Consider the following 68,452-nt stretch of genomic DNA (forward strand, 5'->3'; position numbering starts at 1 on the left):
CCTCTGCCCCTCTCCCTGCTTGCTAAATAAATAAGCAAATAAATAAATTTAAAAAAAAATGCACTTATCACAATGAGCACTGAATGATGTATAGAATGTTGAATCACTATATTGTACATCTGAAACTAATATAATGCTATGTGTTAACTATACTGGAATTAAAATTAAAAATAAAATACATGTAGGAGTGAAATGGATGAAAACTTATAGCACAAAGAATGGGAGGAGGAAATCTCAGAAGCTTCTTCCATAATTCATAAATTGGTATAATATTTTTGAAGGTAAACTACCATAACTTAAAGATGCAATTTGCAAGTCCTAAGGCAACTACTAAAAAGGAGAGATACAGCTAATAAACTGATAGTGAAAATGAAATGGAATACTAGAAATCCCAGTTTAAAAAAAAAAGATAAATCGAAAATTCTTTTTAAATCGTGTGCTCTATTTCTTTCTGTGATCACTAATTACTCTGCACACACACACAAAATCAGTGGGCACAGAAACCACAATCCATAAAAATCAGAAACAGAAATTAAGAATCCCTCGATAAGGTAAAGGAGGAGCAAGAGAGGTGAAGACCTGGAGTTTAGTTCTGGCCATAAACTAACTAGAAGATCGAAGATGGGTCCCTGGGCTTTCTCATTGTTAACTATTTTTGAAATCAAGCCTTCCAATGAGTCTGCGAAATGAGTGTGAATGGAAAAACATGATGCAACATACCCATATCTCAACATCTGAATGTGCTTCAGACAAGGTTCTACCTTCAGTCTTTAAGAAGAATGGCAGTGCCCACTAATTGCTTTTCAAGTGAGCAGAGCTTCCTGACACACTTCTGAAGGAAACTGCATTAACCAGAAACTTCACTACTACCCCCAAGCCCACTGATCTGAAGGAAAATACATGGCTCTACTTTACCATACAGTTGGAACCAGCATTACAACTTTTGGCATCTCTCCTTGATCAACAAAATTATCATCTAGTGCGCAGTAGGCCTCTTCACTGCATTTTGGTTTAAGTTAACCAAAGTCATTTTTTTAAATAGATAAATATCCTAATAACAGCTATCAATACCAAGTACTCAAGTCAGGTTTCTCAAGTATTCAAACACCACACAAACCAAGGTGTATTTCATGGTTACAAAGATCAAGACAGTAGCAACTCACCAATCAAACATAATTATAACTACTTTTGTAATAGCTGATTTTGATAGTGAAATTAAATGAAGTATAAACTCCAACTTACTATCGTCATTTTATTAGAGTAGAAAGTCACTCAATCCAACCTCTCGTGATTTTTAAATGATGTATGTGAGCTTAATAAACTAAAATTCACTGATATACATAAATAATGGTTAATGTTGTCCAGTGAAAACTAGTGGGGAAACTAAGGCTCAATATTAAAAAGTTTACCTTCTGTTTTTCAGAAATTTGGGAGAATATTGTGGGATGGCTAGATTAATATGCATAATCCCCATAAGGCCAATATCTGGTTTCTCTTCAAAGGAGGAAAAAGTGAATCAGGAAGGAAAAAAACCAGTTTTAACTCATATATTATCCAGGACTTGTAGCGCAATAATATAACCATTCCCAACTGGGATGATGAGTTGACATTTTTAAAGAAATGAAGCTGAGACACCTCTTGGTAAATGACACCTACCATGTACGAAGGTAAGGTTTTCAGTGTCCCCGGTTCAGGTCGGTGTGTAAAGGGGCCTTCGAGCACTCCTCGCTTCAGCATGTGCAGTAACAGTTTGGCGTACAGGTTCCGATTCTTCCTGCCCATCATTCCTGCACCTGTTCCTGAAGGCTCACACAGTTTTTTGATCCAAAGTGCACACCTCTGTCGTTCTAGAAATACATAACAACCACTAGAAACTTGATTTTTCAGAAAATAAAACAGTAAAGGCCTATAAAACATCTTTTTTGGTCTAGAGCAGGGGCGGCAAACATTATCTGCAAAATGCCAGGCAGTCATTTTAGGCTGTGCTGGCCAGCTGGTCCCTGACACGACTACTTGACTCTGCCACCATAACATGAAAGCAGCCCCATGCCACATGTAATCAAATGGGCAGCAGTATTTTCTAATAAAACTTTAGAGAAAAGACAGCAAGCTGGATTTGGCCCTGGGAGGCTATGGTTTGCCAACCCCTGAAAAGCTTAACTTTTTCAGTTAAATAGTGATCAGGCAAGAAAAATGCAAAGAAATATGTTCTCAAAAATAAAATCTCTGATCGTTATTGAATAATTTCTGAGATAAAATTATGCTGTAAAACATCTCTAAGATAATTTTAGCTAGGCTGAAAAATCTTTCTGTAATTCTAATTTTACAAACCAAAGGAGAGCTGAAATGCAATCTTACTTAAGCATTTTAAACTTACCCTAAAATTTGTTCTCAAATGTTTTATTTACTAAGCTGATAAATTTCAGATTTGTAGTTGATTAATTTAGGGTTTTCTTCTAACCTCTCTAAAAATAATTGAAGGCTATCAACATGTAAGTTAGCAAAATAATTATCCCTTTAAAAACTACTTTAAAAATACACATATAATCCACATATAATGACCCACTGACTACCTTATCTGACCACTACACAGAATTATTTTCCTGTCTCATGGAAACTATTTGGAGATTAATCTTTTATCAGTTTAACTCAATTTAAGGATTATACATCTAACATAAATCATAACTCTGCTTTAATCTCTTATTTCTAAAGGTCATATTCATTTACTGTTTTACCTACAAAAATCACTCAGGCCGGATTTACCACTTTGCTTATACCAGATTTATCACTTACAGGTATGAGGGCTAACCTTTAAAGAACTTTTGTATTTTTAGCTTTGAAAATTATATAATCACAAAGCAAACTTCATGAAATACTTGGTGTATTTGAGGGGGGGAGTGAAACTGATAAACTTAAGAAAACACTTTTTTCAAATTATGTATTTTCTATATGCCTTGTTGCAAATTGAAATCTATATAATAACCTAATGGCCAGAATTTAGTACGATTTAGTCCATGAAAAGAATTCTTTACTCTACTTAAAGTACTGGGGAAAGCCATTATTGTTAAGTAGCATTTAGCTATAAGAAGATATAAGTTATCATCATTATTCCAGGTCTTGATTGGGATGTGAGTTCTGGAACATTCATTATGAATTAATTAATTAATTAAAGGGCAGGATATACCAATACTGACAATGAGTCATGAACCAAAGATTACAATTAATCCAATCATATGACCTAACATCCATTTTTTTTAAGATTTTATTTATTTATTTGACAGATCACAAGTAGACAGAGAGGCAGGCAGAGAGAGAGAGGAGGAAGCAGGCTCCCTGCTCAGCAGAGAGCCCGATGTGGGGCTCCATCCCAGGACCCTGGGATCATGACCTGAGCCGAAGGCAGAGGCTTTAACCCACTGAGCCACCCAGGTGCCCCGACCTAACATCCATTTTTAAAAGAAAATGAAGGGGCGCCTGGGTGGCTCAGTGGGTTAAGCCCACTCAGTGGGTTAAGCAGGAAGAGCCTGCTTCCCCCTTCTCTCTCTCTGCCTGCCTCTCTGCCTACTTGTGATTTCTCTCTCTCTGTCAAATAAATAAATAAAATCTTTAAAAAAAAATTTAAAAAAAAATGAAATATGAGAGACTTTAATACAAATTTGTCCAAATCAGATCTAAGACAAAAAAAAGGTAGTAAATATCAGAAAAGAACACAGTACACAGTATAGATATCATGAAATAGAAAAGAATAGAAACAGAAATACAAAAGAATAGAATAGAAAAGACCAAAAAAAAGGTAGGAAATATCAGAAAAGAACACAGTATAGATATCATGAAATAGAAATACAATTAATCAAATAATATACAAACAATATAAATTATCATGACTGAGCCACAGAACATGAAATATGCATCTTAAAGACTAGCAGAGGGAGAAAGAAGAGGTTACAGTCTGATGAGGCAAAAGAGAGTAGAGAAAGAAGCTTAGAAAGAAGACCATGCCAAGAAAGGCCACAGCCCCAGAAGAGAAGGTGACCACAGAATGTATAACTCATACACTACACTCCCTTCTCCCAGTGCAGACCCCTGGAACAAATATCTAATATGAAGCTGCTTCCTCATTTTGAACATGGACTTGACTTACACACCTCAGGGAAACAGGGAACTTGGACAAAACATGGGTAAAAGCTAGAGTATCTTGGCACTATTCCCCACTAACAAATGCCATTAACCTTTACAGCCTACAATGGCTTAGAGAATCATCCTGGCCCCCCAAACTCTCTCCAATTGTTCTCTGATGCCTAAGTCATCTGAAAGTCTTTGACTTGATACAAAGACTCTCATCCCATTATTAAACAGGCCAGGAAGTACAGACAAGATAGTAACAAAAACTCATTCACAATTGATTTCATTCAGTCAACCAATAAGCATACAAGATCAATAGACTTTTTTTTTCTGCTTTGATAAATAAAACTGTCAGAGAACAGATGGATAGTAGTAGGCTCCTGAAAGAGGAAGCACTTCAGGGAGGAAAAAGATGCAGTTAGAAACAGCTGTAGCTAACGTTAGAGATCCACGGGCTTTAAGCTCATGATGTCTGAGAGTGATAGCACACTCTTTCCACAGTTTACAGATCTAGTTTACTAGATCTTCCCACAGCTTGCTAGGATATTATCACTAAATTTCTATATACCCTTGAATAGCTCAAAGCACACAATTCTACATCAGCTTACCACGAAACTGTGATTAAAGAAACTTAGCTTTTGGGGGCGCCTAGGTGGCTCAGTCGGTTGAGCACCCAGCTCTTGGTTTCAACTCAGACCGTGATCTCAGGATAGTGAGATCGAACTCCAGATTGGGCTCTGCGCTCGGCAAGGAGTCTGCTTCAGATTCTCTCTCTCCCTCTCCCCTTCCCCTTGCTCACATGCACACACACACTCTCTAATAAATAAATCTTTCACCAAAAACAAAGAAAGAAAAAAGAAATTAAGCATTCTCTTCATTGTGATAAGTCACTGGTTTGAAAAGATAATATAAAGAAAAATTAATCTTAAAATCTGGTTTGCAATCATAATCTTACCTGACCTATGGGGCAATTTTAGAACAAAGGGCTTCATATCTACCACAAAGTGATCAAATTCTGCATCCAGCTTCTCCCATTTTTCTTCTTCACTTCCAATTTCCATAATTCAGTCTAGAAAAGATTTAAAATTAAAATATTAAGATCTGTCTGCTGAGAACTACACAACTCTAATGAAATAGGAGATCAAGAAAAACTTATTAGTGTTAAATAGTGTTAAATATCCCCAAACTGACCTATAGATATGTTGCAGTCCTAATCAAAATTCCAGCAGTATTCTTTGTAAATGTGCACAAGCTGGTTCTAAAATTTATGTAAAAATGTAAAGGAACTAGAATATCAAAAACAATTCTGAAAAAAAAAAACACAGTTGGAGAACTCAATTATCTGATCTTAAGATGTGCTATCAAGCTAAGGAATCAAGACAACGTAGTACTGGTGAGAGCATAAGACACACAGGCTCACGGGGCCGACTAGAGTTCAGAAATTGACCAATACAAGTAAGGACAGCTAGTATTTGACAAAAGTGCAATTCTTGGAGAAATGACAGGTTTTATAACAGAGGTTTTATACACTATAACAATTGGACATCCATATACAAAGTAAATAAATAAATCTCGGCTTAGACCTTACACTGTGTACAAAAATTAAAAGAAATCAAAGACTTAAAGTGTAAAATGTAAAACTATAATACTCTTAGAAGAAAACATAGGAGAAAATCTTCATGACCTTGGATTAGACAAGAATATCTCAGATATGACAACCAAAAGCACTCCCCATAAAAGAAAAATTATCATATTGACCTTCACCAAAATAAAAAACTGCTCTGCAAAGTACTCCATTAAGGGATTGAAAAGGTAAGCCACAGACTGGGAGAAAATATTTGTAAATCATATATCTCATAAGGGATTTATATGAAAAACATACAAAGAACTCTCAAAACTCAATCATAAGGGAAAAAAAAACAACAAAAATAAGTAGGAAAAAAAAGAGTCCCTTTGCCAAAGAAAATGTGCAAATGACAACTAAACACATGAAAAGATGCTCCGTGTCATTAATCATTAGGGAAATGCAAATTAAAATCACAATGAGATCTCACTCTACCTATTAGGACAGCTAAAATAAAAAATACCAAACAAACGATACCAAATGCTGGTGAGAACACGGAACAAGAACTCTCACGAACTTATGGGAGGAATGCAAAACGGCACAGCCACACTGGAAAACAATTTAGCAGTTCCTTACACAGTCCAACACACCCTTACCATAGATGACCCAGAAATCCCACTCTTAGGTATTTACTCAAGTGAAACAACGTCTATAATCACACAAAAACCTGAATATAAGGCTTGTAGCAGCTTTGTTCTTGGGTCATCACCAAACACAGGAAACAATGCAAATGTCCCTCACCTGGGAAATAAACAAACTACGGTGTATCCGCACAACGAAGGGAGGGTTCAGCAACAGAAAGCTACAAACTACTAACATACAGGGCATGGATAACCCTCAAATGTATTATGCTGAGCGAAAGAAACCATCGTCAAAGGGCTACATACTCAAGCTATCCATTTGAATGACGTTCTAGAAAAGGCGAACAGTATGAGTATAGAGAACAGATCAGTGGTTCACAGGGGTTAGCAGTTGGGGGACAGTCTGAATACAAAGAAGTGGCACAAGGGAAGGAGCTGGGGTGTTGGAAATTGTTCTGTTTACTGTCTGCGCAGGAGGTTATAAGACCCTATTCTATGCATGTGTAGAAGTTCAGTGAACTATATACCAAAAAAGTAATTTTTAACTGTACATTCAAAATTTTTAATTCCCCTCGAAAAACCTTAACATTAGTCCTCGCATTTCTTCCAAATTAGCAAGAAAAACACTACCTATAAGAAGGTGAATCCCAAAAGTCAATAGGTTTTGATGAAATTCCTTAAGTTAGAAATATGCACACTTTCCTCAGCAAGACCGCGCTCCTGCGACGCCCTCCTTCAGTCCCTCACGAAGGGTCTGATGGAGAAAGATGGCGCTACCTGCAGTCAGACAGCTTCCCACCTTACCTGAGCCCTCACATGTCTTTCCCTATTTCCTCCTCCACAAAGCAGCTTAAAAGCTGCTCAAAGCCCCTCAAACAGCTCTTGTCTCCCCTCACTCTCAATTTTAAAAAAATCTTACCTCCTCCTTCATAGGAAAAATAATCAGGTGGTGACACCCCAAATCCTCTTCCCTCCACCTCTCAGCTTACCTCTAAGAGAACAGAATACCTCCTTACCTCCTTTGCTTCTGTATCTGAAGCATTAACTGTCGTCTCTAATGCCAGTATTTCCATCACTTATCAGTTACCTCCTCGTGGGTTCAAACTTTCCATCCCCATGGCCTCCATCCTCTCCACTGTTCCCATTCTCTAAACCCCCTCAAGCCAATATATCAACAAATACTCAGAAATGTCTCAAAACCTGCTAGTGTCTCACTTCTCACTGTCACGATCTCAGAGAAAGCCCTTCCCACCACTCCCTTGCCCTCCTCCAGCTGACCTCCCCACCGTCTGGTTTCCCTACTTCAGTCACTGGTACCAGAGTAAGTTCCCTAAGTGCAAAGCTAAGCATATCACTCTCTATTTAAGAATCTCTCTTGACCTACTGCATCAACATATACCTAAACCCAAAGCTAGGCCTACGAGTGCCTTTGCATTTGAGCCCACCTCTCACCTCTCTGCCTAATTCATCTACCCGCCAAGGGCCACATCCCTGCCAGTGACCTCTGCACCATTCTTGCAACACTCCAAGCCCTGACATGATTCCACATCCTCTTCACAGGGGGTTCCCTCTGCCAGCAGTCAGGAAAATGCAGCCCAAATGGTGGTTCGGAGAAAATTCTGCCCCGCTCGGCCCTGACTCCTGTGTTCCATTCTCCATGTGCACTACTCACATGTGTGGCGCGGCACTCACCGTGCCATTATTTTTCGTACACCTCTGTGCATTATTTACATGTCTTCCACCATCTGTGAGATGTTCCTGGAAGGCAGGGCCCATGACTCACACATCTTAGTAGGTACCTGGCACATTATGTGGCACCTTATTAGAAGCTCAAGAACTGACTGGTACATAAATGCTAACAAAACAGAATAATGTCCCACTTTAAAGTGAGACTAATAATTTTTTTAGAAGATTCTGTTCCAAGTACCAAATAGATCTTCTAGAATAGAAATAGTACATGGCCTTAATTCTATTTACCATAACTGGTCATCCTACCTTGTGCATCACAGTAGAAGAAACATATTTTCAAATGTAAGACTTGGTTAAGTCAAATTTTATTTAAATGCATGTTCTCATTGGTTCATTGGCTTGGGGGTGTTTGGTTGGTCATCTGGCATTCCTACACTAACTAACTGTCTTCCTATATAATTACACCTGTTAAGGTACTTGGTAGCAGAGGGCTATGTTACTACTACAGGATATTAGATCATAAAACTAAAAAGTAACTATTAAAATGGATGAAAACACAAATAGAAACTCCCAAACTCACAATTTTAAGCACCACTCTAGCCTAGGAGTACTCCCAGACTGAAACAGTGCAGCCTGCCCACGTGCTCAAACATTTGCCCGAGAACATCCATAGATAAAGCTAAAACAAAAAGATTTCTAATAATTACTAATTCACAATAAATCCTTTGACACACACAGGAGATGTTAGTATTTAATATTAGGGAAAACTAAAACTCAACAGCTGAAAGACTTCCTCGAAGTCATGAAATTAAGCACAAAGCTCAGATTAAAATTCTGAAATCCCTAGCTCTCAGATCCATTATACCTGACCTCTTGGGCATTTACATAAACATCAGCAACATCTCCAACTAATAAAGACATATTTTGTAAAGCAGAAAGGCAATCACTATAATGACACAATAGTGGAGTACACTTTTTTTAAAAAACTCAATCAAGGGTCAATGTGATACTGGGGAAAAAGCTAAAAATCTGCATCTCCTTATCCCTTATTTATTTGCCAACAAAATTAAGAAATGCAAAAAGGAAAAAATTAAGTTATCATTTCAAACCTTCAAGGAATTCTTGCTACCCAAATTACATCTTGTAAACAAACTATTATCTACTTAGTTCCAGCTAGGCAAAAAGCTTTATCACTACTTAAAACTGTATTTCAGTATGTCTCATGTGCCTACCAATCACATAAATTACTTTAAAAGCAAAAAAAGAACTCAGATGGGTCACTCTTGCTTATGGTTATAATCTATATTTGACCACGTCTTTTATTTAACTCACTGGCATTGACTTTTTTTAAACCTATTTATATGTGGACACCTATTAAATGGGCTAAGACCTTCTCAAGGTGCTTAGCCTCCACAGGCATCAGCAAAGCAGATGCAAGCCACCAATATTAAAAGACCTTGGGAGAAAAGCAGCCACGCTGCCAAAGAATACACCTCCCGTATATCGTGCCCTCGGCCAAACACAATAAACAAACTCCTGGAAGTTGCAAAAATCAGTTTTGCTCAAACATATTTTAAATGCATGGTGAGTCATTCCAGAAAACTTGAGATACATCCCTCGGTAAATCAGAAGTTTCACAGGTGCACGTGATGCTTGGACAGAGCACCGACTGGGACTTCCCTGACGGTGCCAGGAGCATACTGTGCGCTTTACAAACGTTTCCCAGTCATCGCCCTGGGAGACCGGCACTCTTTCATGGCCATTTCCCAAGGGAGGAAGTCGAGGCTCAGCGGCGTGAAGTAACTGCCCTAGATCAGTCCCACGGAAAGTGGCAGCTGGGCCTGGACACTGTGTGCCCGCCGTCGTGCGCGCCAGACTGCAGCCTGTCCACTACGCAGAGGCCCCTGTCATTCCGTTCGCCTTCTGTACCTTATTTTTACTCATCTTTGAATATAAAGGACAAATGCTAAAACAGCCACACAAGGATCAGAACAAAAGCTGTTCGTCTGCACCCGTGCTGTTCTCCCGAACCCCGGACCTCGAGGACACTCGGTGTCCCCCGCACGCACGCCGCACGCACGCACGCCAGCACCGCGCTGGGCCAGGCCATTCCGAGGGCTCGGGCGTCGGGACTGTCGCCCACACGGGAGCCAACACACTGGTCCGGCCCTAACTCCGGGGTCGCCCATCCTGTCCTGGGAAGAACTTCCCGTGTCTGAGCGGCCAGCGGGCGCGGGGCGGGGGGCTGCGAGCCCGCGAGGCCGCGGCCGCTCCCCTGCCCTGTGCAGGACACAGATTTCTCCTCCCCAGCACCAACCTTGCGGTCCGACCTCGGGACCGCGTCCTGCGGACCAGCTCCATCCATCTAGCAAACTTTACCCAGAACTTTCCGGGAATGGGTTTCACCCCCAAGTGGAATCGCAGCAGTCCGCGCCCAGACGCCCCACCCCCACCCTCAATGCCTCCCTCACCCTCACCCTCACCCCCCAGCCGGGCGCGCGCCCCACAGGCCTTGCGAACGGGCCCGGGGCCTGCAGGGCAACGCCCCTCCCCGAACGGGCCCGCACGGGAGGGGCGGCCGCCCTCCCGAGCAAAATTCCACTCGAGAACCCGGGTGTAGGGGCGGGACGGGGAAATTCGGGAAGTCGAGAACCTGGCGCCCCTACATGCAAGCTTTCCGGTCGGCCGCGCCGCCGCCGCCACCTCCGCCACAGAAAAAAACGGTTTCAAATCCTTGCGGGCCGTCGCGGTCGCCGCCGCCCTAGCAGCCCAGGGGCGGGGACTTCCGCGCCCTCATTCCCCGCCCCCTTCCCACCCCGCTGCTCGCGACCTGCGCGCGGCGCCGTTGCCATGGCGACGCTCCCGGCAATTCGGAGGCGGGACTTCCGTACTCGTTCCTCCAGATCCCGGTGAGCGCGCCGCGCTGTTGCCTTGGCGACGTTCCCGGGTGTCGCGCAGCCTCCAGGCTGGCTGAGCAGCCTGATGGTACGTAGGCGGAGGTTCCCAGGGTAACACGATCGCTGTTGGCACACTGCTCCCCTGGGTCATCCAGCGAGGAGAGTCTCTTGTGAACATTTTAGGTGTTGTAGAGAAGAAGGAGGTAAAGGGTAAAGAGAAATAGAATAGCTGGAGGGGTGTTCACAGAAGGGTGTGCCCATGTGGACAGACGTCATTGAGTCTACAGAAGTGAGAATATACTGCCTGGTATCTCAGAAGTGGTAACCAGAGGTGAATGAGGTCGGATTAAAGGGGGAAAGTGAGCATTGGCTTGTTTTTTTGTTTTTTGGTTTGGTTTTTTTTTTTGTTTGTTTTTTGCATTCAGAACTCTCAGAGGTCTAAAGAAACTGGACCCCAAATTCTGAGGATGCTGAAATAAAATAAAGGGTTTTGTGTTTACCAGTTCTGTGTAGAATAGCAAGATCAAGTGGAAAAATGTAATTTGTTTTACTCCCAGGAAGTCTCAAGCACCTCAACAGCAGTCTCCATGTCTGCGTTGCTATGTTGTGATATTTTTTGGTCTTCTATTACATTTCTGGAAGAGCTCTGAAGTATATTTATCCAAATACCAGGCAGAAACAAAATTTAAATTGTAAAAACACTCACTTAAGTGAAATTCAGTTTACCACTGTTTCTCATCTAATTTCACAACAGGATTTCTTCTGCAGTATCCGCGATACACTCAGTGTGATGCCAAATCTAACATAAGCACAGCTTGAAGGAACTTTTCAGTTTTTCCATAAAGAAAATAGAAGATTCATTCATTTGTAACTCATTACTTTCAAGCTTCCAGAGGGAAGTCGTATTCTCTCCAAGGTGCTTTTTCAAACTCATCCTACCAGAAATGAGCACCAACAGTTCTTCATTGTTTCCATGACAAATTATGAAGGCTAAAGGAAGGATACTGAAATGCTTTAGAAATTAGTTTTCCAAAGCATATTTCCAAAGCAGGTTTATAGCTAAAGAATGATCAGTCATCCAGATCATTTGCACTGAGATTCAGGGATGCAAAACCCATGCAAGCAATTAATTGCAGGAATTTGACCACTCAGTGAAGTTCGAAATATATAACCACATTGAAGAGAGAACGTGAAATGAATTTTTGACAATTGATGTCTAAATGAAATGAGCAAAAAAAAAAAAAAAAAAAAAGGGAAGGTGAAAAAAGAAATCAAGGGTAAAAATAAAGTCAAGTTCATCTGAGTGGAAATAATTGCAGAGAAAAATATGATTGAAAGTAAAAAGTAATTACTTAAAAAAATTAAGAAAGTAGACTTCTTAAGTATTTTCCCTAAATGAGTGAAAGAAGATAAGAAGATAAGAAAATCTCCCTTTCCATTTTTAAGAACTATGAGACTGCCAATTTTTTCATTTAAAAAGTATGTTGGGGGTGCCTGGGTGGCTCAGTGGGTTAAAGCCTCTGCCTTCAGCTCGGGTCGCGATCCCAGGGTCCTGGGATTGAGCCCCGCATCGGGCTCTCTGCTCCGCAGGGAGCCTGCTTCTTCCTCTCTCTCTGCCTACTTGTGATCTCTGTCTGTCAAATAAATAAAATCTTTTTTAAAAAAGTATATTGACCCTTGAACAACATGGGTTGGAACTGCCTGGGTCCACTTATACACCAATTTTTTCCCATAAATAACAATAGTATAGTCCTGTAAATGTTTTTTCTCTTCCTTATGATTTTCTTTTTTTTTTTTTATTTTTTTATGTGACAGAGAGAGAGACCACAAGTAGGCAGAGAGGTAGGCAGAGAGAGAGGGGAAAGCAGGCTCCCGGCTGAGCAGAGAGCCGGATGTGGGGCTCCATCCCAGGACCCTGAGATCATGACCTGAGCCGAAGGCAGTGGCTTAACCCACTGAGCCACCCAGGCGCCCCTGACTTTCTTATCTCTACCTTACTTTATTGTGAGGATACAGTAAATGATACATGTAACACACAAAATATGTATTAATCAATTATTCGTGTTACCAGTAAGACTTCTGGTCAACAATTGACTATTAGTAGTTAAGTTTTGGGAGATTCAAAAATTATACATGGATTTTCAACATGGATAATCCCCATGTTGTTCAAGTGTCAACTGTACATACATATATATTTATGCAGACAAAAATATTGTTATGATATGCATGGAGGTTATTAGTGTCATTTATGTTATAAATATGAAGCTGGGATACCAGTTTGAGACTAAGCTGCGTTTATCTTGGGATTTAAACCTATATACATCTTATTGAGCGGTCTGGTGGAAAATGTAAAGAATCTCCTTACATGAGAATCAAGGAACTGCTAGGAAGTAACTCATCCTAAGAGATGGTGAGCAGGTCTGGTTCCATGACGATACAAACATTGAAGGGAAAGGCTATTCTCCATAAAGCACAGTGCTGGCCTTGGAATGGCTTCCAGTTCTCCTCCTCTTGTTGTAACAGAGTAATTCCTAATCTTTAGAGGTAAGGAACATCCTTCGAAAATCTTAAAAATGTATAACCTTCCTCCTGTCCTCCTTCACCATCAAATGCCCCCATGCCCCACAATATGGATACAAATCAAAGGGTTTCCAGAATTTCTGAAGCCCATCCATAGAGCCTAGGTTAAGAACTCCTGGGTGTGGATTGATTACCCATTTAACCATTGAGAACAGAAGCCATAACCGGCATTTGTGAATGTAATTTCTGAAGGTAGCACACTCAGCACAGACAACATTGCCCCTAGTGTGGGCGCCAGCAACCTCAAGGCAGCATCAGTAAAAATTAGCAGCAGGAACACCTTCATCAAGCATCAGAGACAAGAAGTGAGAATAACAGCATCCTCACAACTACAGGCACTTAGAGAAAAATAAATGATGCAAGCCTATGATAGTTTAGTAACATACACAGCATGCATGAGACCCACCCTAGAGACCTTCATTCATATTTGGGAAGACATGGCTGGAATCAGAGTCCACTCAGGGACCTCAAGGGTAAAGTCAGATAAATACTCTTTTGTGACTGCTGCAGTATAGCCCCAAGCTTATGTGGCCTAAAAAATACAGCTTCACATAAACCTTTTATGGCCAAACACCTAGGGCAACCAACTAATAGGACTTCTGTGTCTGGTTTTCTTATAATGCATGATAATTCTTCAGCTGAAAATATATTTATTGAATGCTACTAGGTGTCATTGAACATCTAGTATGTATCTACAGGGAATATTTCCTCTACCAGGAATGTTCTAACACCTTGCTCTTCACCTCAGCTTAAATGTCACTTACTCAGGCCTTCATTGATTCTTAATGCACCCATTATTCTCTTTCAAAGCCCCTGTTCCTTCTCTCCATTGCATTTATCAAAATTTGTAATCAATTATTCACTAAACTAGCAATCTTTTTCAAATGTTTATAGGATCCACAAGGAGAGGAACCATATATGCTGTGTTTATCATTGGAGACCCAGCACCTTGCAGAATACCTGCCACTTACAGACAATCTGTAAATGTTTATCAGTCAAAGAATGAAGGCAGACGGGTCTTTTGTGCCTTTCTCCACACCTGTGGTGGAACATGGCCACTCTTAACTTCCTAGTTTCCGAAGCTTTCATTCACGAGGCCCGGAAGACTAACTGTTCTGAATCCAAACTTCTTTCTGGGAGAGTGCACTTGATTGGTCTAACTTGAATCAAGTGAGAACACTTAATCAGATCAGGTGTGGTCAGGAAATGGGGCATCCCGCTGTATTAACATGACTTTTTAGTAGCTCACTTTTGTGCTGAAGGACAGGGATCAGGATTCCTTTCTCAGAGAAGGGGACTTCACAAATGGTTCCAGCTTCAACAAAGCTTCAGGAGTTGTGAAAACAAAGATGAGTTTCCACCCTCCAAAAGTTTAATGTAGAGTAGGAGGTAATAAGACAAACACCAAATAACCATATTTGGAATCAGATTACATCACCTGACTTGAAAGGTATATAAAAAGTATGTTATGGGAATAGAGGGGAGATAAAGCAAACACTATATAGTAAGTATAAGGTCAGGATAAGAAAATATATACCCATCCTTGTTTTAGCTCCAGCATTAGAAACCGGATTGAAATTGAAACATTATTCCCATTGAAAATATTGTTTCAAAAAATACCTATTATTTTCTATCAGCTACAAGTGACTTAAATGAAAGAAGTTTGTTTCAAAAACAAGTAATATTTAACCTCAATTTTTAAAAAACCAAGGGTAACACAGTCGATAATACAGTATGAACATGATAGTAAAAACATGACCATAAGGGGTGCCTGGGTGGCTCAATGGGTTAAAGCCTCTGCCTCCGGCTCAGGTCATGATCCCAGGACCCTGGGATCTAGCCCCGCATCTGGCTCTCTGCTCAGCGGGGAGCCTGCTTCCTCCACTCTCTCTCTCTCTGCCTATTTGTGATCTCTGTCTGTCAAATAAAATCCTTAAAAAAAAAAATTACCATAAAATATAAATTGTTTTTCTTCCCTGTGTGGGAAGTTTATTATGCTATACTTCTCACATTGAAAGCTGTTTCTTTCAAAATATAAACTTAAAATTGAGAGATTAGTCTAGATAATACTGAACCATGTGAATTCAATTATCCCCTACATAAGACATGGGGAAAGGTGACCTTTTGCTAATTAGAAAGATAATAATTACTCATACGTAGTTTGAACTAGACCTGAATTTTGTTGTATTAAATCTGATGAACTCTGTATTTTAAACTCCTGCTCTATAATATTATACTAACTATAGCACAGACCTGGAAGATACCTCCGTTTTGTTTAAGCCACTGTCATTTTAATTTCCTGTTTTATAAAGTCAAATGTAAACCTGATTATAGTAACTTACATCTCTTAAATTTAAGTTATATGCATATAAAACTTACATATTTCCTAAAGGCATTCTTGTGATACCTTAATTGCCTTAAAGAGTCATACCAAAATTAGAAGTCTGTACTAATAAATACTTAAAAGTGAGTTACAAAATATGATGATTCCATTTTACACACCTGCCAGACACACAAAGAAAGGAAAACATGTAAGAATACAAATCAAATGTGGCCAGTGATTCGCTAGGTGAAGCAATTAAACATATTTTAAGTTCTGTTTTACTTTCTAAATAGTCTCAAATCTCTCCAAAAATAGCACTATTTGGAAAAATGGACTCAGACACAAAATTTTGAAATTTACTCTATTTTTTTCCTCTAAAATTTTTTTGAGTCAAAGCTTCAAGAACTTCAATGTGAATTTGTCCACTAATTTGATGGACTGTGAATAATAAACATATAAAAGAGAAAGTACAATACCTAAGAACAAATGTTAGTGACTTTGGATCACTTCAGTGGACTATCAGGCAGTTATTCCCACTTACTAGCAAAAAATAATAGGAGCGCCTGGGTGGCTCAGTTAAGCATCTGCCTTTGGCTCAGGTCAGGATCCCAGGGTCCTGGGATTGAGTCCTGCATCTGGCTCATTGCTCAGCCGGGAGACTGCTTCTCCTTCTGCCTCTGCCTCTCCCCCTGCTCATACTCTCTCTCTCTCTGTCTCTCAAATAAATAAATAAAATCTTTAAAAAATGATAATAATAAATCAAAAGTTACCCGTAAAGGGAAATGAAATGTTTTTTCCTAGATGGAGACTTTTGCATTGTTTTTTAAATCAGATTATAAAATTTTAGTGCTATTATAGGGAAATTGGAAGACACTGAAAGGTTTCAAGAAGAAAATAAAAATTATGTGTAATTCTACCATGAAAGAATAACCACTATTAATAATTGCATATATTTCCTCAAATTGTATGTGTGTGTGTGTGCGTGCGTGTATAATTCTTCTACTGTCTACTTATTGCTCCATCATTTGGATCCAACAAAATTTGCTTAATTTTTCTTCCATGATTAGACATGTAAGTTATTAGCAATTTTTTACTCTTATAAATAATGTTACAATAAATATCTTTAAATATATGCACCTTGGTTGAAGTTTCAGTTATCTCCATAAAAGATATTCCAATGAGCATAAAAAATTAAGGCTTTTGATCAGTACTGTCAAATTTCTTTGTAGGAGTGTTTTTGCAAATTTGCAGTCCCACCCAATGGTCCCTGAGAAGGATATAGTTTTTTTTTTTCTTTTTATTCATTTGCAAAGGACCCCTTTAGCCCTTTGTCCATTTTTCTGGAATTTGACATGAGGTCCGTAACTTCCATATTTTGATTTATTGTTTCAAAACCAATAATGCCTCTGCACACGGTACTTAGCATGGGCTGATAATCTAACTACTCAAGTTTCAGTTGATTCACCATTTTGCATTATCAAGATACTCTGTATCATTAGAGTGAAATAAATGAATGAATCTCAGCTATCTAAATGGAAAGCAATTTACAAATACCAAGAATGATTACTATTATGTAAACACATTAGAGGTAGATATCACAATAATCCTACAGCCAGCAAATTCCTTAAACTGGATAGGAAATGATTCAGAACTTCCTATTTTCAGGTCATAAAATAGAAGTCGTAGGACAAAAAATAGATGCAGTGTAAAGAGAGCAGGAACAGAATTGTGAGGCATTATTTTCTTTTCTTCACTACTAAGAAAAAAAGAAGAAAAAGAGTTACCACCTTTATCACAGTGATGCTGCATTCCATCCTTACGCCGGAAGTAAGCTGCACCTGGCATTCTATCCCTGTCCCTGCGCCTTGCTCTATCCTGCCCTCTTGGACGAGCCATAAGGAAGCTATCAACAGAGAGACACCGGCTCCTCTCCCCTTCGGAAATACACATATGCCCCAGCCAGCGTGCTTACACGCTGGCAACCACCTGCCAGGAAATCTCTCCACGAATGTTTCAGCACTCCTCCCGAGGCTGTGACATTCTAACTTTAGATTGCCATCATTTTGACAAACTACCAGGAAAATTCATCGCTAAATTAGCAGCGTGAGAGTGGTAGAAAAGACATAGTTCTGAAGTTTGGGTAACTGTCACTAGCTTTGTGACTCTGATAAAACTAAGTGACATAACCTCCCCGAGCTTGAGTTTCTTTACCTTCCCTATGGTATAACTGGAAAAATAAAAATAACAAAGGTGAGGTACACAGAAAGTTGCCTGATGCTTGACACTAGGAGACTTGGTTATCTTCTCATTCATTGCCAACTGTTTTCGCAAACACTTTTAAAAGTAAGAGATGCCACTAGGAGGCAGCATTTGCCCACAAAGAACTATTTCTCTCACACACCCACACATTTGTGTACAAGCATACATTGCATAGTCACACACACACACACACACACACACGTTCATGTCGACCCATATGTTGCACACTCACACACACACTTGCACACATCCCAGGTGATTTTCTTTTTCTGTTTCTTGTATCTTTTCCATCTTTCACTTAGGGATTAAGGTGGGGAATGATCCTCAGAGTACATGAGAAATTTCACTGATGAATATTTGTTATTGAGTTTGGGGCCTCAGAAATGAGACCCTATATATTAAAAGACTGGTCAATGCCTTAGAAATGAGAGAAGTCGTTTTTGATACTCTAAACCCCTGACAAATACATAGGACAGTGTGAGAGAAAAGCTAAAACATGGACACCTTTGCATGGAGAAACCTAACCAGCCATCATCCAAGAGAAGAAAGCTGGGCATTAGGAGGCACAGTTGGAGACCTCCTAGTCTTGAAAGAAGTCCTCCTTGGTCATATGTAGCTTATAGTGTTGGTTGGGTCTGCTGTTGCTAGTTAATTTGTATCACATAACACGGGAAGATGAATTCAGTGATGCTAAAATATAGGATGATAACCGACTCCTTAACCTTAGTTTCACTCTTTCTCCATCTGACCCTGTGGGAGGAGGAGGGAGGTCCTTCCTATTCTGTCAGCTGGCAAGGGAGATCACTGCACACCTACTAGGGAGAGGATAGCTGAATTTTAATGCTGGGTGACCTGATGACCTAAGCTTTTAAGAAGAAAAACATTTGGGAAAGAGAATCTACCTATGTAGCTAAATGGACCACATAATCATGAAATGGAGGGCTGAAATGGGCAGTTTCTACTGACTGGGTCCTCTAATCCAAATTGCCAAAGTAGCAGATTTTTCTTTCTATAAAAATATCATTAAATTAGAAGACTCGGACTATGGCTTAAGCTTTAAAGTCTACTCTGATTAATTTTTCAGGGACCCAAGCCTATCCAGCAGCCTGAAATGCCTTCCAGTGTTTGGGGGGGGCGTGCAAAATGCAAAATGCCATCCTCTACAAACCTACCATGTTCTAGGAGCTTCTTTGTAAAGCAGGTTAAGGGGATAGGAGGTAGAGACATACTGTAGGTTGAATATAGGAGATCTGGGCTCAGGAAACTTTGGTGGTATGAACACCTGATCTTACCAAACAATAGACATGAAGGTACAGTTATCAAGAGAATGTGGTATTGGCAAAATAATAGACAAATAGATCAATGGAACAGAACAGGGAGCCCAGAAATAGACCAAGGTAAACTTGGGGTGATATGTCAGTGTAGGTTTCACTTTGGCTAAAAATGTACCGCTTCAGTAAGTGATGCTGATAACAGCTAGGCTCTGCGTGTGTGAGGACGGGCGGTGTATGCGAAACCTCTGTACTTTCCTCTGTTTTGTTGTAAACCTACAACTACTTTAAAGAAATAATAAAGCATTAAAAAATAAATGGTATAACCATTTTAAATATACGATATATGTTCTTGCTCTGTTTTCTTTGTTGCATGTGGGTTTTTTTTTTCTTTTTATGTTGTTTATGTCCTTTCAACATCAAGATGTTCCAAATCTTTCTTGAAAGGAGGCGTGGTAGGACGTGCACGGTGTGAAAATATTGAAAACCGTTTACACCAGTTGATAGATAGCTGTTGCCTCAATTCTCTGAGTACCAACCACAAGGCCAACAGCTCTTCCCGTAAGACCTTGTGCTGTGCTTTCACCGGTCTAACTGCAGGGCAACACCTCATACATCGGGAGGCTTTCAGCCTCAACACCCCACCCCAGCCCCCAGTCCAAGACAGCCATCCATTCTGATTGGTCCATATCCTACTGGTTACACCCTTGAGATGGGTCATGGTAATACGTAAGTAAATAATCCCTCATTGGGTATGTTCATTCATTGGGTATAAGCTGGACTATAGAACTTCAAAAATTCTGGATTATGTCTCAGTTGATCCAAGTAGGTAATGGCCTCGTGAAAGAACAGGAAAGCTTAATTGTGAATCTTTATTAAGAGGCCCTCAGAGATAGAGCAAAAGGCCTTGGAGCTCAGGTCGGCATTAGAAAGTCCCCAATAACCACTCACCAAATACCCAAGAAAATCACTGACATTCACGGCTCCATAGTCCCGTTCAAGTGAGCTGAGGGACAGTGAGCAATTTATAATTTTTTCCTATGTATTTTTTAAATTTTGAAATAATAAAATTAATCAGGAAAACATTGGTAACAAAAAGGAGGATAATAGAAAAACATGCTCTCTCCTTTTCTGGAGCAAACCTTGCAATCATGTCTGGAGCAGGAGGACATGCTCTAAAATTTTTACTGCTGTCTTTTCATTCTTAGTCCTGTTGCATGGGATGAGGGGGGAGGATCTCTTTTATTTTTTTATTTTTTATTTTAAGGATTTTATTTATTTATTTATTTATTTATTTATTTATTTTCAGAGAGAGAGAGATTGGGAGGAGGGGAGGAACAGAGGAAGAGAGAGAAAGAGACTTGTGCCGAGTGTGGAGCAGGTCTCTATCTCACGACCCCTGAGATCATGACCTGAGCCAAAATGAAGAGTCAGACACTCAACGGAATGAGCCACTCAGGTGCCCTGGGAGGTCCATTTAAAAAATAGTACGTAAGAAGTTAAAGGAAATAGTGGGTGTAAAGCTTTGTGCTAAGAGAGGAAGTCCAGAGCAGAAGGCTATTTTGCTCAGCAAAATCCCCAAATAGGGCTCTTTGGTTTACAAAGAGGAGACATCAAATGGTCTCAAACCCAAACCCAAAGACCCGGAGAGGGAGAGACCATACAGAAAGGAAGGATTGAGGAAGAAAAAGTAAAACTTTTTTAAGTTTAAGTAATGGGAATGTGGAGCTTTTGAATGACCACCTTGGTGATGGGGGGAAGCAAAGGAGGAGCAGAGAAATATCTTGGAAGAGAGATCTGGCCCCCACCCGTAGCAAGCACGTCAAACCCTAATGAAAAAGCATCAGTGAGGGAATTTTGAGGAGACAGATTTCAAGAGTAGTCACAGGTCCTATTTGTAGAGCTGGCAAAGAGAAACACCTTTTTCTAGTACTTTTATAAAAATGAGGAATATAAAAAAAATAAGAAATAATTAAAAATTAAAACAAAATAAAAACAAAAAGAGGGGGGAAAAAGACGGGGCAGTAGCTGGAAAAAGATGTCAGACAATAGGAAGGGTTTTTGTAAAGGGTAATATTACCGTATATTTCTACACTGATAGAAATGGTCCAATAGGAAGAAAAAAAATAAAAATGGAAGATCACTTGTGGCAGGAGCAAAATCCTTAAGTGGGAGAGAGAAGATGGGATCTGGTGCATATGGATTGCCCCTAGATGGGAACTGAGTTTATCCACTGCAACAAGACAGAAGGCAGAGAATCTGGTACAGGTACTAGTAAGTTGACAGATTTGGTCATGGGAAGATTTTTTATTTTATTTATTTTTTAAAAATTTTGTTTAGAGACAGCATGCACCAGTGAGTGTTGGGGGGAGCAGAAGGAGAGGGAGAGAGAGACTCTCCAGCATACTCCCTGCTGGGGCTCCATTTCCCCAACCATGAGATTACATAACCTGTGCCTAAATTAAGAGTTGCTTAACCCACTGAGCCAACCAGGCACCCCATGGAAAGGTCTTTTAAAGGGTCTTTTCTATTTTCTTGGTGCAAGAAGAGGAAGATTATCAGATGAGGGTGAGGGGAGAGAAGGTGGCTTGAGGAGGGTTGTGAAGAGAAGTAGCCACCTTGGAAAGGAGGGAAGTGCACAAATTAGAGAAATACAGTAAGACTGCCAGGCAGAGCTGAGGGCTTGTGTGATGGTTCTCGGGACCATTCTATGAAAAATACTGCAGTTGGTTAAGGTGAAATTATTTGAGTAGAACCAGGGAGACCAAACTAGGTTACCTGGGTAATTATGTACCCTTTCCGTTCCACATCATGAAATGGTCAAGTTCCAAGTGTCTGGGTTTCTTAACCAGCTAACATAACTAAAAGGAAGCTACCACGCTGCAGTGAGAAATGGAATAAATTCAGTTACTTTATTTTTCCACTTTTGTCATGTTCCTTGGACAAACACTGATTCAAGTGCGCCATTTAACTTTGAATCTGAAAACCAGTTTAGCATGGTTTCACATCTGATGCATCGGTTTTCCAGAAAGCCAGAGAGCTGTGTTCTGTTCGGAAAGAGAAAGAGAAAGATTCTAAGAGAAATGATCATTTCTTAAATTTGCTAAGTGCCTAAGCCAAATCAAATAGAATTTACCAACAGGTGGGAAAATTTAATTATATGAATAAAACCATTGACTGTGAGGTTTCAGTGATAGGAGAAAACATCAGGGAAATGATAAGACACTCATTTCCAAGAGAGAAAATAAAAGGTTCTGTCTAATTCTGACAGTCAAGATTAAAAGAAAAAAAAAAAAGAAAGAAAGAAACCAACTGTATCAGCCTTTCATTTATTCTCGATGCACTAACAGCGCCGTATCTGTCTGAAGACTGTAAGGAGCAATGGCCGGAAGAAATACATCAACAAAACTCAGCTTGGTTTTTTAAAATTATCCTCTTCTAATATGTTGCGTACTGATTTGAATGAGGCTACAGGTCCTCTGTCAATTTCAGTATTTAATATCTGCCCGGGGGTCTGCTATATTTGAAACAATAACAATTTATCCAGTGCATTTCTAACCATTAGTGATTATAATAACTATCATTGTTTGAGCCCTTCCTCTGTGGCATGGATCATATTTCTGGTAAACAAACCTATGAAGTAGGTGTGATTCTCATTCCCTTTTCTGTCTCTAGCTGGTCATTTCTCAAACCCCTCATCTTCTCTAACCTGCCTGCCCAGTATACGGCTGTCAGCGTTCTTGGAACTTTTTTTTTTTTTAAGATTTTATTTATTTATTTGTCAGAGAGAGAGAGCACAAGCAGTGGGAGCAGCAGGCAGAGGGAGAGGTATTCTCCCCGCTGAGCAGGGAGCCTGATGTGGGGCTGGATCCCAGGACCCTGGAATAATGATCTGAACCAAAGGCAGAAACTAAGCCACCCAGGCATCCCTCTTGGATCCCATTCTAAACTAAGAGGCAATAGTACCTTCAGCCTCTGGTTCATTCTTCCTTCATAGTACAAAGCTATTTAAGCCCTAAACCTGAAAATTTAAAAATTTGGCAGTTCTAAATGCTGATCATTGTATACTTCTTGATCTCACACAAACATAACCTCCTCCTCCTTAAAGTATTTTGCCCTAATGAATACTTTGCCCTAATGAAGATTTTTCAAAGTCCAGGAATTGCTGAAGAAAGAGGAAAAAATGTTAGAAGATCTATAAACTAATCACCATTACCATGAGCTACTCTGTAATTAGGGTGAGTTCTCTGTAATTTGGGACTGAGGGGTAGTAAATATTATTTTTTTTAAATCCCCAACTTTTTTTTAAAATTTATTTATTTGACAGACAGAGATCACAAGTAGGCAGAGAGGCAGACAGAGGGGGGAAGCAGGCTCTCTGCTGAGCAGAGAGCCCGATGCGAGGCTCGATCCCAGGATCCTGGGATCATGACCTGAGCCAAAGGCAGAGGTTTTAACCCACTGAGTCACCCAGGCGCCCCAAGTAAATATTATTATTATTCAATATTCCATGCAATATTATTTTTGAGCTTAATCTAGAATTATGCAAGATGGCATAATTCATCTCAATATTCACTGAATAAAACTGCAACCCTGAGATTTAAGGAAAAGAATTGGAAAGGAAAATGTTAATGCAAGTGGAGAAAATGAATCAGTTTATTGCTTCATCTCACTGTTTTCTCCTGCTCCCCTGCTCTTTTTAAAAATCTGGTGGCCAGGGGCAACTATGTAGCTCAGTCAGTGAAGCGTCTGCTTTCAGCTCAGGTTATGATTCCTGGGTCCTGGGATAGAGTTCCTCCTCTAGCTCCCTGCTCAGTGGGGAGCCTGCTTCCCCCTCTCTCTCTGCCTGCCTTTCCGCCTACTTGCGATCTCTCTCTCTCTCTCTGTAAAATAAATAAATAAAATATTTTTTTAAAAAAAGGAAAGAAAATCCAGAGGCCAAACTCACATGGCTTCTTGTAATCATTATGTAATTAAAGTACTTCCTATGGTGAGAGGCAAGTGGGAATCCCAGCTAAAATTACTAGGGTCGGACTCACCCTTGAAGCACTTGGGGATTTCAATGGTGCCATCGATGCACTGAGCATCCTCTGTATAGCTACATTTCTTTTCCTTATTCTTGCAGAAGAATGAAACTTTTTCACCGTGCGGCATTCCATTCTTGAATTTGTCTTGAAGCTTTACTTTCTGTCCTTGGTACAGCACTGTCGCTTTTTTAACAGATAATTTACAAGAAGCTGAAAGACACAATATTCATGGTCAAGACTTGGGAGTTCAGTGAGTCTTCCTTAAGGACAATGTAGCATTTGAATCAGTAGATGAGTATGCTTGAAACACATTGCTCAAGACAGGAAGATTCCAAGAATGTTCATAGTGAGTAACGTCAGTGTCATGGCCAATAGAAGTTCTTTATCCATGGAACCATTAATCATGGCTTCCAAGACACCCTTTTCTCCCCCTAGAGTACCCACATAATAAGGTCAGAGCAGAAGCGTCAGATTTTAGGCTTCCGAGAAAAAAAACTTCTACGAGATACTGCCATTTTATATTAACCTCCACTGCCCCACTGAAATCTCATTTATTGAGCTAATGTAGCCATCCCACAGCTACTGTGAGAGTTGGCTAATGATAGTTCACAAATGCTCCTTTCTCTGAAAAGTTGCCCTCAGCCATAAGGGAGCCACCTCTTCCAGGAGCAAATCAGCCTCCACACCAGGGTCAGGGAAGAGAGCAGCCCATAGCCAATGACGGACCAGTAAGGGGATACAAAAAGCAGGTCCCCATGCCTTTTGGTGGGATCAACTGGGGTAGAATTCATGGTCCAGAGCTCCCAAGGGGATGAAATTAAAACTAGACTCTATTTGAGACCACCTGTTTGTTCAAAATTTAGTCCCAGGATCATCAGCAGCTGTATCGCTGGGAACTTGAGCAAATTCTCAGGTCCTATCCCAGATCTACTGAATCAAAAACTCTGGGTTTAAATAAGCCCTCCAGGTGATTCTGGGACACAGTGAAGTTTGAGAACCAGTGCCCTACTCGAGCCTACCTGCCTCACTTTCTCCTGAAAGAAAATCACCCGTACTTGAATCCCTGTTTCAGGCTCTGTTTCTAGGGGACCCCAACCTAGGACACTAATAATGCATCATTTTGCCTGCTGTGCCTAGTTTCCTTTTCTGCTTAGACTGCCCAGCCCTGTAACAACCAGCGCAGAAATACAGTGCTAGGTAACTGTTCTCTGCATAAGCATGACCCTGGATCAAGGATAGACACCTAACTCAAAAGGAACCAGTGTTTCCAGGAAAAGATGCCAGTTAGTGTTGAGCCCTTTGCTTGAGAGGTCCTGGTGCAGAGTCAAGCCAGGTTTGAGGAGAGTGAGCAGGGAAACATGAAGATGAGAGAGAACATGAGGTCACTGAGATATGGAAAGAGTAGCAATAGGGCCTGGCTTCAGTTCAAATCCTCAAGAGGACCAGTTGCATTTCATGTCTTCGTCGTTCGTCATCAATGTCCATATGATCACCTGTTGCCTTTTTATGATAAACCCCTATTTCCTTGAACTAGCTTGAATGTGTGGTTGGTTTTTTGCAGCAACAAGAAGAGTCTAGTCTAGGACAAAGCAGAAAAAGATGCTTGCAGGGAAACGAGCATAGGAAACCCACACCATTTTCCACCATATCATCAATGCTTACAAAGGATCTGTGTATCTCCTACAGTTTCATCTCAAACACACTTGCTAAGCATGAAACTCCCCAAGGCACATGTGGGTCCTAAAGTCTTTCACATACAAATAACTGTGAAGCAAGTCTGAGCAACAAGCAGAAAATGATTGGAACAAGAAAACGGCAAGTAAAAATAATCCACTGGGTAAGTTCGGGGACGTACCGCACCCCTATTTCATACCTTTACAACTTGGTTGTGCAGACCAGTTTCCAAATTTGTTACATTCTACTTCTTCTGGGCCATCCAAGACGTATGTATCATGGCAACCGTATGTGGCTTTATCCTTGTAATAAAGTGATTGTTTTGCAGGATAGTTCACAAACCCATTGTCTGGTCTTGATGGGAATGGGCATTTTACTTCTAAAAAGTATATTCAGTAAGACATATTAGTGTATATGTAGTGCTCTTCCACAGTTACAAAATATTTACATTCCAATCTCCATTACCCCATTGAGTCACTGGGTGTTCCTGTAACTGGAATTCAATTTCTAGGGACCTAGGTGCTTAATCCTGTCCCCCTTTTCTTAAGCCCACAGGACCCTAGATATTATAAAGGACAAAACAATACTTTGAAAGTAAATCAATGAGTTACCAAGTGCTTTGGGCTCTCATACAATAGCAAGGTGTTATTTATTCCAAATTTCATCTGCATGCAGTCTAAAATGGTGGGTTTTAAAAAAGAAAAAATGATTCTGCCTCTTTTAATCAACAAACCATGAAATTAGAACACAAAGCCTCCCTCCACGCACACTAGCTCACCATTATTGGATTTTAGATGGTAAATCTAATTCTTTTTTTTTAAAAAGATTTTATTTATTTATTTGACAGAGAGATCATCAGTAGGCAGAGAGGCAGGCAGAGAGAGAGAGAGAGAGAGGGAAGCAGGCTCCCTGCTGAGCAGAAAGCCCAATGCAGGGCTCAATCCCAGGTCCCTGAGATCATGACCTGAACCGAAGGCAGAGGCTTAACCCACTGAGCCACCCAGGCGCCCCTAGATGTTAAATATAATTCTTATGAATGTCTTTAGTCTATACGAGAAGCCAGAATGAAATATGAAGGAGAAACATGATGTTTTCCTGGCACCTGAATCTATGAGTCTATAATAATATTTTAAAAATAGTCCATGGAAGAAAAGTAAAGCATTTTTCTATAGAAGAATGCAAACTAATAAATATAGGAGAAAAGATAGAAAGTCACCAGTTTGCAACCACCAGTGTTGTAATTGACTAAGTCGGGCATCATCAGAGGATGCCAAAATGTCAGCGAGAGGGTAGATATTCACACAGTCTCAAAGTATCACCCACCATTTGCTTCCTTTAGGAAAGGAAAAGGAAAAGATGCCTTTACCAAGAGATCTGACACAACCTACCTGACCGAGGGATGAAATAAACCAATACCAGTGATTCCTCTTGATGTGATGGAATGAATTCTTCATGAAATTATTTAGCTTGAATCTAATCACAAGTAAATCATCACCTAGATTCAGAGTATGGAACATTCTACAAGACAGCTAGCCTGTATTCTTAAAAACGTCAAGGAGGGGCACCTGAGTGGTTCAGTCAGTTAAGCAGCATCTGACTCTTTTTTTTTTTTTTTGTAAGATTTTATTTATTTATGTGACAGGGAGAGAAAGAGAGCACAAGCAGGGGAAGCAGCAGGTAGAGGGAGAAGCAGGCTCCCTACTGAGTAAGGAACCCGATGTGGGGCTCGACCCCAAGACCCTGGGATCATGACCTGAGCCAAAGATAGATGCTTAACTGACTGAGCCACCCAGGCACCCAGGCATCCCTAAGCATCTGACTCTTGATTTTGGCTCAGGTCGTGATCTCATGGTTGAGAGATTGAGCCCCAGGTCCGGTTCCACGCTGGACATGGAGTCTGCTTGGCATTCTCTTTCTCCTTCTCCCTCTGCCCCCTACCCCCGGCAAATGCTCCCTCTCTCTCCATAAAAATAAAATATAAATAAATAAAAATAAAAATGTCAAGTAAAGACTACTAAAAAGACGGGATCATTCTTTTAAAAAAAAAAAGATGTATTTATTTATTTGAGAGAGAGACAGAGACAGAGAGAATGAGCATGAGTAGGGGGAAGGGGAGGGGCAGTGGGAGATGGAGAGGGAGAAGCAGACTCCCAGCTGAGCAGGGAGCCCAACACAGGGCTCAATTCCAGGACCCTGAGATCATGACCCAAGCAGAAGGAAGATGCTTCACCGACTAAGCCACCTAGCTGTCCCACAGGGGATCATTCTATAACCAAAGGAGACTAAGGAGACTTGACAGCTAAACCAAATGTGTAATTCTTGATGAGATCCCGTGTAAAACAAAACATATGTCTAAGAACAACTTGGGGTCAACTGGGGGGAAATTTCCACATGAAATAAATGTTGTTAATTGTTTATATTATTATAATAGTTTAAATCATTATTGTTAATAATTCAAAACACATTAAATGTCTTGCCTACAAGAACAATGTTCTTGTTCTTAGAACATTCCTGCTGAAGTATTTGTGGGTAAGTGTCATGATGCGTACAACTTATTTTCAGATAGTACAGGAAGAAAAAGCATCTGTCTATGGAAAAAGAGGGAGAGAGACAAAAAAAGTCATAACATGTTGATTTTGATACATGTAGGTGAAAGGTTGGGGGGGCAAAAAAAGAACCTACTGCTTAGGACTTGAGAGAATTAAATGAGATGAGATGACACATATACAGCAGGAGACCAGTACCTGACCCAGAGTTTGAATCCCACAGAAGGAGCTAGGTATTATTGCTAGTAGTTTCCTCTTCTAAAAAGCATTTATGCTTTGAATCATTCAGAAGAAATCAGCAATATCTACTAGAGGAGAAAGTAGCAGTCCTTAGTATAACTCCTTGTGTGCATGATAAAGTCTATAATTTGTCTACTTGTTTTGCAGTTGACAAATTCAAAGATAACAGTGATCAAATTAAAAGAGGAAGGGGGCACCTGGGTGGCTCAGTTGGTCAAGCATCCCACTCTTGATTTCAGCTTAAGTCATGATCTCAGGGTCATGGGATTGAGCCTCATGTCAGGCTTTGTGCTGGGCATGGAGCCTGCTTAAGATTCTCTCCCTCCCCACCCTATGAGCACATGCATTCTCTCTCTCTCTCTCTCTCTCTCTCTCTGTCAAAAATAAAAATAAGTAGAAGAGGAAGAATTTTCATAATTTTTAAATCAAATGTTTTTTTTTAAGATTTTATTTATTTATAAGACAGAAAGAGGTCACAAGTAGGCAGAGAGTCAGGCAGAGAGAGTGGAGGAAGCAGGCTCCCTGCCAAGCAGAGAGCCCGATGAGGGACTCGATCCCAGGACCCTGGGATCACGACCTGAGCTGAAGGCAGAGGCTTAACCCACTGAGCCACCCAGGCACCCCTAAATCAAATGTTCTTGTGATTCTTAAATTTAGGTGGACTATAAAAGCTTGGGACAATCCAACTACAGCCCAGTTTTTCACCATCATCTCCTAGAACTCCCCAATTTAATCCTGCCTTCTCCCCACCAATCTCACTACCATATTTGACTGTCCATGCATACACCCTGTTCTCTCACGGCTCCCTGACTTCCCATGACTTCCCCTCATTCTCCACTTCTTGTCTTCTGGGAAGCCCTCCCAGGCAGTTCCAAACAGTTCATGGCATTATGTAGAATTCTCCTGACGTCAGAAGCCAGGCGTCCTTCATCTGGTATTCCCAACACCCAGTACACTGCCCAGAACATGGTAGATGCCAATAAACATGAATTGAACAAGGCCATTGGAAACACTCGATGAGAGTGGAATTTTCCATTCCCAAAAATGGGATTCTACACTATCATAATAGTTTTGTCTTGTCCTTGTACCTACCTCTGCATTCTGGTAATGCAGTCCAATTTCCATGTGCTGTGCAGGTAACTGTATCATTTCCAAACATGGCATAGTGTGGCAAACATTCGAAGACAGCTTTTGTTCCATAGAGGGAGTGGTTTTTAGTCAATGACTTAAAATCACTAAGGGTTGCGAACTTAGGAATGGATGGAGGAGGGCAGGTTACAGCTGGAAAAAGAAAGAACAATCACTTTTATGAAATAGTTGAGTCTTTTAAATCTACTCTTTCCAGAAAAGAAAACAAAAACAAACAAACAAAGATTAACTTGAGAAAATGCAAAGTGGGATCAAACACCAGGGTAAAAACAAACACTTACAAAAGTCATGGAAGAACATATGACCTGAAAAATCAGATGACCGAACCAGTGAAAAGACTGAAAAATGAAGTAAGTCTAAGTCTTGTCCCCACGAATTTGCTTCTTACAATGACATAGTGCATAGGTCTCCATAAGGCTTTGATCCAAATGCTAGATGTTTCTGGAAGTCAGAGTTAGTAGAGGACGGAGGACCATCCTGTAATGAATGCTCATGAGAGCGCTTGGTACAACGTCCTCAGTGACGTCTTCATTCCACTGCTGTCTTACATGGGTTTGTTCCCACTGAACATCTCCTGCTTCTACACTCTGAATGCTTGGAGCTTGCACAAGTAGCTTTACGTGGAGATGTGGTCGGGGTTGTCATCTGACCTAACTAATACGAGGTTTCAATAAATCCAGGGAGAGTTATACTAACGTAAAGGAAGATAGTGCAGAGCAGAATGTGATTTAATCTGAATTATTTAAATCCTTGCTACTCCAAGGGGGAAGCCTGCTATTAATGCAGCAGCTCAGACACCATCCAGACTTGTGGATCAGAATCTGCCTCTTAACGAGATGCCTGGATGATTCACATGTCCGTTAAAGTACAAGGAGCGTTGGTTTAGATTAGACGGAAGCTAAAGCAGATTTTCTGTTTGTAACCAAGAAGCAAAAGTGACTTTACATAGTTGATGTAAACCTGCTTCCAAGGGAAACTAGTGGTGATTTTTACTGCTGAGTAAAGAACTCTAATTTAGCCTTAAAAACCTTTTGTTTGGGTAGTTCAACTTTTCTCAAACGATCATTGATTTGAAATTGCTTGACTTTTTCACTGGCTCTTGTTAGGACAGATCTCACTGAAATGTTGGGGAACCATAACCATGATTGTGACGTGTGGGACTCCTGGTCAAAGATTGGACTCCTGTGACTCACAATCAGAACACCCTTGCCTCCATCAGCAATGTCCAGAGCCACCCCTGACTGCGTGGCTGAGGGTCCCGGAATAAACTAGAGGTGTGTTTTGAAGCAAACCCACTCCACTCCTATGAGGCGAGGCCCTTTGATGGAGTCTAAGGTCACTGTGAAGGTTACTTTCCTATGTTCCTCATCACTAAACACACTCGCCGAAGGGCAGACCAAAGTCTCCTTCAGCCATACAGCCTCAGTGCTGAGAACAGGACATGACACACATTAGGTCCCCAATACCCATTTATGAGATACATAAATGGGTGAATGTATAAATGAATGAATGAGGTTTCAGAGTGGCAGGAAGATTGTTTCCAGTTCTTCTAGTCAAATGATGGCCATCCCAGGCTGACCAATATCACATGTAGCCAAGCCCCTGCCAAAAAGTGTGAGAATGAGGGAAAGAATAAGCCCAAATATCACTGTTTTCACCAGGTGGAGGATACAAATGTGATCAGAGTCGAATGCTTCCCTTCTGTCCTTCCAAAAGTGTTGTTGCATCCTCCAAGGTAAGATGATATCGGGAGGAATACTCTCCGTAAGGATGAGTAACCATCCCAAGGAGTGAGGACTGAGGGGTTTCCAGGCCAGGGAATGTACAGTGTTGAGACCAGCAAAGTCCCAGGCAAAACAACTAATCTCTCTCCCCAGAACTGGGGACCCACAGACTCACGAGTACAGACAGGAAGGTCAACATTCCATTTTCCTTCCTCGGTGCATTGAGCAGAACTACTTCCATTCAGATAAAACCTGCAAAAGGACAATATGACCCATCAAGCAGTAAAATCACTCATCAAAGTCATCTCAAATGTCCTCGTCACTGAGCATCACCTCAGAGTCATGCTACTGACTTTTCCCCTATTTTGTAAGGCTGCTTTCTTGAGGAGCTCAGGACTCTTAAGGCTCATCAAATCTCCCAGGCCAGGGCTGCAGGGGACTCACGGAAGAATGAGAAATTTCCACAGCTGGAGGCATAGAAGCCAAACCCCCAGATCCCTCTTTTCCAATCAGCAGACCAAAAATAACTGCTTCATATGCAGAGCGAAGAAGCATCTCTTCTTCAGGGTCACAAAACTGAATCAAGCTGAGTCATGGCTACTCTTCATTTCCTAAAACTATTCACTCTACTGAGATAAATGGGTAGAAACAATGCGTCTATTTCCATCAAAAATGTAACATTGTCTCCTCCAACCAATTGCTTCAAGGTCCTTTTTCATCAGACCCACAAGTTAATTGGTATTTTGGATGAAAAGAGTTCATTTCTCTTTCACACATAGTATTTCTTCATTTCCAATCCCAAATAAGAATCCTCAGTAAAATTTTGCCCTAAGGTACAGCCAGCTGACCTATACCGACAATGTCACTGGTGGTGACTTTGCTCATAAGGTAGCTGAGCTATGTGACCGACCGGACGTGCTTTCTTGCTGGGGATGCTGATCAACGGAACTACCTTCTAGATCAACACACTCCCTATTTCACCAGAGAATACCCTCCTGGAGATTCCCAGGTCAGTCAATCAAATTAGGTTCATATCTAAAGCCCAAGTCCAATTCCTAAAGTATTTTAACCTTCATGCCAAGTCCCAGAGATGATAAAGAATTACCATCCAGTTTTAAGGGTTCCAATGCACCTCCTCAGTTAAGTAACTAACCAGAGGGGAAGTTGGATACAAGTAGCAACTTCATGTGTCACTCTAGCTGTTAAAGTCTCCACCTCTCCCCGATCCCAATGCTACTGTGGTACAGATTAAAAGCAGGACTACAAATGATCTGTATTCAGCCACTCCAGCCTGAAGGCCAAAAATAAAATATGTCTTGATATTTAATGTAAGGGCACAGAGACGTTCTGCCTGTTAGCTAGAAGTCCTTACCCGGGATTACAAGCAAAACTGATCGTGTTGGGATATTCAAAAGTTGTGTAACGTACAGCTCCATTTTCTAAGATTCCAGCAAAAGGACATATTCTGGCTGTAATTTAAAGATAGAGAGGTAAATTTCAATTTATAGAGTTTTTTATTAGAGTAAAAAACATGTAAACTCGGGCGCCTGGGTGGCTCAGTGGGTTAAAGCCTCTGCCTTCGGTGCAGGTCGTGATCCCAGGGTCCTGGGATTGAGCCCTGCATTGGGCTGTCTGCTTAGCAGGGAATCTGCTTCCCTTCCTCTCTCTCTGCCTGCCTCTCTGCCTACTTGTGATCTCTGTCTGTCAAATAAATATAGATAGATAGATAGATAGATAGATAGATAAACTCATTTCTGTTCTTTGATCCAATAACTCTACTGTTAACTATTCTAAGAAAACAACTCAAAACTAGTCAAATTATATATGCACAAAGAGGCTCATTGCACTGTCTAATAACAAAAATCAGACAGGCTAAATGTTTACTAACAGGTGGTTGTCTTGATTAATTATGGTAAATCAACAGTTGAACTCTTAGGCAGCCAACAAAACATGAATTATGAAGACTATGGACACACTGTCAATATTTATGCCGATGAATATAGAAAAATATAAAATGATACCTACTTTCTGCAATGATGCAAAAATACACACATGGAAAGTAACTTGAAAAAATGAAATTGTTAGTATGCCAGTTATTTTAAAGAAAACTTTTCCCTCATGATATTATAGCTGTTTTTCATGAAAAATTGTGTTTAGTCCTTTTTTGAATCAAAAAGCAGACCAAAATCACTTGTATGAAATATATGAGTTTCACAAAGGTCACGTTCCTATGACCAAAACAACCGGAGCTCAGAGAGACCCATAAAGTGATTTTTACTCTTTAACTTCTACATAAAATGTCCAGAAATTCTTTCGGGCTAACTGCTCCATATTTGACTGTAAAAAGTAATGCTGGTATGATAGCACAGAACCATGTACTGAGGAATAAAGAAAAGCAACCATCTACCATAAGGAGAGAGCAATAAATTTATATTTAAGTTTTTATATTATACTTATATATAATATTATAACTTATTATAAATTATGATTATATAATCATATATAATTCATATTATTATATTTATTATAAATTATTATAATATGATAATTCCATTAAAGTTGCTTTCGTTTTGAGGCCAGGTCCAAATATATGATGATTCCTTGTGTTTTACTTTTTCAAAAGTCTCTTTGGCATCTGTTTAAATTTCAGAATAGCTGTACATCTTTTTTTCACCTTTGCAGTCTCTCTCTCTTTTATTGTAGCAGGTCTCTTTTTTACATCTCTTCTAGTTCTGGGCTATGCTCACCTCCTCCTCTCTAAATAGCACCTATTACCTCTACTGTCCCCTCCCATGAACACCACCCTGGTCCTCTTGTTTCTTCACAGCCTTCCACTCTGTGGCTCGCCTGGCCCTCTGTGCCCCCAGCATGACAAAGGGGGTTATCCGCCAAGTGTCCTGAATCCCAATGAGGGGACAGCATGTGAGAGAAGGCACTGACTTACGGGTACACCTCAGGGTGTTGACGGGCCAAAGTCCTGTGAGAGGGCAGATGAACCGCCTTATCCCACCGTGGGATATATAGCCCGGACGGCAGGTGTACACAATCTGCTCCCCTGGGTCATAGGTTCTTTTTAATGGAGTAACGGTGGCAAATGGTAGCTCATCTGGTTTGGGACAGGCTGAAATAGAGCACGAAGTGGTTAGTCAAGAAATCTACATTTTTCTAAAATAAGACAAAATCAGAGAGGAAGACAAATCATGAGAGACTGTTAACTGTAGGAAATAATTGAGGGTTGCTGGAAGGGAAGTGGTTGGGGGATGAGGTAACCGGTTGATGGGTATTAAGGAAGCAGTTGATGGAATGAGCACTGGGTGTGACATGCAACTGATGAATCACCAAACTCTACCTCTGAACCTAAGAATACACTATATGTTAATTGATCTTAAACAAAATTTTAAAAAGAAATCTATATTTTCATTTTTAACCTCGGCTAGCACAAAAATGAAAAAACTAATGCTACCAATAGTAACTATGCCAAATTCTGTACCAAATATTTCACGTATGCAAGATCTCATCTAATCTCCTCAACTTTGAAGGGTACTATAGGTGTCCCCCTTTTATAGGTCGATACATCGAGGCTTCATCTGGCTGAATATCTTAGGGAGGAGCTTTAACTGTGGCAATAGTGAAGAATCAGTATCAATCCAGACTCCCCAACATCCGCACTAGAAAGAATTTTAGTCATCATTACTGATCCCTGTCATATACTAAGGGCTTGGAGGTATTAATTATATTTGCAAAAGCAAAGAGTACTTACTCCGTCCTGCAGTAGCAACATGGCAGAGAAAACTTGAGAACAAGAAGAGCCCCAGAGAAATCATTGTGGATGACTCACACAGGCGCTACCAAAATGGTTTCCTCTGCTAAAAAGAGGGATGCAAATATAGAAGTGTTTAAACATTAACCTTTCCTCCTGTGTTCTTTTACCTCTGTAAATAGAAGGTAAAATATCACAATTTGAAAGGAACTCTGAGACCTACATTTTTTAATCATTTACTTTCACTTCTGTGGGTCTGTTGTGAAATCCTTGGCAAATGGTTTCCATCTTCATAACATTTATTTTAATGGCACAACATGGTCCATTATCACCTTGAATGGAATTCTGCTGATTCCCAGATTGTCAGGGCTCTACTCCAGACCTCTCATCCTCCATCCTTAGTTTTGTGTACGTAGTGGGTGGAACATCAGAAGCCTGAAGCACCTGCTTCCCCCACACTCTTGATGTAGAAATTTTAGACCATCTCTGGCTTTCAGTCTCCACATCTCTAAAATGATATTCGTTTCCAGATGTATGATTCCGAAGAACATCCACAAGGAGGCATCTAAAACTACAATGCCTAAAAACCTGAGTTCATCATCTTCCCTCAGAAAAACGATGATTTCTTCCAGATTTCTGTTTTACTGGCAATTAGTAACAGATCATTCTGGCACCTCCAGGTGCAACCTCAAAGCTATCCTCAAATCCTCGGTCTTCTCATGCCAAGTCAACACGAAGTCCTTCTCGTCCCTCTTAATACTTCTTAGATCTGTCTAGGCAGATTTCTAGATCTGTTTTAGGGACTGGAAAGTTGACATGAAGTTACAAGCTGGGACTCTGAGAAGAACAGAAGTTGAGTAGGAGGCGACAATGGCCAATGATGATGACGTTGCTTGGAGGGTTCAGAGAGGACCAGCCATGACTCCCTAGTCCTCTCATGCATCCTCCATGCTCAGATTGAATCTACAAGTGGACAATGGCCAGAAAATATATGAAGATAGAACTCTGACCCCTAGTTTTTGTAGCAACCAATCCAGCAAGCCAAATCCCAACCTCCGTAGCAATCAACCCAACTTAGGACAAACTAGAAAAAGCCAAATACGTTCTTCAATTAATCACATAGGATGCCCAGCTTCTAGTTAGTCCACCTCCATTACCCCTATCATACCAACAATCTTCCATCGGGACATACTTGAATTTGCCCTTTGTGTCCACAAGCAAGTTTGACCACTCCTCTGACTTTGAGTCTCTGCCAAACGCAAATAACAATGGCTGACTCCCTTGTTATGGCAAGCTCTGAGTCAGTTGCCTTTGCTGGTTCTCATTTGGATGGCCTTTGAGGTCTAAAGTTGCTTGACACACATTAGTTTAAGAAGTATTCTTGTCAGGCAGTGATTCTTGAACTTTGCTTCTGATGAACATTGTGTTCTGTGACAAGAAGAAAAGTATACTCCCACTAATAGAAAATATCGTGGCCCTTCCCCCTCTGTGATTAAATCAAAGTCTTTACACACACACACACACACTCACTCACTCACTCACCCTTCCCCTTCTAAGGCTTTTCTAGATCATTCACAGGCTCTGTTTTATTGTGGAGAATTCCCTCAATGTGTGGAGAAGAGAGAAACTAAAGAAGATAAGGCCGAGTTGTTCTACATAATAAAGATCTGAGGTAGATGGGAGAAAGAGAGAAACCAAACAGGCTGGGCATCAGGAAAATATATTTGAGAAGTGTGAAACTAAGAAGAGACATTTTTGGCAACAGATGTAAATGGAGTGATAGCCATTGAGAGGAGCAGTGACAGAAGAGGGGTTTTAACAGTATTTGCTAATGGATGTGCACCCTTACCTGAGAGGCCTTTCTGGAGAGGCAGGAACATTCTATACTTTACATGTTTGTTACTAGGGTACTTGCAATGATCAAAACTCATTTAAGGAAAACAAATGAACAAAGAAATAAATAAAAAGCAGAAACAGACCCGTAAATAACAGAGAACAAACTAATGGTTTGTTAGTTAGTTAGAGGGGAGGAGGGGAGGAGGAGGAGGAATGGGGAAGATGGGTGAAGGGGAGTGGGAGGTACAGTCTTCTAGTCACCGAATGAGTAAGTCATGGAGAGGAAAGGCACAGCATAGGGAATAAAGTCAATGGACCTGTAATAGCGTTGTATGGTGTCAGAGGGTGGCCACACCTGTGAGTACAGCATCATGGATAGACTTGTCAAGTCACCTGTACACCTGAAATTACACCTGTCAAGTCACCTGTACACCCGAAATTAGTGTAACATTGTGTGTCTGCTATACTTCAATTTTAAAAAGAATAATTTATTAAATATTAAAAATTATCCAAGTAAACATTTAAAATCTGTGTATCTTATTATATGCTAATTATACCTCAAATTAAAAACAACGTACTCCTTTCTTTTTGCCTCTCTTCCTCCCTCCCTCCCTCCATTCCTTTGTCCTTCCTTCCTAATTCTGTCCAAAAGTCATGGGGCAGACCCAGTGGGGCAGTCATATTGACCCTTGTGATGATGACAACCCAGCGTTGTCACAGGATTGGCTACAAAAAAGGATTGAGCAAACAAGCAAATATATTAGGGATAATGAGAGTCGGGATTTTTACTGGTGAGGAGAAGGAGCAAAAGGGGAAGAAGGAAAGTTCTAATAAACCCTGTAGTGTTGGATTGGAAGGAGCAGTATTGGTACAAATTTTGCATATACCTAGACAGACACAGAAATTATAGATACAAAGTTGTGTACATGTGTGTATGTATGTATGTCTGGACATACATATTACTCCTAGCTCTCTCCACCAAGATGGTCTGGGAATGACAATATACTCAGTAGCAATAAGCACACCTCGTGCCCAGATCTTGGTTTCTAAAACAACTATCCATGGAAAGGCACCAAGGTGTCTTAAAAAATTGGTTGATTCTAGGAGTGGAAACTATAAGACAATTCTGGAACATCATGTTGTGAAGAGTAGTGCAGAAAATGCTCAGAGAATGATAGGGACATGTTAGAAGGACCCAGAAGGCATTTGAAGAGATGAGACCATTTGAGTGTTAAATTAAGTAATGATATAATAAGTTACAACCCACTGACTAAAATGGAAATCAATGAGTCCATGTTGACTGATAGCAATAAACATATTAACAAGTATATGGGAAGATCAGAAAGTTCTTCCTTGTGGTAGAATGTCAATTAATTAATATAATAAGAGTACTGGAATTGGAAAATTGCAGTTTGGAAATCATCAGAGAAATATTTAATTCTGGCAAGAACTATCAATGGATGTTAAAACGAGGAGGTCTTAGTGGGATTAGAGATGAGACACTCATATTGCCTTAAAAATGTCTCCACTTAAAAACGTGTTTATTACAAAGAGAGAGAAAAAAGGAATTTATAGTTGAGAAACTTGGCAGACACCATCGGAATCAAATTATCAAAGTTCTCCCACCATTAATGGGACAAATTGACATAGCGTGCCCCGTAAATAAGATGCGATGGGAAGGACACAGCATCTCTTCTGCATTACTCCTGCCCTAAACATAAAGACCTGGGTTGTGTCTTGAGAAAATATGGCACATACTCAAGTTCAAGGATGATATGCAAAATGACCAACTTGTAAAGTTCAAAATGGCAAAGGCCATGAAAGGCAAAGAAAGACTGGGGGAACCTAGGGAGAATGGTCAAGTGCATGTCCCATGCCATTGCTGAGACACCCTGAGGGGATTTTGGTGAAGGTTGAATGGAGTCTCTGGGTAAAGAGTATATGGAGGTTTTTGTTCTATTCTTGGAAATTTCCTGTGTATTTGAAATGTGAAATTGCTTAAAAATATAACAACAATGAAAAGGAATATGTTCCTTTCTTGTGGTTTCCTTGAGAGTGGTCTTCATAAGATATTGTTCTTTTTTTTAAGATTTGAGAGAGAGAGAGAGAGGAGCATATGCAGAGCAGGGAGCCTGACGTGGGGCTCGATCCCAGAACCCCGGGATCATGACCTGCACCGAAGGCAGATGCTGAACTGACTGAGCCACCCAGGCGCCCAATAAAATATTGTTCTTAAGCCAAACCTTAACTTTTTTGGCATCACCCCATAAAAATCAGTGTAATGGACAGAATTTTTTCAACTTTAATTTCATATATGTGTGTATGTGCATGTGTATAAAGCAAAAGAGCTTTAAGTAGTTATATATATTATGTATACACATTAATTTTGAGCCATTGACATCCCGCTCCTATTTGTCGCCTACTAAGCTATAGAAAATAGTGCCAAAAATACAGTAACAAGCCAATGAGGAAACAACGAAATCAAACTTAGTCTGACAGCTTTTGAGAAGAGTCACATGTGTTTATGGTTTCGGTAGGGGGAGGGGGAGTTCTTTATTGCCCCTTTTTTTTGTTGGTAAAATTTTTCCTTGTTCGTATAATTAAATACAAAGATAATGGATGGTATTTTGCACAATTAATAAATTATGATTATTATTAGTCCTGACTGTACTGCACTTGAACATGTCTGAGAATTACGAGATGTTCTCAGAACTCTTCCAAAAACACACATGGGTCTGATGAAAGCCTTCACGATGAGCCTTAAGATGAGATGTAATCATTCACCCTGCATTGGTGAGTCATTTCTCTGTGTAACTTCAGCACCACGTGGTTGGCCCGGAGTCCGATCTATCTTCTCCCTATAGTTCAACTCACACTAACAACCTTATGATAATAACCGAGAAGCTGGCTGATCATCAAGGTTACATGGCACTTTGAAGACACATTTAAACTTACCATTGAAGTTTAATTTGGCAGAGCAAAGGGAGAAACCATTAAGAAAAAAAAAACCCTAGGAATTTTGGCAAAGCAAGTGGTTGTTTGTATTGTTGGGGTTTATACTCACCACTAAAGATTAACCAACCCTTGGATTCAATGTTGGACTTGGTATATTGCTTTGTTAACCATGGATGGAAACACACAGACACACAGACACTTGGGCTGAAGAGTACATGAAAACATTTGTTTTACAAGAAACATAGGACTTTGTACTTGAAACTCTTAAATACCTTACATATCCTTCCCTACTCTCCTTTGTAAATTGAACTATAGAGACCTAGACTCAGAGTCCAAGGTTCTGTATTCCTAACATCACATTGCATCACATGTTCAAAACTTATTTACTTTACAAGCAGAGACTTTGACCATAACATTAAACATTTAGCAATAGTTTAGATTAAAAAAAAAAAAACTTTTCAATATTGTCTCTTTCTGGGATGGAATTCTAGCCAACATCCACCAACAAGGTCCCGGTGGAAAGATCCAAGTGCCTTTGCTCCTATGATAGCAGAATATGTCAGGAACTACGCCCGTATTTGCTGAGAGGACAAAGGACCATTGTCACAGGCTTAATGGGCATGATTATATGCATCTAGAAATACACACACGGTCAGCCGAAGTCAGCACTGAAACACCTTTGTGTGAATTTTGAGATTCCCTACATGTAAATAGCATTTCCCTTGAAAAAACTAATGTCTTTTATATATTACAATTTCAGTCTTCACCTAGAGCTATTATTCTTAAACTTGACGGCACATTATAATCTCCCAGACTGTTTAAAAAAAAAAAGAGTAAGGGACACCCGGGTGGCTCAGTCAGTTAAGTGTCTGCCTTCAGTTCAGGTCATGATCCCAGGGTCCTGGGATCGAGTCCCTCATTGGGCTCCCTGCTCTGCGGAGAGCCTTCTTCTCCCTCTGCCTGCTGCTCCCCCCCCCCAACAAATAAACAAATTTTAAAAAATCTTTTAAAAAATTAAATTAAATTTTTAAAAATTGAATAGAATTTCTGAGGGGGTAGTAGAGGTCTAGGCATTGATTAATTTTTTTTAAGTGCTGAGATAATTATGATTGCGTGAGGGTTAAGACACTCTGATTCATCATGTTAATATTTACCTAAGTTCAACCCATGGGATTCCTCCACATACATACTCTCTCTTGCCAAAGTGGCGCTACTCTCCATACTTTCTGTATGTATTATGTGACTCCTTGAGCTCTTGTGAATTACCTCTGGGTTCCATGAATTCATTCATTTTTTTAAAAAAAAGATTTATTTATTTTAGACAAAAAGGGAGAGAGCACAAGCAGGAGGGGCAGGGAGAGGGAGAGAGAAAATCTCAAGCAGACTCTGCACTGAGTGCAGAGCCTGATGCAGGGCTCGATCGCTCAACCCTGAGATCACAACCTGAGCTGAAACCAAGAATCAGATGCTTCACCAAATGCACCACCCAGGCACCCCAAATTCATTCAGTATCTTACAAACATTTACTAAGCCTTACTAAGCTGTGCTTTGTAGCTGATACTGGAATTTCAGAAAAATACATAAGATTTGATTATTGCCTATAAGGCATTCACAGTTGACAAGGATTGAAATACAGTGTTTTAAATAAAATAATAGAATAAAGTCAAAGAGGGGCGCCTGGGTGGCTCAGTGGGTTAAAGCCTCTGTCTTTGGCTCAGGTCATGATCCCAGAGTCCTGGGATGGAGCCCCGCATCAGGCTCTCTGCTCAGCGGGAAGCCTGCTTCCTCCTCTCTCTCTTTCTGCCTGCCTCTCTGCCTACTTGTGATCTCTGTCTGTCAAATAAATATATAAATCTTAAAAAAAAAAAAAAAAGAAGAAGAAAGTCAAAGATACTTATTCTCCTTAAAAGCGACTGCAGAAACATCACAGAGGGTGCTTCATCTGGATTATGTTTGACAGAACTTTAGTGGTTCAGAGGGGATGAGGGGGCGTAGGAATGGCAAGGCCAAGATCAGACAGTCCAAGGAGCTGTGCAAGCAAAGCTGTATTTCCAAGAGCTGCAAAAGGTTGAATGTGGCCGGAGCAGAATGCTTTAGGTATGGAATAGTGGGAGACGAGTCTGGAGGGAGGGTAAGATCTAGCCTCTTATATTCCGTGATTAGGAGTTTGAAGGTAGTGAAAGGGAGGACCGAGGGAATAAAGGACTTTATTCCCAAAGAATGGACTCCTAGCAGAGGGCTGAGGACAGCAGTCAGAACTGGAGGGAATTTCTCTGGGCAGAGTCACTAACCCAGATGTTCCAGTTTTAAACTGGATTTGGAGAATTGTCCCCAGATGTAACTGTGGTATAGAGTCTATGGAGGGGAATATGAGCCAAATAGAGAAACGGAGTGCAGTGTGTGGTTCTTTGGAGGCTGACTCCATAGGGGAAGGATGTCATGGCCACCACAATGGAGGGAAGGCAGTGTCCCAGCAAAAACAGCCTTTAATCACAGTACGTTGAGTTTGAGTCCTGACTCTGTGTCGTATTAGCTGTGGCATCCTCAGCAAGCGATACTCTATTGTCAAGATTTCATCTCTAAAATGGGCATGAAAAGAAAACCTACGGCAAATGCTGATTAAATTGGGATGCATGCAGAGTGCTTTCAATGTGCCTGGTTTATACCGAGTGCTTGAGAAAATTTTGTTCTCCTTAACAATCTTCTTATCATTAATATCAGTGACTCAGGTGTCTTATACCCAAGACCTGGAAATCCCCACGCAAAACCGTAATAGGTTTCAATAAGGCTCAGTGAATTGCTGTTCATTATTAGAAAACACAAAAGAACAAAAGGAAAAAAAAAAGAGCCACATTCCATCCCCTACTGCAAATGTCAGTTATCTGTAGGTGGTGGAAGAGGAGTATTTTACTTTCTTCCTTCATGTTACTACGTCAGGCTTTTGTTTTATTTTGCTTTTACTGATTTTTCAAAACCAATCAGTAGATAAGACAGAAATTCTATTTCCACTTTGAGGGGAAATACAAGATTTCCTGCACGGAGGGGTGTCTGGGTGGCTCAGTCGGTTAAGCACCTGCCTTGGGCTGAGGTTCATGGTCCCAGGGTCCTGGGATCGAGTCCCAAGTTGGGCTCCCTGCTCAGTGTCAGGACCCTGCTTCTCCCTCTCCCTCTGCTCCTCTCCCTGCTCGTGCTCTCTCTCTCTCTCTCTCTCTCTCTCTCTCAAATAAGTAAATCAAATCTTAAAAGAAGAAGAAGAAGATTTTCTACATGGACATCTACAAACACAAAAGAAGGTATGTTATTCTCCCATCTTAAAAGAGCATTCCTGGACACTGCTTACTCGACCTTGGTCCCCCCGGGGCAGCACAAGCATAGGACTTCTCTGCTCCAGGAACTCATTTTATATAGAAAACACTACAGATGTTTCCCCCCAAGATTAAGCAGAGTGATCATGTCACCCAGGTAATGTCTAGTGATCACCAGAAACCCCAGCCAGTTCCTCCAGAGTCAGGCTCCTCAGCCCCCCTGCTCCTGGCACGTATGGATTGGTGCCTTGTCCCAACTGCCTCCCTTTTCCTGCTTCACATGAAATTCAGAGTTAGGGCCCATTTGGAACAAAAAGGCCTTGACGCTTTGGAACACAAAGACGAGAACACTGGGATCTTTCCCATCGATGTCATACACTATTTAGAAACACATATTGCAGGCAATCGAAAGGAAAGATCCATATGATCTCATTACCGGAGATTCTGGGAGGGAACAGATGAGGCTTAACAGATGAGGGCCTGAGAATAAAATGTTGAAAACGTGTTCACTGATGATCTGATGTAGAAGAAAATGAGGAGGCAGCCAGAGAAACTAACATGACTTTTCAAGAAGTTCTCTGGTGAGCTCAGACATAGAAAGAAAAGACATGCTAGAAAGAAAGAAAAAAAGGAAGGAAAGAAAGAAGGAAGGAGGGAAAGAAGGAAGGAAGGATGGATGGAAGGAGGGAAACAGTACATGGAATGAACGCAAATGCAGCATAAATCAAGCCTGTAAAATGTCAGGAGCTCAACTGACTAAAACAAGTCCAAGTTGAGATAACAATCACATAAGCTACAAGGACAACAAAGGTGGGAGTCAGAACAGGAAGAACAGGGGTGGGTGTTCTGCTTCACAAAGAAGAGGGTTCATACAGTGGAGAATTATATGTTTATTCTACTCATTATAAAGCGTGTTATATCTGTCTAATCAATCTGGAAAACAAACGTTTGAAACAAATGAAAATCCTATAATCTCGCCACGTAGAGTTATGTCCTTGCAGCATGTTTATATACCAAAATCGAAATCAGGATCATACACGGTGTATAATTTGTTTTACTTTCATCTCATAAGCACTGGCCCAGATCATTACTTACGCTTTAACGGCAGGCTTTTTAAAAGTGACTGTATTATCTTTCATCAAGTATAGTTTAATCGTCTCCTGACTTTTGGACATTTCGATGGTATCTTTTACCACTGTGACTAACGCCATAGTTAAGATCCTTTTACAAAATCTTTGAATGCATTATTTCCTTAGGATCTTATTTCTAGAAGTGGAAGGACTTGAATAAAGAGCAAAACATTTTTTTTTAAAGATTTTATTTAGTTATTTGTCAGACAGAGATACAAGTAGGCAGAGAGGCAGGCAGAGAGAGAGAGGAAGGGAAGCAGGCTCTCCGCTGAGCAGAGAGCCGGATGTGAGGCTCGATGTGGGGCTCGATCCCAGGATCCTGAGACCATGACCTGAGCCGAAGGCAAAGGCTTAACCCACTGAGCCACCCAGGCGCCCCAAGAGCAAAACATTTTTAAAGGATATCTTGATACATGTTACATGGTTGTCTTCCAGAAAGATTAGCCCAATTTACATTCCCACCCTCCAGTGCTTGAAGGATTTAAACATAGGGCAAAAAGAAAGCTCAGTTATCTAATTTTTAGTCTTCTTCTGGCTTATTTAGCAAAGATGATTATAGTCACACAAAATAAGTTAAGGTAGATATCGTGAAGATGAATCAAAAACCAGCTAGAAAATACTATGAGCAACTAGTTGTCCAAAATGCATTTCAGAGGGGGGCACCTGGCTGGCTCAGTCAGTGGAACACTCCTTCCTTCCTTCCTCCTTCCCTCCCTCCCTTCCTTTCTTCCTTCTTTCTTTCCTTCCTTTTTTTCTTTCTTTCTTGAATGTCTTTTCTTTCTATATCTGAGCTCATCAGATATAAATCAGACTCTTGATCTTGGGGTTGTAACTTCAAGTCCCACATTGGGATCCTATTTAAAAATAAAATCTTTTTATTAAAAAAAAATGTATTTCAGGGCTATTAACCCAGAAAAGTATCTCAGGTTGCAAGAACTTGTAGCTATGACCTCAACATCACTGCCATTAATCTTTAAAATATAGGATAGTAAGGAAGACCATCTGATAATTTGAATATTTTATTTAAAAACATACATGTACAACATCATGATGTTGTAAAGAATATACATAGAAAAAAAATGCTAGAAGTTAAGGCACCAAAATGTTCAGAGTATTTCAGGTAGGAGGAGAGATTTTCTTTTCTTGTTTTCTCCATTTCCAAAGTTTATGTAATGAGTTTGTAAGACTATGTGGTGGGAGAAAAAATGAATTTTTAAAAATGATAAAGAAGAGAGATTCCTAAAGATAGGGGAGGAAAAGGCATAGATTGTAAAAACGGAGATCACTACGTTTGACATACTGTTTGACACAGCCCAGTGGTATGAGTTATTATGTGCACTTGGATGAAGGTGAGATGATCACCAAAAACCCATGTGGGTTCTCTTCTAAGAGGTTTAGAATGAGTCTGATTTTGACACCGTTATTAAGTTAATAGACGCAGGGAAATACTCCAGCTATAGTGTGAGTCTCCATTTTAGCAAAGTCTTTGATGACTTCCTTTCTGATAGAATCCCTGGGAGCGGCTGCTGAAGAGTGGATTGGACTGGGACGCCTGGCTGGCTCAGTCGGAAGAGCACGTGACTCTTGATCATAAGTTCGAGCCCCATGCTGGGTGTAGAGATTTCTTAAATAAATTTTAAAACTTAAGAAAAGGGGTGCCTGGATGGTTCAGACGATGAAGAGGCTGACTCTTGATTTCAACTCAGGTCATGATCTTGAGGTCCTGGGATCGAGCCCCACCTCAGGCTCCATGCTCAGTAGGGAGTCTGCCTCAGAATTCTCTCTCACCTCTGCCCCTCTCCCTGCTTGGGCACACTCTCTCTCTAAATTAAATAAATAAAACTTAAAAAAAATTGAAGTGTGGATCAGACCAACATATTACTAGTTGACTTAGCAAGTACTTGTACAAACCGTATGCGAAAAGGTCTGTACAGTAGCTCCAACAAGACAACCAAACCCTACTGGGGGTTAGTAGCTCCAATAGCCTTGGACTATGTGAAAGCAAGGGAGGTCTTGAGAATGGTTTGCTATTTTAAGATAGCTGGAGGCATAAATCTCTCCCACGAATATGATCTATGGCTTTTTAAAAAATGTTCTCATTTCAGCAGCACATATACTAAAAAATTTAATCTTTACATTTAAGTGGGTGTAGACACCCAACAATGTTGATTTATGTGAACTGCTCAAGAAGATCATGGATTTTTTTTTTAAAGGTTTTATTTATTTATTTGACAGACAGATCACAAGTAGGCAGAGAGGCAGGCGGAGAGAGAGGAGGAAGCAGGCTCCCTGCTGAGCAGAGAGCCTGATTCGGGGCTTGATCCCAGGACCCTGGGATCATGACCTGAGCCAAAGACAGAGGCTTTAACCCACTGAGCCACCCAGGTGCCCCAAAGATCATGGATTTTAAGAAACATTCCTAAAGCATCTAATTATATGAACTTGCACAAACCCGTCAAGGACATTTACAGATGACTTCGCTTATCTCCTGGGTGAAAACAAATCCAACTGACCATTTAACCTGTCAAGGGCATTCATGACTTTCCCTTTGTTTCTTTGTGTTCTCATGTCAGCTTCTTCAACACAGCATACCCACTTTCATGTCCTCACCCTGCTCCTAATATTTCCTTTGATCTATCCATAGCCTAGAGCTAAGGATCTTTGCACTGTGTGCATAGGGTTACACTCCCCTTACTCAGTCTATTATACAAAAAGCTGATAATGTAGAAAAACTTGCAAGAGGAAAACTAGAGAATTCTGTCCCAGGCCCTATTCCGTTTAATATTTTCAACAATAAGATAAAGTCTAAAAAACACTCCCATGGGTTTTCAGATGTTGCCCAAGCCAAGAGAATGCAGAATTGATCACAAAAAAGGCAACATCAGCCAAAAACCACAGGGTAAATTTCACAAGAGCAATGTAAATCACAGCATGTAGGTTGATTGAGTAGGGGATGGAGCAGTTCTCGTTTGAAGAATTTCCAGATCCTTCTGCTGACCACAAGTTTAGCTTGACTCCTAGATTGGGGCTGAAATATAATCGATGTAGGCTGTGTTCAAAGACACAGGCAAATCCAATCTCGGGCACAATTGCTTCTTTGTCTTGTGCTGGTCAGACCAAAGTTTGGCAGTTCTTAAGAAGCATATTGAGGAGTCAGAACTCTCTGAGAGACAATGAATAGTCTCCAAGTCATGTAAAGGGATAATAATTCAAAGGATCATGGATGTTTACCCTAGAGAGGGGGAAGACTTAGAAAGCTGTCTCCAAATCTTTCAAGATCCACTTTGAATTATTCCCGAGGGCAGAATTTGGATGAACGAGCAGCATTGGTAGGGAAGAAGGATTCAATATACGAAACAAATGTTTAATAATGGAAGATTTTCAGCAATAACATTGGTTTCTTCAAGAAATGGTGAGTGTCCTGTCCCTGGTAACATCAAGGTTCTGGGTCCTTCGAGTTCAAGGAGTGATCATGCCAAGAATAGATCAGCCCACTCTCCTGCTTAGACACTCCATGGCTCTCCATTGGAATCAACCTTAGACGCTCCATGGCTCTCCATTGAAATCAGAACAAAATGCAGATTCCTCACTGTGGTCTGTAGCACATTCCGTAGTCTGGCCCCTGCTGACCTGTATTTTCAGCTCTCTCTCTCCTTTTCTGTTCTTTGTCTACTTATTCATTTATTTTGTGACTATTCTTTGAGGATGACTATGTGCCAAGACAGCTGTGAACAAAGCCAGCAAAAATCTCTGTCCTGAAGTTGCTAAGATTCTGGTGGAAGAAGAAAGACAAGAAGATAATAATAATAAACAAATAAATGAAGTGTCAAGTGGTAAGTGCTATGAGGAAAAATAAATATGGGAAAAGGAATAGCAAATGAAAGAAGGAAGTCCTATTTGAAATAGGGCAATCAGGGCAGGTTTCTCTGAGGAGGTGACTTAGAGCAGAGACCTGAAGGAAAGGAAGACTGGACACCTGAGCCCCAGGGATCCCTGAGGATGCATCAGGGACACAGCTGCAGGTCAGGAAGGTGATGGGCATATCTCAAGAAGAGGTCAGCGAGGCTGAAGGGGCGTGAGCAAGGAGAGAATAATGTCTGAGATGGAGAAGGGACGAAACAGGGAAGGGAGGGTAGCAGAGCTCATGGGGAAAGGATCCCTCTCGTGGCTATGTGGGGAGTATGCTCGAGGTGAACACAGGTAGGAGCAGGGAGACCTAGAATTTGGGCTCTCTAATAGTCGCTGAGACAGTTTGGGGGGCTGGAGGTTTCTCTGCTAGATTGGCAGAGAAAGAAGTGGAACTGAAATGTAAAGCCAGCAAGCCTTGGGCAAACCACTAGGGAGCTCTGGGGCAAGTATTGCCTGTCAGTGTCCTAAATCAGCTGGGCTTTTATGTCCCCTTCTGACCCAGGTACAGGATGCACATTGCCCAGGACAGGCATGACAGGACCGGAGGTCTTCATCAAAGGAGAGGACAGTGGGGGGCTCTGTGCTGGCCACACTTCCTGTAGGTGGGCAGCAATCTTCCCTGATGGAAGATTCTGGTCATACCTCTGTGTGACTACCACAAAGGTAGATGTAGAAACTGTAGGAGTTTCTCTTTTATGCATTTCTATCTAAGAACATCCCCAAGTTTTATCAGGGCCAAGGGCTGTCCCACTGGATACCGCATTTCCTAAAATTCCCTTGCAGCTAAGCGTGGCTATGGGACCACTTCCTGACCAATGGGATGTGAGAGGAAGTGATATGTTCAACTACAAGGTTGCATCCTTAAAAGGGAAGCCAGCCCCCTCTCTCCAACACACACATTCACACATCCTCACGCTCTTTCTCTCCCTTGGCTGTGGGCTGGAAAAGAAGATGTGGTGTTGAGCCTGTTCCAACCATGAAGGGAGGAACAATAACTTAAGGAATCCTGGAGACAGATAGATGACCTGAATGACCTGACAGCAAAGAGCCCTCTACATCGTGGCCAGAGAAAATAAGCAGCTACCTTATTTGAACCACTGTATTTTAATTCCACATCTTAGCTAGGGTGGTATTTCTGGTCCAGCATGTTACCCAACGCCCTAACTCCTGTGGAGGCAATAACCATTGTTTATGTTTGCACCAAGTCATGAGCAGTGATCGGACTTATTTGGAAGAAGCAGTCATTGTGATTTGGCTGATGGAAGGGATATGAGATTCCAGAAGAAGAGACGGTCAGGAATGACCCAAGTTATAAGTTACAGCGATTGGAGAAATAGAGATGCCCTGTATGGAGATAAGGAGACCAGGAAGGGGTTGACTTTGAGGTTGGTTCATGCAACCCAATAGATTTGGGACACCTACTAAAGTCAAACTGGATATAAGAATCTGGAATTGAAGAGAGAAATCCAGGCTGAAGAGATGAATCTGGGAGTTTATTGATGGTATTTAAATCTGCAGTCTCATTTTCTTTCCCTGAAACAGGCCAAAGTCTTCGTACTGTTTCTCTTCTGCTTGCAAAACCCTCCTCCCAGATAGTTGGGTTGCCCTCCCTCTCATCACTGGGGGCTCCTGCCTTCTACCAACCTGGTTAAAACATCACCCTGACCCCCCATTCACTCAGACCCACACCGCCCAGCTTTACCTCCTCATCACATGTACCAGCACCGGGAATTACCTTTATTGATTTGCGTGTGTATTTACCATCTACTTTTCCACCTGGAGTGCAGACCCCTCGAGGACTCATGCATCTCCGCCCGTTGCATCCTCAGCACCTAGAACAGGGCCCAACACACAAGTCAATGCAACATAGACAGCTGTCAGGTGACTGACAGGAGAAGAAAGGAATCAGGCGACAGGGTTGTTCAAAGCCACTTCTCCAGCAACACTCACCAACTTCCGGTTCACTTCTACTAAGAAACTTCTTTGGAAAGTACAAGTGCTTCTTGGAAAAGTTAAGTCTCATCCATATCATAACAAAAATTGATTTGATAGGATTATAAATATAACAAATATATATTATAAATATATGATAAATGCACAGATATCACATATGGTAGCATTCAAGAAAGAAGCATTTGGTTGAAACGGAAAGAGAGTCTTGAAAGAGGTAGGTAGTCCTGGTGACAGATAGAACAAAGCAATCAGTATGTGACTGGCCCAAGCAGAGAGAGGAGGTTAGAAATGAGAAAGACACAGAACAGCGAGGGACCAGGGCCAATTTTATCTTCTGTAACATCCATGGAAGCTGTGTGCTGAGCATGAGTTAAAAGATCCCAGGGGCGCCTGGGTGGCTCAGTTGGTTAAGCGTCTGTCTTCAGCTCGGGTCATGATCTCAGGGTCCTGAGATCAAGTCCTGCATTGGGCTCCTTGCTCAGCGGGGAGCCTGCTTCTCCCTCTGCCTGCTGTTCTCCCTGCTTGGGCTCTGTCTTTCTCTGTCTCTGACAAATAAATAAAATCTTACAAAAAAAAAAAAAGATCCCAACTGCAATTGAACAGTATGTCTTAATTGTTTCCAAACTAATGTTTCTAAACAAACCGCTGTCTTCTATTGGAATTTGGCAGAAGTTCTGGAATTGTCTTTCACTGAGATTGCAACAATTTCACAACAGCCAGTAATGTACAAGAAATACTGGTGGTTTAATTCAGGTCTCAGTGGACGTTTCCTTCAATGGACACCAGGTGACGAAACAGACCCCCAACGTGCACGCTTCATTTTGGTTCTGTAGCTCGAGTAGACGAATTTGGCAAACCAGTTGTACATTAACGAATCCCTATAGATCGAGATGTTTCAATTCATCAGCAATAGCAGATGGTAGCCTGTGTTTTTTTCCCCCTTTACTTGAAAGAACACTAAAAAGATCTTCATCTTTTGCTCCATGATTCTCCCCCATCATCCAAACACTACCTTTGCTCCAGCTGAATGGAAAATGTGTGAATGGTATAGAGAACACAAGTTAGCGATAATAAGTCTTGGAGTTGCATTTTATGTGTGAAAGTAACTTATTTAATTCATGTTGCTGCAACAAGAAAATGTATGAACATATGTATGTCACATAAGAATAATTCTTTGAGCAAATAGAAATGAATAATTAAAGCTGATGTATTTACTATGATAAGGCTTCCTTTTGGCAGTACCCCAGGAAACCAATTTCACAGCAGAAAAACATTCTTTTTTTTTTTTTTTCCTGGAGAGTGTGTCATTGGAACAGAATAAATATGATTAGAGTTGCACCTGCTTTGCAACTTAGGAGAATACTTTTTTTTAAAGATTTTATTTATTTATTTGACAGACAGAGATCATAAGTAGGCAGAGAGGCAGGCAGAGAGAGAGGAAAGCAAGCTCCCTGCTGAGCAGAGAGCCTGATGTGGGGCTCAATTCCAGGACCCTGAGATCATGACCTGAACCGAAGGCAGAGGCTTTAACCCAGTGAGCCACCCAGGTGCCCCTGGCGTATACTTTTCGATCTGAGTTTAAATAACTGCGCCAACCAACAGCCCACAGCCCACAGCCCACATTCACCCATCCATCTCTACAACTGGAGATAGCGTTTGTTGACTTGTGTGTACCCACCTGTGAAACTTTTCCTAGTCTGCAGGGGGGATTATTTTAAATCAATCCATCACTGCTCTAACAAGGTAAACAGGTAGGAAGTTAAAGAAATTGATCTGCTGAGCTACCTGTATGGGATCAATATTCGCTACGTATTACAGAGTCTGTCATTGCTTTTCCTGGGTGTATGACGGATGACTCATTTGTGATGTATCTGAGGACAAGAAGTATGTAATTTTAGGGGGAAAAATCATCGGGTTGTTACAGTTCCTTGGGACACTAAAAAATCCTTAAGCCGAACAGGAAGGAACCCTGCCTCAAAGAGGGAAAAATTAAGATTTATGAAGACCTAGTAATTGCTAGATCTTTTCCAACTGCCATTTCATTTAATGTCTATTATAACTTCATGAGGCAGAAGATATACTTAACATTTTAGATGAGGAAACCATGGCTCAAAGAAGCTAAATGATATGCATTAATTAACACAATTACTGAGTAGCCATCAGTATTTAGACCAAAACCTATCTCCTAGACCAGTTCTAGGTTCTCAGTGTGTGATGTTACTGGGCCAGTAACATCAGCCTCACCAGCATACCTGGACATTTCTTCAAAATGCAAATTCTCAGGCCCCAACCTATTCCTTCTGAGTCAGAAACCCTCGAGGTAGGGCCCAGCAGTTGGTTTTTATTTTATTTTATTTTATTTTTTTAGAGAGGAGAATGGGAGGTGGAGGGACAGAGGGAAAGAGAGAGAGAAAATCTTAAGCAGACTCCACACCCAGCGTGGAGCCCGATGAGGCTCAGTTTCACAACCCTGAGATCATGACCTGAGCCAAGATCAAGAGTCAGACACTCAACCAACTGAGCTACCTCGGGGCCCCCAACAACCTGTATTTTAATAAGCCCTTCAGGAGATTTTGACATGAGTTCTAGTTTGAGAATCACTGTCCTAGAGGCATTCTGCTTCTACGACATCGTGATACATGGGAGGGAGGCAGAGGGAGAGAGAACAAGTGCTCACAGAGAGCCAAACGCTACGATGGTTGTGTCCCATCTTTTAGTCCTTACGATAACCATGTAAGTTAGGTGTCATTATTTTGATTTAACATTGAGGAAACAGAAGCTGAGGGTGGTAAGTTCATTTGCAGATGCTCCCAATGTCAGTAAGAGTTAGAAAAGCGATTCACAAGACAAATCACCAGAATCTTAAATTTATGATCAACAAACCAGTGAGATATAATAAAATACTTGCTTTAAGCCACTAGAAAAAAGAAAAAAAGAAAGAAAAGCAATTCATACTTGGACGTATCTGATTCCATAACCTTTCTTTCCTAATGCACTAGAAAGTTCTGTCCTAATAGAGATATTAACCAGCTGTTTGTCAATGCTGAGGGCACTCTTCACACACAATCGTAGCTGGCTTGATTGTGAGTCTTCCCAGCCTAAATCTAGATCAAACCTAACCAAAGAGAGGGATAGTGCTAGAATGTACTAAAGGGGCAAGTAGGTCGCTAAATAGTCTGAAAGCTATTACAAAAGGAATAATTTTTTTTTAAATGTTAAGACTCTCTATAATCAGGAAAACCAATAAAGGTTAGTTATAAAAAGTTGGAGACCCGGCACCATATTGTGCAAGGGTCAGCCGCAGCTCCAGGCTTCTTGACCCTGTCGCCGAAATAATGGATATCCCGGTGGTAGGCGAGCCACTGAAAACGGGTTGAGTTTTCCACAGAGTGATGTGTGAAGTGCATTTTAGAAAGATCTGTGTAAGAAATAGTTAAAGTGAGAAATGCTCTGGCTCTTGAGGTTCAAGGTGTAATTCACCTGAGCAATTCTTCCACACAGAACTGGCCATTCCTCAAGGCCACCTCTGCCTCTGATCAAGCTGGCCTCAGACTCCTGACCCTGCCTTTCCTTCCATCTCACTTTTACTGTTAAAGGGCTCCATGTTGCACCCCACTCTGGCCCTCAGCCTGGAGAGACTGGACACAGTCCATGGGAAAGGCCAGGAGTTTGAATTTAACTTATAAATGCTCCTGAAATAACAGACAAGAAGCCCGGAGGAGCTGACCTGTTCCTTCATCCTTCTGAATAAACAGAGAGAAATCATGAGTTCAAGCCCACCCAGGGATGCTATTAATTTATTAATTAATTAAGGCCCCATGAGACTGCTCTAGAAGGGACTTCGAACAGCCTCTTCATACTACGGTCACTGACCCAGAGATTTTTTTTTTCCCCAATGTTCCTAAGCAAGATTTTTTTTTTCTTTTGCCCACTGAGTAACACCAGGCTTTGATAGTTGCAAATAAAAGATGAGCTCACAGACCACATATCAAAGTCTTAAATGTCCAGCAGAAATAGGACAAAGAGGTATACCGAGAATCCAGGAAATTGGCAAAAAAGAACAGGTCAGTGGGCCTGCTTGAGGGTTTGACTACCCCCTTCCTGCCCCCCCCCACCCCAGCATGCTCTGCCACACTGTGCCAGGACCTGGCCAATGGGAAGCCATTGCTGCTAACAAGATGATGATAATTCAGAGCCTCCAGCTGGGTCTTGCCCGGATAGTCAATGAAGTCTCACTGGGGAAAGAAAAAAAATGTTCCTACCAGAATCACTCGTCAGGCTGGACTCATGACTGGCTTCTCTATAGTTGGGCTAAAGCAAAAGGATAGCAGTTTAGGGAGGGCTGATCCAAAGCACATCAAGGCACAGCACCAAATTGAAGGGTACTCCTTAAGTGGCTCCCACCAGCGATGTGGGCTTCAACCCGCACCATCGGAACAAGCTTCATAAAAAACGCAGATGACAAAGCAGCAGCAATTTCCAGCAGCTCTCACACGTGGTGGAGCAATAACGCGCGGGGTGGGATGGAAAACCAGCAGAAGAGACAGCCACACCCAGAGTCCAGCTCAGCGCCTTGTCCGTGCTGCCTCCCCTCCCAGCCTGGGCTCCAGGAGCAACTCCTTTTCTTCCATCCGTTTATTAATGCTGGAGCACAGTTCCAACCGTGGGCTGGGCGCTGTGGAAGGGCTCTTCTTCCCTTATCTGATAGAATCCTCACGATTCTGTGACATAAGTACGATTATGTCTTCCTTTCCCAGATGCAGAAACTGGGGCTCTCGGTAAGCTTAAGTGTCTCACCCAGGCTAACACAGCTGTTATGATGTAGGGTTGGGATTCAGACTCAGACATTCTGACTCCAGAACCCGCCCCGTGAACCCATCACCCTTGCTAGTCAAGTGTGGTTCCCAGAACAGGGATATGACAGCGGAGAATATCAGTATCGCTCGGGAGCTTGGTAAAAATGCTAAGTAGGATTTCTGGTCCCTCCTGCCAAGCCCCAAACTGAATGAGAGTCTGCATTTTAACAAGATTCTCAGGTGAAGAATGTGCTTATTCCATCCAGGGACCAGCCTGCTCTGGACTGCTGTGCCTCCCCTCCCCATCTACTCCCGGTCCACCTACATACCCGGGGTACAGGTGGGGACCCAGCACTGCTGGAGGGAGGGATGGGGCAGACTGTCAGCTAGAGGACAAGGCTGGCGTACCACAAGCAGTAAGTTCCAAAGCGGGTGCTGAGGTAGATCTCGTTACTTCCGAAGACACGAAAACGACTTTTGCTGCTATGTCCCCGAGTTTGGCAATGTTTCGTGATGCTAATGGGCTTGAACACTCTGCCATTCTAATGCTTCCCTGGGTGCCTGAGTCATAGCCAAGACACTGCTGCCTACCCCTGACCTCTGTCTCTTAGAGACTGTTAACAGTCTTTAGAATCTGTCTCGGCGCAGACCTTGTCCCTTTAATAAATGAGCCGGAACTTAAATTCTCTGGCTGAGAATGACTACCCAGCCTAGACTCAAAGATCTTGTTGGGGTGGCGGTATCTATGTAATCCAGGTCTCCAAAAGCTCTTCCAAAACATACCCCGGAGTCCACTCTAGATTCAATGAGTCAGAATCTGCAGGGAGACGTAAGCTTTCTAGGTGATTCTGGTATAATCTCCGGAGTAGCAATTGAAAACAGCTATTTCTTTCCCAATCCCTGCCCTCTCCCAAACAAAATCCCATGGGCTAGGAGAAGTTGGCAGCTTTAGTACTTGGTGGTTCAGCCTATGTTTGTGACTGGTAACTCACTACTTAATGGGATGGCTGCATTTTGTTTTGAGTCTGTTCTTTTTTTTTTTTTTTTTTAAAGATGTTATTTGTTTATTTGACAGGGCAAGCACAAGCAGGGGGAGAGGCAGAGGGAGCAGGAGAAGCAGGCTCCCCACTGAGCTGGGAGCCTGATACAAGGCTCGGTCCCAGGACTCTGGGATCATGACCAGAGCCAAAGGTAGACACTTAACCGAATGAGCCACCCAAATGCCCCATATTTTGAGTCCATTCTAATGACAAAATGATTTCAACCTTTTGGAATTGGACTTTCCGAAACTTCCACCAATGATATTGTTTCTATGCTCTATGAGCAGAAACATCTGGTTGATTCCTCTTCTACCCCTTTGCAGGCAAAATGGGAAGTGGAAAGAGCATGGATTTAGGAATCTGTTAGAACTGGGTTTGAATGTGGACTCTGACACCTGCTCCAACATGGAGGAATCTTGCCCTTTGATGACGTTATGCTCTATAAAATAAAGCAGGTATAGAAGGACAGATGTCGTATGATCCCACAAATATGAGACACTTAGAATAGGCCAGTTCCTAGAGAAAGCAGAACGGTGGTTAGCAGGGACTATGGGTGGGAAAATGGGGAGTTACTGTTTTACAGGTAGAAATTCTGTCTGGGATGAAATTATTCCGGAAATGATGGTGATGATGGTCACACAACATTGTAAAGCTACTTAATGTTACTGAATTTTACACTTAAAAATGGACAAAAAAGTAAATTTCGTGCCATGTGCCTTTTACCACAATGGAAAACGAACAATGAGAAAAGCTGTGGTTCTGTCATTTACTGGCTCATGTCGTGTATCTGAACTGCAGCTTCCACCATCTGTGAAATGGGTACGATATTCTCCTCCGTGCATGTTGTTATAAGAGTCAGATCGCGCTAATTACATAAAGCCCCCAGGACTGCGTTCGTATTTTCATTGTAACTTAGGGAGTACAAGTGTTTCTATGTGAGGGGTGATGGGAAGCTTGGGTTTGTCTTTGCTGGTGATACGAACACTGAGAGCAAATCAAGACGAGCAGTCAGAGAGGGCAGAGTGACCCGTTAAGAAATCTGGACCCAAATGAATTCGAAGACAAAAGAGCAGCCTTCCAAGGCACTGTGGCTTTTAACAGGCAGTTGATCTATGGGCCCAGATTCCTCCCAGGGGCTCCCTGCTGATTCTCCTCCGTGGTTAGGAAGTAGGCAGTTCCAGGAGCTCTGGCCAAGACAATGGTTCTCAAACCTGGCAGTGCTTTAGAATCGCAAGGGAAGGCTGTTGAATATTTGGATGCCTGGCCCCATTCCTGGAGCCTCTCATTCAATGAGACCTCAGTTCAGGACTTGGATGGATTCTCTGTGTTCCTCCAAGTGATTGCGATGCACTGACAAGTTTGAGGGCCACTGGGCTGGGGACTGCTGTCCCCAAGTAGTTGTCTAAGTAGTTCAAGTGGCTAGGTGAGGAGAGGGGCTGGGATAAGACCCTGAGATCCCAGGAGCCCCCTGGAGAGCCAAAAAAGGGAGGAGAGCCCTCACCCAAGATGGGAAGTTTGCGTACACACATCGTTTCTATAACAAAATGAACGCACCTGGCTTGCTTATACAGTCATATACTACGGCAAGAATTCTTGTCCCCTCAAAGGTCCTCCTAGCTGGATGAAGAATAAAATGGACATGATATGGATTAACAGGGGAAATCTGATTTAATAGGTGTAGGGAAGGGGAATACTCGTAGACATGGAAATTCCAAACACGGGCAAAATGGGGTCTGTATATCATTTTGAACTGAGGCGAAGGGCGAAGTCTTCAGAGGACTTCAGAGGACAGAAAAGCACTTCATGGACGGTTAAGGAGAGCAGATGTTTTGTAATGAGATAGTTGTCCTGCCAAATAGATGGGGCCCTCAAAAAAAAAAAAAAAAAAGATCTCTGTTAATAACCCTTGTTCTGGGAAAGACCCCAATTTAGATTCTTCTGTGTGGGTAAGGGAGGACAAAATTTCCTCTGGAGCCTGCAGGATCTCAAGAGCCTTCAGCTCTCCATAATCCACATGCCAAAGTGGCCCATTCTTGAGGGACTGTCCTGAGCCCCGTCAACAGGGGAGGCTGGAAATTGAAAAGTGAGGAAGTTATGTGCTGAGTGTGAGCTCGGACCCAGCAAAAATCCCATTACTTTATGTATCAAAATCAGCTTCCAATTGCTTTGGGCTCCTAGCCAATGACTAGCAGAAAAGTCAACCCCAAGAGAGTCTGGAGGGTCCCACCACCCTCGCTTGGTCATGGAGTTCTCTGGCTTCAGTGGCATTAGCAAAGTGGGGCAGAAGCTAGGGCCGAGGCCTTGGTCCCTCCTCACTACCATCTTTCAAGCTGTTCTTTGGCCTCCAAAATGCTACAGATCAGCTTGCGTCCCACCAAGTCATGGTCTCGGAGTCTCAGACATTGGTGCTCTGTGGTCTCAGAAATAGTGCCCTTCCAAACTGCTCTGAGGCCCCCTTCAGTGCCCTGAAGGTACTGCATGCAAAAGGTGGGCTTGTGCACGCTCAGAGGGAACGGCCACCTCCCCTCTGCTCATTTCTGCCTCCCTTGTTGCCTTCTAGCTGCTCTCATTTGCTTGTTTCTGCAGATCGACCCACAATGTGCTATTGGACGTGCCATGCTGGCCCCTCCTTCTTAGGAAGAGGAACCAGTGGGGAATGGAGAGAAGAATCCCAGTTAAAGACCTATGTTTTCCCCTCAGTAATTCTCCCTGGTACTGCCATGGAGTCCATGGTTGACTCCCCGCTCTTGTCATTGCCCTCAGCATCTTTGAGGAACAAACACATTGGTCAACCAGGGATAGCTGCGGCAGCCCCACAGTCACAGCAATTACATTTTCTAGAAGGCCGATGGAAAGCGCCCCCACCCTGCTCCCACCCACACCAGGAATGGGCATTTCCCAAAGCCCACTTCTCCTGAATCACCAGCTGGACCTGCTTAATGTTGCTGCTAAGAAAGCCTAAATCTTGCTGAATAACAGTCACGTCCTTGATGTTAAGTCTGGCCCTAAGATTTACCTTTATAAATGCCTGCAGTAGAAAATGTCCTGAAACTTCTGTTCTGCTCATTCTATCCCAGATGTCTGTGGGTCAGGGTTCTGAGCCTCGAGTGACAGCAAGTAACTCCAGCAACCATAAGCACAAAAGAAATGCACTAGAAGCATATCAGGGCATCTGCGGGTTCTGCCAGAAGGCTGGAGAACGAGGCTTGGAAAAGGCAGGACCGGGGGAGGAGAGGCTGCAGAAAACCCAGCTGTGGCGCTGGGCAGACAGGACCAGAGACCACAGGACTTGAAACATGACTGCCGTGAATAATTTCTCCCCTCCAGTGCTTTTAAAAAATATCTCTACAGGGGCCCCTGGTTGGCTCTGACAGTTAAGCGTCAGACTCTTGATTTCAGCTCAGCTCACGATCTCAGGGTCCTGGGATGGAGCCCGAGTCAGGCTCCCAGTGCTCAGTGCAGAGCTGGCTGGAGATTCTCTCTCTCTCTCCCTCTTGCTCTGCCCCTTGTAGATAAATAAATAAATAAATAAATAAATAAAATCTTTTTAAAAACCCACTTGTATAGTAAGCCATAAACATTTTTAAAAAAACCCTCAACTTCTTAATATTAATTAATTAATTAATTTTTAACTTCATTTTTAAGCAGGCTCCATACCCAGTTTGGAGCCCAGTGTGGGGCTTGAACTCACGACCCTCTGATCAAGACCCGAGCTGAGATCAAGAGTCGGATGTCTCACCCCCGGAGCCACTCAGGTATCCCAGTACTTTTGTTTCCTTTGGGTAAATACTCAGGGTGGTAATTACTAGATCATATTGTATTTCTATTTCATTTATTTTTCTTTTTTTGCACTCATTTACATTCCCAGAAGTGTATGGGTGGGTGGCACGCCACACGTTCTCACCGCCATGGCCCCAGTCACCACCATCCATCTGCACAACTGTTTCATCTTCCCAAACTGAAACTCGGTCTCCATGAAATGATTTCCCATGGTCCCCTCCCCCAAGCCTCTAGAAGCTACTTTTCTATTCCTGGTCCCTATAAGTTTGGTCACTCTAGCTACCTCATATAAGTGGCATCCTATGGTCTTTGTCATTCTGTGACTTTATTTCATTTACCATCATGTCCTTAATGTTCATCCACGTTGGAGCAGGTAGCCGGATTTTTTTGCTTTTTAAGGCTGAATGAAACTGTGTGTATATCCTACATATTTGATATCCATTCCTTTGTTGATGGAGGCTTGGTTTCCTTCCCATGGCAGATAATGTGGTTGTGAACCCCGGTATACAAAGAGCCCTTCCAGACCCCGCTTTCAGTTTGTTGGGGATGTAACTAAAAGTGAATTACTGGGTTGTATTATGAATAATCTCCCCTTTGTTCCTACACCTCTAGCCATCACCCTCTGCCCCGACCCACTCAACCCTAGGCAACCCTATGTTCCCATCTCCACAGATTTTCCTGTTCTGGGCACTTCACGTGAATGGAATCACATCATGTGTGGTCTCCTGTGTCTGGCATCTTTCACATAGCGTCCTGTTTTCAAGGTTCATCCGTGTTGCAGCTTGTGTCCATACTTCATTCCTTTTTGTGGTTGAACGATATTCCAGTGTGTGGATAGACTATGTTTATTCCTTTATCAGCTGATGGACATTTGGGTTATTTCTCTCTCTTGCCTATTCTGAACACTCCTGCTATAAACATCTGGGATCAAGTTTTTGTGGGAACATATATTTTTATTTATCTTTGGTATACAAGTAGGAGTGGAATTGCTCTAGCTTTTCTTTTTTAAAAAATTTTTTTGAGAGAGAGAGAGCACACAAGCAGGGGCAATGGCAGAGGGAGACATAGAGAGAGAGAGAGAGAGAGAGGATCCTCAGGCAGACTTCGCACTGAGTGCAGAGCCTGAAGCAGGGCTCGATCCCAGGACCCCGAGATCACGACCTGAGCCAAAAGAAGAGTCAGAGGCTTAACCATCTGAGCCACCCAGGCGCCCCTCTAGTCTTTCATTTTTAAAAGACAACTGTGAGATTCACTCTACATTGCTCCCCAGATGGTCTCCTGCTGGATGGAGGAGCCCCAGGGCCCACCCTGGAGGCAGCCCAGTAATATACCCTTAAATGTGCTCCCTTTTCCCCCATTGCACGTTCTCTGCCCCTGCAGGCTTGCTCCCGGGATTATCTCCAACATAAGTTCCCCAAACCTGAGTCCCTGTCTCTGGCTCTGCTTTTAGGCAACTCCAGCTAAGATATGAAAGCTCACCATTGGCACAATCCATCGACGCACTTGGTCTTCCAGGCTCAGGGGAAAGGAGAATGAGGCTCTTTCGCCTTCCATAAAGGGAGACAGAGCCTGTGGCCCCAAGACTCATCCCCAAATAAGAAGCATGTGCTGGTGTAAGGTAAGAAAAATAAAATATCTCCATCATTCCCCCCCCAAAAAAACCCCAAAAACAAAAAAACAAAAAACACCCCCCAGATGTCCCCTATAAGGGGGTCCCAGAGGAAGAGAACCCACATATTTGGTGCACATGACACTAACAGGGACCCACTGAGTTCCCACAGCAGCAGGTGGGTGTTGTCAGAGAGGCTGGGAATTTGCTCAGGGTTGTCCCGGAAAGGGAGGGCCCAGCCTGGCAGCCAGATTCGTCTGGTTCTAGCCGCTGTCTTCTTTCCCATCATCAGCCATTCCTACAGAGCTCCTCACAGCAAAACTGTAATTCCCTAATTGCATTGAAGTGAGAGTGACTTTTTGGCGCCCTATCCCTCTGCAAATGACGCCAGATGCTGCTTTACCAGCCTTATGAACTTCCCATCACTGGGAGGTGCTGGACTCTCCTTTTCCCTGGATAGAGTGTAATTTCCATTTGCTTTTCAGCAATTGTATGGGTTGAATGCGGTTCTGAATTTTTTCGTCCTCAATACCGGAGGGGCCAAGGAAGGGCCGGCAGCCCCCAAAGGGGCTCCTTTGTCATGAAGACACTTTTGAGCTGCAAAGCAATTCAAACCCAACAGACTCAGGAGAAGCTCTTTACATCGCCTCAAAAGAATTTACATGGAAAACACGCTCCAGGAAGAGAGTTATCACCATAGATATGATTATGATCTGAACTAGGTATGACAGACAGAGAGGAACCTAGCGAGGCTGTTTGGATCAAAGTCCTCTGGGTCTCATTTCATCCGAGTTGCCCAGCCAACATTTGTCTCCAAACATTCTCTCTTTTCTCTCTTCCTGAAGTTTGCATTCCTTCCCTTTGAAGACCCAGGCCCCTAGCCCCTCTCCTTTGTTCAGAATGACAATCACACTTCGTTTTGCCTGTCTTTGGAATTCCCGTCTGTAGGTTTCCTGTATAAACACCATCAAATTTTATTTTCTGCTGTTAATCTGTCTCATGACATTTGATTCTTAGCTTGGCTAGAAGGACCTTGAAGGGGACAAGAATTCGTGTTCTTTACAACACATAGCCAGGGTGGTGCTATGGGGCAGGGGGGATCCCTGTTGAAGGGGCAAGTCTAGACGGCAGCATTTCTCCTGTAACGACCAGCTTTAGTTTCTTCCTTGGTTAAAAGTGAGCATGTCTCATGAGCAAACACTAGAAAACAACTCACACCTAAGACCATTTGTGGCTGCTGCTTGGGGCTGTAGGTGATAAAGTCATTCAACCTACAGACTCTACAGTGATCATGTGCCTCATCAGGGTCAGCAAAGGGGGGAAAGCCCACCTTCCTACTAGGTTATAATGACGGCAACAGCAAAAATGATGTCAGCAGCATTTGATGGAAAGAATGGCAGCTTAGGGATCAAGAAGAGCTGAGAATGAGGCCAGGCTCTGAACTTTCCAGTTGTGTGAGTTTGACCTAGTCCCATCACCTCTTTCAACCTCCGTGTCCTCATCTATAAAATGAGGCTTTGGTAATGATCAGATTAAATTATATTTGTGAAGGGTCTATACAAATGTTAGCTTTGTTACTGTTCTCCTCAGAAGAACCATACTATATATTGTTATTTTTAATAACATTAATAGCATTAGTAATATTAATAACATTAATTAATAGTATCTGTACAAAGAAGTGATTCAAAACAAGCTTAAGTCTTGTTTTAGAGATACCCATGGCATGCACAGGAGGAAGAAAAGGAACCTGTTAAATCCATGTCTAAGTTTCAGAAAGAGCCCAAATACTTTATTGTTTTTAAAGATTAATTTATTTATTTGAGAGAGAGGGAAAGAGAGAGGAGGGAAAGAATGTCCAGCAGACTCTTGTCTTGTGCACAGAGATCAACCTGGGGCTCGATCTCGCGACCCTGAGCCCAAATCAAGAGTCAAATGCTCAACTGACCGAGCCACCCAGGCACTCTGAGCTCAAATACTTTAAAAACAGTGGTTCTCAAAAAAGTGTGGGACTGGGATCAGCAGTAGAAGCATCATGCAGGAATTTACTTAAAATGCAAACTCTGAGGGCTCACCTGGACCTATTAATTCAGAAACTCTGGAGGTAGGGCCCATTTTAATGAGATTGAAAAGATTTCATTAATGAATTAAAAATGTTTTAAATTAATAGAAATTCGACATGATTAACATTCTCCAGGTGGCTGAAGTGGGAGACCCAGGGCTTTCAATATGTGACCTCAGTTACTCCTGACAACAACATCAATAGGTATGTTTTATTATTATTCCCAACTTACAGTCAAGAAAACTAAGTCTCAAGAGAGAAAAAGGGGGGCGCCTGGGTGGCTCAGTGGGTTAAGCCTCTGCCTTCAGCCCAGGTCATGATCTCAGGGTCCTGGGATCGAGCCCTGCATCAGGCTCTCTGCTCAGCAGGGAGCCTGCTTCCCCCTCTCTCTCTGCCTGCCTCCCTGCCTACTTGTGATCTCTCTCTCTCTCTCAAATAAATAAATAAAATTAAAACAAAAAAGAGAGAGAGAAAAAGGATTTGTCCAAAGTCATAGGGATTCATCTGACTCCTAGGTACTTCCCTCCTACGTTGCGGGTTATCCTTTAGAGATATTAAATGCCTAAGACAGACTTTCCAGGCGATGACTAAGTAGGCTGGCACAAACTTCCAGATCAGCCAGTAGAGTGACCACAGTGTATCAGGAAGATATGTCACTAAGAAAACAAGACCGGCAGGGAGTACGTATTGTGCCGTGGTGACTCACTGGGGCTCAGGGGCCCCCACTCCGATTATGCGCACCCTCTGTGACCTTTCCACACCTTACTGATCCTTTCCTGATCGGCTCTTCTGCCCAGTGCACCATCGTTCCCACGATGCCTGCTCCCCACCCTGTTTCAGCGCCCCCCTCCTCCCCCAGGGGAGACAGGGTTCTATCCCTGGCCGAGATTTCAGGCCAACTGACCTTCCAGGGGCCTCTACAGAGCACCCTGCCCTCCGTATCCTCTTCGGACTCTCTGGGCCCAAGCAAGAACCTGGGCATTTCCATTCTGCTTTAACTAAAAGGTCCTCTTTTCCAGACTGATGTTTCCTTGTACTGAGGGTGGGGCCCCTCTACTTCGGGCTCTCTCTTTCTTACTCACTGCAACTCTACAACCTCTGGACATGTCACCCCACCACCAGTAAGGACAACCAAGACTCATCCCCAACACTTCACATAGAAACCCTCCTCTTGGGGCACCTGGGTGGCTCAGTGGGTTAAGCCTCTGCCTTCAGCTCAGGTCATGATCTCAGGGTCCTGGGACTGAGCCCCGCATCAGGCTCTGAGTCTGCTTCCCCCCACACCTCTGCCTGCCTCTCTGTCTACTTATGATCTCTGTCTGTCAAATAAATAAAATCTTTTTTTTTAAAGATTTTATTTTTATTTATTTGACAGACAGAGATCACAAGTAGGCAGAGAGGCAGGCAGAGAGAGAGAGGAGGAAGCAGGCACCCCGCCAAGCAGAGAACCCGACGCGGGGCTCGATCCCAGGACCCTGGGATCATGACCTGAGCCGAAGGCAGAGGCCTCAACCCACTGAGCCACCCAGGCGCCCCAAATAAATAAAATCTTTAAAGAAAGAAAGAAACCCTTCTCTCCCAAATGGGTTTTCTATTTTCCATGTTTAGGGGCCCCAAAGGTGTAACAGGCCACCACTCCCCCACCACCAATACTTATTCGACACTCACAGGAGGGAAGAGTTGAATTCTTGTAAGTCCTAGGGAAATGTTTCCTTAATGATATCTGGTCTCCCAAGGCTGGGTGAAAAAGCAGGTTACAGTCAAGTTTCTGTTCAAGCCACTAGAAGACTTGAGGGACGACCTTTCAGGCTGTCCTTCCTGCACATAATCCTGCTTACATTTGTCTGGACATTCTAGCTGCAAAGGAGCCCATGGTATTTTTAGCAGCACAATGCCTCCAGAATAGGCTAGCAAAAGGCATTGGGTAGACAACTAGTATTCTCAGACACCAGGGGCAGAGCTGGCTACAGAAATAGTGAGTTTTAAGGTCAGTCATGGTAATACCATGGAGGCTAAGAAAAGGCCATACAATTTGGCAACCAAGAAGTCACTAAAGACCTTTGAAAGGGTGGGCTGAGTAGTGTTGGGTTGGGAGTAGGGTGTGGTAGAAGACACACGACAAGGGTTAGACAATGAGCGAAGGCTGAGGAAGAAAAGTTGTAGGACCCACACATCTCTACAGAGAGAATGGACTAAAGAGGAGAGAGAGAACAGAAACATACGCAAGCTCTCACCTTTATTTTGCCTGCATCTTTTCTGCTCCCGACTCAATCTTGACAAGACTTGCTAACAGCGAAATTGATTTGGGCTTCAGCTACTCTCTCTTCTTCTTCCCAGGGCAGGTGCTAATGAGCAATGAAATGGCCAAAGGCTGAACTGCAGGAGGGAGGAGGGAGATCTTGGAAGAGGTACCAGCCCAGTGCTTGCAGCACAGAGGATTTTCTCCATCACAAAAAGCTTTCTGTTACCTTCTTACTCTTACTCCTGCTGGCCCTTGATGTCCCCTTCCTTTTCTGCTTTTTGTTCTTCCTTAAAGATCCTTTCTTTCTTCCACCCCTACTACATATCTTAGGTAGGTAACTTACATTTACTGAGCACCTACTATGTGCCAGATACTGAGCTTGGAGCCTCATGTCCATTATCCCAAGAAGTTTTCCCAGTAGCATCTGGTGGTAGGGGGGTGTCCAGTATTATCCCCATTTTACAGAACAGGAAATTAAAATTCACAGAGGTCAAATAATCTATCAAGTTCACACAACTAAATAGATTGCCCCTGGGAAGTACACCTAGATCTATTTGTCTCCAAAACCCTCATTCTCTCCATCACTTTCGGGATGATTCATGAAGTGCTATCAGGTAGTTGCAGAAATGTAATTACTTATTTGAGTATAAATTCACAAAACAGACATGGAATCCCTGTTTCTTTGTTTGTTTGCTTTTTATAAAGTTCTGATCTGTCTTGCTATCAAGAACCACTGGTCTGCTACTAGAAATCCTCAGAAGGTTGATCTGGAGGGCTCCAAGCTGTGGCTTTCTGGGTTTTCTGTGAGCCTAGACAGGCAGCAAGCCCCCAGCTGCTCACCCAGCCCCCTCCAGGGGCACTTGATCTGGGAGCAAAGTGATGGTGAGAGGGAACCAGGGGCGGCAAGCCTTGGCTTACAGGATCTCTCAGACAAGGGACAAAAGAGTATCAGCTTTCATAACAACTTGACATTGACAGAGTTTTTAATAAACAGACTTTTTCTACAGTTACTGTTCCAGTCCTTCTCACAAAAAGTCAAAGAGGGTTTTGGCCCCCACTTGGATGATCAGCAGTAATAAAACATCTGGACCGAATCCACTAGAGGCCTTTCCAAGACTGTGTGTGTGTGTGTGTGTGTGTGTGTGTGTGTGTTTGTGTGTGTGTGTGTGTGTGTGTGTGTGTATCTCCCTCCCTTCCTCCCTCTCTCTTCTCCAGGCCAGGTTACATTTCTGATCATTTACTGAGCCTCTTTTATCTGTGGAAACCTGCCTTAGAACATATTTTTGTGGTAAAAGAGGCAAAACGTGGTGATCATGTGTTTGTTTATAATTTTCTCATTAAAAGGCCCTTTAGTGAACCAAAAACAACCTATTTGGCCAACAAACATTTACTGATTTCTTCTAAAGCTGAGTAAACATGCAAAGAAATTATTCGATGTAGTTAGAAAATGATATCCTAACCTATGGGGCCTGTTAACGTTTTAATTCCAAATGTCTGGTGGAACCAATTTGCTGATACTTAGGTTGGGCATGGCAGTGATGGAGGCTATCTGAAGCATTTTGTCTTTCACTTTTTAAAAAACTTGGATCAAGACACTGTGTTGTGCAACATGAATATTTTTCTTTAAAAGGCAAGTATATATAGAGATTACCTCTGGGGGCTGGGAAGGGAGGAGGCAACGGGGAGAAAAACATTTCTCTAATATTTGTATTTTTACCACGTGCCTATCTGAGCCTTTAAAAAAAAAAGCTAAACAAATACTAGTTCAGATGAAAAAAGAACACCCCCACAAAAGAGGGGGCACAAATAAAGGTTGTTTTTGAGAAACTCGCCCTTTCTGTAGAGATTCACTAGAAACATATCATTGCTGTTTCTTTCAAGCTGACATGCCTGTTGTAAATTACAAAGTATCTCAGTTGCTAAGATCACTAAAAGGAAGAGATATGGATGGAAGGGTTTTGGGTTTTGATCCCAACTTCTGATTTGTTGTGGCCGGTTCTCATTGTCCCATACACCCAACGCAGGGGGAGGGGGAAAGACGAGACTTTTTCCTGAACGTTTGGGGGAAAACTTGTTTTGGCTCTAATTCTCTGGATGTTTCCGGAACACTCACATAGCTCCCCACTTTGTTTTGGTCAAGAACCTCCAGCTTCAGCATCCCCATTTGTAAGTGGTGTTTCCTCTCTTCCTTTCTTTTTTCTTTTCTTTTCACTTCTTTTCTTTCTTTCCCTTCCTTCTTTCCTTCCTTCCTACCTTCCTTCCTTCCTTCCTTCCTTCCTTCCTTCCATTCTTTCCTTCTTTCTTTCCTCCTTTCTTTTTCTTTCTTTCTTTCTTTCTTTCTTTCTTTCTTTCTTTCTTTCTTTCTTTCTTTC

The 68,452-nt window shown here is 42.0% G+C and overlaps 2 protein-coding genes across 2 annotated transcripts in view; both read right to left on the reverse strand.

Moving 5' to 3' along the window:
* The window catches only part of LOC111158116 (centrosomal protein 112), a 414,110-nt gene extending 408,927 nt beyond the window's left edge, over positions 1 to 5,183 (reverse strand). Inside the window, exons 1-2 of the mRNA XM_022519974.1 lie at positions 5,078 to 5,183; positions 1,657 to 1,847 (exon numbers count right to left, since the gene is read on the reverse strand). Of these exons, the coding sequence (XP_022375682.1) occupies positions 1,657 to 1,847; positions 5,078 to 5,183 (297 nt within the window). The remainder of the gene's footprint in view (positions 1 to 1,656; positions 1,848 to 5,077) is intronic.
* Positions 5,184 to 22,240: 17,057 nt separating this feature from the next.
* Positions 22,241 to 35,586, reverse strand: LOC111158083 (apolipoprotein H). The gene is made up of 8 exons (XM_022519909.1): positions 35,467 to 35,586; positions 34,651 to 34,827; positions 33,079 to 33,175; positions 31,882 to 31,958; positions 29,926 to 30,114; positions 26,247 to 26,426; positions 24,386 to 24,583; positions 22,241 to 22,393 (listed from the first exon to the last, which is right to left on the reverse strand). Exons 1-8 carry the CDS (start codon positions 35,528 to 35,530, stop codon positions 22,338 to 22,340), a joined length of 1,038 nt encoding a protein of 345 aa, XP_022375617.1. The 5' UTR covers positions 35,531 to 35,586; the 3' UTR covers positions 22,241 to 22,337.
* Positions 35,587 to 68,452: the final 32,866 nt, after the last annotated feature.

Source organism: Enhydra lutris, unplaced genomic scaffold, assembly GCF_002288905.1.
Source record: "Enhydra lutris kenyoni isolate GAN:26980312 unplaced genomic scaffold, ASM228890v2 scaffoldscaffold57, whole genome shotgun sequence".
Taxonomy (NCBI): Eukaryota; Metazoa; Chordata; class Mammalia; order Carnivora; family Mustelidae; genus Enhydra; species Enhydra lutris.

Coding starts and splice junctions, on each gene's coding strand:
- LOC111158083 (XM_022519909.1), bottom strand. CDS start 35,530: ATGATTTCTCTGGGGCTCTTCTTGTTCTCAAGTTTTCTCTGCCATGTT. Junction 34,828..35,466: donor TGTTGCTACTGCAGGACGGA/GTAAGTACTCTT, acceptor GCTCTATTTCAG/CCTGTCCCAAACCAGATGAG. Junction 33,176..34,650: donor CAACACCCTGAGGTGTACCC/GTAAGTCAGTGC, acceptor TTTAAATTACAG/CCAGAATATGTCCTTTTGCT.